Consider the following 72089-nt stretch of genomic DNA (forward strand, 5'->3'; position numbering starts at 1 on the left):
ACCGCCGCCGCTTCAGTCCGAGTTCCACTAAGGCAGATCCCCGGTGAGCTCCTCTGGGGTCGATCACAGGGCTCCGCTACAGCGCTGGGCCAGGGATCATCATGGCCGCCATTTCCTGCCCTCGCATGGCGTTCTGTTTCTGGTGCGGGCCAACAGAGGGACGTGAGGTTCCCAAACTTCGACAGCAGGCGGGTCACACCTTCACACGACCTGTGTTCGTTTTACGGATGACTGCAGTCAAGTTGAGCGATGGTTGGCGGCGGATCCATAATCGTATCGAGCGGAGCTGCGCCGAACATGTCTCTCCTACATGGCGGTTAGCCACGCCCCAGGACTGACTTTATCTTTATGAGCCTGGCACCATAGGTGCCAGGACTGCACCCAAACAGCCCCTGGCTTTTGGGCATGCTCCTAGTGGCATGATGCCTGCTTCCGGGGCTGCTGGGCCTGGTCTGGTCTTCCGGGGGCAGGCATCATGATACTCGCTCATACCTGGCTGCCTGACTGCTAATCAGTGGCGGTGCTCTGCTAGCAATCTCTGCCTTAATGGCAGTAAGACAGAGATCCCTCCCATTGGGAAGCCTGCTACCTGCTTCCCTCTCAATCTCTGGACACCCTCATTGGGTCCCCTCCTCTCAACCTCTTGTGAGGCAAAAAACCTTGGAGTCATCTTATACTCCTCTTTCTCCTTCTCTCCGCACATCATGGACCTTGCCAAGAAGTCCAACTTTCAGCTCCACCTCGTCAGAGGCATTCTCCCTTTCCTCACCTTTCCCTAGAAACTCAATGGGCCTCAATACGACCTGGCGGTAGCTGTTCTGGTAAAAAAGGCACGGCTGCTGCCAGAGTTGTGTTTTTTCTGGCACCTGGCAATGGGGAATTACTTTGGCATTACAGCCCCGGCAGTCCCAGCAATTACCCAAAGCCAGGTGCTGGAAAAAATTGCTCCCCATTCCCATTCAAGTCCCTTCGGACTCAATGGGAATGGGAGGACGGAAACACTGGCACTGTGTGCAACAGTGTTGGTGCTTCCATCAAAGTCTGTGGGCAGGTGCCGTTCCGCTCGCCAGGTCAGACCTGCGGGTTGGACGGCATCTGCCCGCAGAACTCGGAGTGTGCTGGTCTGGTAACAATGGTGCTGGTAGCTTCCCGTCACCGTTGTTACTGGACTGGCATACTGTCTCCAATGTCTCCAGAGCTTTGGTTCTCTCTAGGCTGGACTACTACAACAGCCTCATCCTCAATCTACCTCTTTCCTCACTTTGCCCTCTTCAATTAATCCAGAATAGAGCTGCCAGATTTATCCTTGGCCTCAAGCCGAGGGACCGCATCTATCCAGCCCTAAAATCTCTCCACTGGCTCCCATTGAATGCAAGGATCAAATTTAAGACCCTTGGCATCATCCCCAAGGCTGCCCTGGGCCTGGAACCTCGCTACATCCAGCTTTCTCTCCATAAATACATCCCTACTAGAGTTATCATGTCCACTAGTTCCAACACTCTGCAGATCAGACATTTCTCCAAGCAGAGAGTGGGAGGTAGATGTATTTCATAGGCAGGAGACTACCTCTGAAATGGCCTCCCTGCCCCCCTCAGACTTGAGTCAGAGATTCTTAAGTTCTAGAAACTTCCAAACAGTTTCCTATTCTCCTCTTCCTTCCCTCTCCCACTTTTGTGCTAATGCCCCCCGTGGCGCTGTCACTGGTGCCTGGTGCCTTATGAGCCCTCCTTTACCAGTCCCACTCAGCACCCCTTACCAGCACTTGTCCTTGGGGACCCTTCCCAGACTAGCCTGAATCTTGTCCACACTGTCCATCGCACTATTACCCTTCCCCTTGTTTTTCTCCTTGCACTTTCCCTCAGTGGCTTCCCTTAGAAATTGCTCTGCCCCCTACAACTCCACCTCCTAGAACCCCCCTTTTGTCCCTCCACCCAGCCCACCCTCCCTATTCTGCACCCTCCCCCTGCATTATTGTTCACTGCACTTGCGTGGTCAGAATGCTCCAAGGCCTAGTATGTCCATGACTGTTGTTTTTTCCTCTGTACCCATTTGTATTTTTGTCTTGTGGCACCTGGAAACGCTTGCGTATAGGTGCCATACACATGTCCAATAAATTAATGCAATAAATTCAGGTGGCAAGATGGAATGGGGGACACATGAGGATTCGCTACTGAAACATTTGTTTCCCGCACACCCAAGATCTCAAATCACGGCTAATGCACATGTTCAGTTGACTGACGCCCCACATGATCCACCTCCAATATCTCCATATCAGTTAAATCGAGGGCCATAACAGAAGCCTTCAACAAGCAGTCTAACATCAGATGTAAAGTCATATTGTTAGTGTGCACTGCGGAAGGAATCAGGGCCAAGCTCACTTTACGTTCCATCGAGGGTGCTGGAGCAGGCATGTCATGTAGTTACTGTTGTCACTGGGTAAATGGACCACCAAGTTCAATCCTGAGCGATTCCACTGTTGAAGAAAGTATCCCACAAGTTCACCTACAATCAGGCAGTCTCCCTTCAGCCCACCTTCGGCCTGATTGAGGCTGACTGAACTCGTCACGCCAAACTCCATTCGCCCGGCTCAGATTTTGAAGGTTGTCTCAATATTTTAAATATACAGTAACAGATAGCAGCCTCTGTGTAGAACAGCCACAGCATGTCAGCTCTCTTCAATCTCTGTGGCTGACTGAACTCGTCACGCCGAACTCCATGCGTTGGTGCTGCATGCCCAGCTCAGCTTTTGAAGGCTGTCTCAATGTTTTAAAGATACAGTAACAGATAGCAGTCTCTGTGTATCTCAGCCACAGCACGCCAGCTCTCTTAAATCTCTGAGGCTGATTGAACTTGTCACGCTAAACTCCCCTATGCTATCCATAGCAATACTTGGACACTGTACTACATTTTTGGAGTGAGTCTAACCTGCTGCTGGATTTCAAGGCCAATTTAACACAAAAGAGAATAGCTTGGCAAATGTGGTGCTCCAGCCTCTTGATTCAAGAGAGATAAATCCACAAGAGGTCTTGCATGAGACGAACAGAAGAGCTCCTTAAAACATAAAGTCACAGGCACTAGATGCTCTGCTGAGAACACTAGGGGTCTGGTTTGCAAATTATTTTTAAAATGGCGAAGTCCCATTGAAAAAAATAACACTTTGTTAGTGAGGCCAAAAGAGTGCTAATTTTGAGAAATATCTACTACGATGCTAGAGCAAGTCTTGTTGGCCAGACTGGGAATAATTCTAAGTCAGATAAGTACATTATTTCTGAGTTTGACAAAGAATACTCTTGTCAGACATCTGATCACAAAACAACTTCTTAGGATTCCGACTGCAGCCTCAACTACAAAGTCTAGTAGTGAAGTGTGCCATGCTGAGTATGTAAACATCTTCAACATCCTCCACTCAATTCCACTGACAGTCTTACATGAGCTTCTAGCAAAGTCGACCTCAGGTAGAATATCTCTGGCCTAAAGCAAATTTTCACCCTCCAGTAACTTTAATTACACAATCACTCCCATTAAGAAGACATGAAAAGTACAACTGACTGCAGACAGTACTTGCTGTCCCCACTTCAGTAAACCGAGCCCCAAAAATCAATTCTCCAGAGCCTTAAGGTAGGATTGATCAATTGTAACCCTGATCCCACACAGCTCCTCTTGCAACCCAGTATGAACCTTTAATGAAATCCTGTTTAAAAGGAGACATTTCTGAATAGGTTGAAAATGAGGCAAACTTTGTGGTTTAGGACTAGTCCGAACTTTGCAGAGTTTTGGCCATTCGACTGATATAGATCCTGTTGTAGTAGTCATGTTTTTGTCACTCATGATGAGTGCCATCTTGATGGTAGTTTTTAGAAAAGGTAGGTTTCCTTGCAGGGAACTCAACCGATAAAGGACACATTTCATGATTGGGCTTACTTTTGGCACACAAGACGTGCTTTCACCTAATCCTATTTTTGTAATGCTAATGTTCATTGAGCTTGTTTCTTGGCCCACTCAGACCCCACACTTCCACAAACCAAAACAATGCATAATCATAAAGGTAAAACAGGGAAAATCAAGAGATATACCTCCTTCACCTTTTGTGTTAACGCGGGCCAAGAGAAGGCTATATTCTCAAAAGGGGTGTGAAGGTAAACCATTAGTGACCAAAACAACACAGTATCACTGTCCAAAATAAAGAAAATGCCCAATCAAGGATCTATACAAATATAAACACATTAATAAAACACACTATCTGCAAGAAGAACAAAAAGAGATTACTATACAAAAACCCACCCCAAAGGAAAGAACAGAGAATATGCAACAGATTGGATAAAAAAGCACACTGAGTGTAGTTCCAGGGGTGGTAGGTAAGGTACTACCATGATACTGGGTTAAAAACAGGAGTAATCATGACCTAACCAGTCTCTAGGGCCCAAGTGGACCGTGGGGGCAGTTCAGTGTCACAGTACCTGGGTTAAGTTCTCGGCGGGGTGACTCATCAGAATGTTTGAATGCGGATGCCAGCTGATCAGGCTCAGTCGGGCACGTAGAATCGTGGAGGCCCCGGCAGCAAACGGGCATCAGTACGGTTGAATGTGGGTACTCTGTGCAGTCAAATGGCAGTGGTTCAATGATGCAGGTCGGGGCAGTCCGGAGAAAGCTTTACAGTTTGGCCAAGTCGAATGTGACTTTTAACCACTGGGAGAGGTCAGCGAATGAAGCGCCACCAGTTTGAGTCAGTGGGCGGCGGTCGATGAAGTGGTGATTGAGAGTGTGTCAATGTGTAGTCAGTGAGGTGGTGGTTCTTGTGCAAGTTGGGCCAAACCATGGTTGTAACCCCTGGTTAGAGTCAGTAAGTGACCCTCCAGAGTTTCAGTTCGGGGTCCAGCATTGAGCAGAAGCTTTGGGCCTAGCAAGTGACATGCTTCACTAAGACACATTGCAGTGTCGAGCTGCATTAGATGCAGTTCAATAGTTCGGCTGGTGGGAGGAATGCAGAGAACACCGTCAGTGCCTTCCCTATTGTTCAGGATTCAGGGAACATGTCATGACCGGTTCAGTGCAGGAGAACATGGAGCTTCGGTTGGTCTGGCCCTCCAGTTGCTGTGAAGCCTTTGCAAAATACTTGAGGACAGGATACTTCAGTTCAGGGTCTGCTCTTCAGGCACAGAAGATCAGTTGCAGATTGTTTGGTCCTGGTCTACAGCACTGGTCACTCTTGATGTTCTCTGGAATAGGTTAATTGGCAGGTCTTCTTTCTGTCTTGTACGGCCCATTCTTCACCTCCGGTGAAGGGCTTTGGACAGTGAAACTGTCCTCAAGAAAGCCCAATTGCCAATCTTCAGAACGATTCTTCAGCCTTAAAGGATCCTTGACGAACTGAGGGAATTCAGCTGACGGGGTGCAAGACTCCTTCTTTTAAGGGCACAAGTCCTCAGGTGATTGGTGTAAAGCTAGCCTGCTTTAGTGAGTAATCCCTGCTCCTGGCTGGAGTGCACTTTTCCGTCTTGATTTTGCACCCAAAGTGCTTTACTCCAAACAAAGTGGAAGAGACAGGAAAGGGAAAGAGATACAGTGAGACACAAGATGGTGGAAGGCTTCTTCCAGTGTCCAGAGCACTCTTGGCTATCCTACTCCCACCCCCTTCCCTCCTAATGACAACACAAATCTTTAGACATGCAGCACCCTGGTGTGAGGCTATTTCTCCAGAATGAGTGGGCTCCTTTGATACTTGGGACCAGGATAGCTGTCTGCTGTGCAGCTGTCTCTGGAGAAGGGGGTTACTGGCCATGAAAAAGAGTAACAAAGAGAGGCTGGGTCCTTTAGGTTTCTATCCTGCCGTGTGGCAGTATCGACCTGCAGAGGCGTTGCTAGGGGTGGCAAAGGGGGCTATAGCCCCATGTCTTTTAGTTTTAGCCCCGGATAGCATCTAAGGAGCTACAACCAAAAGGCTAGCTAGCCCCCAGTCCCGACAGTTTCGACATCAGCATAGCCCTGGGTCTTTTCCAGACCTAGCAACACCCCTGTCGATCCGTCTGACCCAAATACACATTCCCTTCCGCATCCGCTGACACATGTGGAAAATCAATTGGGATCTGGCAGCCTTAATCATAAATATCGCCTTGAACTATCCCTAAGCTCAGGCATAGCTTATTCTTAGAAATTACCCTGCCACAAGCATGGTTTGCGTACAGGGGGCATATCTTAAATGTTGCCCCTGTACTACAGTGACCTTGCTGTCTCTGTGGCGTTTGAGTGGGCATCCTGTGACCTTTGAAACTGCTCTGTGCCACAAGCATAGCAGGTGCTGCTTATAAGGCTACTGATGCACACAACATTAATTTAAAGCAAAGGGGATCTGGTTAACAGATTACCTCTTTGGAGAGGGAATCACTCCAATCATTTTATCTATCTTCTATATTTATAAAAGTGAACATTTGTGGATGGCTTGGTTTGTGGCAAAGCACTGCTCCTTATACAATTCCACACATTTCACCAATGGTTCAAAGACTATGGACCTCATTACGACCATGCCGGTCCAGTAACAATGGTGCCGGTAAGCCTACTGGCACTGTTGTTACCAGACCAGCATAGTACGGCTCTGCAGACGGGTGTCGTCCCGCCCACCAGGGTCAGACCTGCTGGGCGAACGGCAGCTGCCCGCAGAGTTTCACAGAAGCACCGGCACTGGTATTAACGGTACCAGTGCTTCCATGCTCCCCATTCCCTATTGAGTCCTATGGGACTCAAATGGGAATGGGACTAACATTTACCAGCGCCTGACTTCCCGGAACGGCAGGGTCATAATCCCCTGGTGTTTCCCACAAGCCAGGTGCCGGTAAATATTGCAAGTCTGGCAGCAACCCGTTGGTAGCACTGGCAGGGTTACCGCTGGACTTCTAATGGGGCCCTATGTCTTTAAAAGAAGGATTGAGAAGGGGGCTTATAAATCACTAAGGTCCCAAAAGTGAACCAGCAGGGCCTCTTGACAGCAACTTATTCTTTGTCTTATGTGGTTTCACATCATCAAATTGGGCTTCTACATAATTTGCTTGTGGTCTAACCGGGTTTGAGCAGGGTGGAGCTCTCTGCGGTTCTAGTCCGAGTTTGAAATGTCAAACAGGTTCACATTGACACTTGAGTCGGGTCGAATCGATGGTTCTGCTGGGTTGAGTTGGCCTGTGACACATTGGCTTCCACTGGATCCAATCTATATTCGAGCTAGGTTAAGGCGAGGCCCTTTTGGTTCAATGTGGTGCCCAAAGATGCAGTGATTCAAATTCTTCCTCAGCTGTGATCCAGTGTTTGAGCAGTACTGGTATTAGGCGGTGCTGAGTCCATTTGAAGATGCACGTGAGCAGTTTTAATTTGTGGAGAGTGCCAAAAGCCACAATGCAGGACCTGTGTTGGTTTGGAGGGCATCAAACTCAGTTGAAGTTGTGTGAATATGACTTTAAGCAGCTAAACATGATTCCTGCTGCTCTTGTGCTTCCTGGGTTCAGTTAGTCCCATCACAGTGGCTCCAGGACAAGATGAAACCTTCTTGCTTTGCCCTTCCAGTCCAGGGGTCTTGGCTGGCACCTGGATCCAGTGTAGATGTCAGAATGGGGGATTGATCTACAGAATATCACCTCCTCTGTTCCTGGGGGATGCTAAAGGGACAGAGCTCTCCTCTAGCTTGGAAACCTTCTCTCTACACCTCACTGTTGCAGGACTTTGGAATGTACTGCACTCCCCAATAGAGGTCCAATCAATTCTTCTTGTCTTCTTAAAAGTCCACAGATGAATCAAGGAAGGAGTGGGACACCTCATCCTTATAAAAGCAAATCAAGCAGCCAAAGGCGAGCAGTCAGTGTTTGCCACTGCCAGTAGCAGTGCCTCTCCACAGGTGCTGGAAGCCTTTTTGCACCTTGTCCCACCTCATAATATTTATTAGCCCTGTGCTCGGGCCTGGATCATTGAAGCCCAAGCAGCAAAGGGTGAGCAGGCAGTGTTGGGCACCACCGGTAGCAGAGCCTCTCCACGGGTGCTGGAACCCCTTTTGCACCTGGTCCCGCCTCCTAATATTTATCAGCCCTGTGCTTGGCCCAGAGCAGCGAAGCCAGAGCAGCTAAGGGCGAGCAGGCATTGTTTGATGCTGCTGGTAGCAGCGCCTCTCCACAGGTGCTAGAAGCCCTTTTGCACATGGTCCAGCCTCCTAATATTTGTTGGCCCTGTGCTCGGCCTGGAGCAGCAAAGCCTGAGCAGCCAAGAGTGAGCAGCTAGTGTTTTTGCGCCGCCGGTAACAGTGTCTCTCCACAGGTGCTGGAAGCCCTTATGGACCTGGTCCCACCTCTGAATCTTTATTAGCCCTGTGTTTGGCCCGGAACAGGTGGTGTTTTGTGCTGCTGGTGATCGGCATACGCCGGGGGCTGACTGTGCCTTTCTTCCCCAAAGTAGCAAAGAAATAAAGTAGCAAAGATTCGTCTTGACCAGCATTGACTTTTCTGGGATTACTGTGTATTTCTGCAGCTCTGTAGCTCTATGCCGTTCGAGATGGTTTCAGCATCTGCTTCAATAATTGTGTGTAGAACAGGACTGCCACGAGAAAAAAGGGGCTGCTATTGCAGAACTTGGATCACTGGTGTATGGCGGGCATGGTGTGAGTGGGTAACGACTGTGGTCTCGCTTGGTTGACTTGGATTTACAATTGTTTACACAGCAAGAGGAAATTCTTTTAGGCGATCGGGGAAAACGGATTGTGCCTTTATAACTAAAACATTTCAATTATTTTCTGGTACTGATCCAGTCCTTTTCAACAACTCAGGGAAAAGGGGTGCCGACTCTGGCAGCCTCTCTAGCCAATGGGGTGTGCCCTGCTCACGCGTTTATTTAATGCGCACTGTGGCTCTATGCTTCTATTGTGGTTTTACTGCCAGGTTTGAAGTATATCTGTTTTTTTTCTGTTTATATTGTTTTACTTTTCCGGTTTAACATAGATTTAGTGTATAATAGTCTATTTTAGGTGTTATTTTTTTGTTTTGTTTCAGTGTTATCAACATGTCTAAAAGGAAGGATATTTCATCAAAATCTCTGGAAAATAGGCAAAATAAACTGTATCAGATGTTTAAGCCTAAAACAGAAATGAATATTTTGATCTCAGAGTTAAGAATATACTGCATCAAATTGATTATACAGAGGATTCAGAGAGGAGAGAACCTACCAGGTGTGCGCATATGAAAAGCAGAGGATTACAGTGATAATAAATATATAGGAATTGTTTACGATGTGCAGACCCATAATACAGCTGCATTTATTCTAGAGTCTGCTCACTTTTGTTGTAACTGAAGTGAAAGCAAGAACTCACTTTAGCCATATGAAATTGAGAACAATCCAGGTAAAGGAGGAGGAAATGATTATATTATACCAGTCAATGTTTTGAATCCAAGTAATCACAATGTACCTGATATTGTGGAATGACATATCCCACAGGGGTGGATGCCTCTTTTGATAAAGGAATATTAGGCAGTAATAACAATGGAGCATGTGGAATTAAATTGGGAGGTTCTGTGGAAACTATGGAGGAAAAGAGGATGAGCCAATAGTGGTAGACCCAGTGATCCCTTTGTCCAATAGGTGAAATAGGTTGGCCCCAATGGGTGAAAATCCTGTAGTTGAGTGTGAAGGGCATCGATTCTTCGTTTTAATGTTTATAGCAGGCCAAATACCACTGCCCAATTGTTTTTTTATTTAATTTGTTTTAAACAAAATCCAAGAGATGGTTGAATTGTGGAAAGGAACTAAACCAGAGAGCACCTTCCGTATAGTAGCCAGAGATATTAACCTCGAATTCGAGCCACTCTGGAAGATGGAGTGGCTATTGGAGGATCAGGATCTAGCTTATGAGATTCCATCATTGCTGGCGGATTTCCCAATAAGGGTTCATAGCCAAGCCATTGATACAGCTCATATCTTGTATGGATTAGTTAAGAGCATGAAATGGTAGGTTCCCTATTGACCTACCGGCCAACAAGACTTTCTTTGTTCTAAATAGTGGTACTATTATTGACTAAATATTATTCTCAGTTAAGGTCTAGGGTGGTGACCACAGGTTTGAAGTCATAAAGAAATCTGAAAGTGATCATAGACCATTGGGGATCACTTTTGAATTTGATAAGGATAACGCCTGTCTGAGTAATGAGTAGATCTAGACACGTCTGTAACAAAAACGGGAGAGGCAAGCACAGTGTCTAAATAAGATAATTTAATGGAACTAGACCTACAACCATGAATCCATATTCTGCTATTTAGAAAATATCTGTATAGGGGAGCATAATGACCTGGAGGTTGTACAGGAATATGGAAAGCTGGGGAAAAAAACCTTTCCTGCTTGTTTCACATCCCAAGAGGATGCTAAAAGGGTATTCCCTAAGGAAAGAAGTGTGTTTTGATGCAGCAAAGCAACTGCTTTATGAAACCCTGTCCCAGTGCACGAAAGATGACAAATCGAATATACGAGCTTGTAGAGCCAATGATAAGAAAGTTATTGGGGGGAAAAAGGAGAACTTTACCAGATATAAATGGGATAGTCTTTTGCAGCTCATGAAAAGAGTGGTAGCACTGTTTTCTGGAAATTGGTCTCAGGAGCTGATGCTAATAGGGAAAATGCTGAGCATTCCAGCTTTACTCCTTGCATTTGGCATGCACATGTTTAAGCCCTTTATGATGTTAGATTAGATACTGTGCCTGGTATGGAAATTGCTGAGATGCCCAAGAGCTTGATTGCCGAGTGCGATGCGTTCTCATGTATTGATTTGAGAGAGATTGGTGTGGCTATCAAGTCATTGAAAGGGGCGAAGGCCCCTGGAACTGATGGAATTCCCAAAGATATGTTTAAAGGCGAGATGCCAATCTGGATACTCATTTTTTGGAAATTGTTAAATGCAGTAATCAGCTTGAATATGGATGTGATTATTATACCTATTTTTATAAAAGGAGATAGGCACCTATGAGGTAATTACTGACCAATCTCCTTATTAGATCATGCAGGCACAATATATGCACCGGTTCTACTCGGTCATATCCAAATATGGGTGGATGTCAATGGAATAATTGGTGATCTGCAACTGGTGCTACATAGAGGAAAGTGTACCACAGATCAAAGCTTTCTCTCGTTTTTATTAGTCCAAAAATATACTGCTTGCAGACTTTTAAATTGTACGCAATTTTTGTTGGCCTCCGCACTGCATTTGATTCTGTGTCTCGAGAAAACTTGTGTCAGACACTGGAGAAACGGCAAATGCCCACATATCTGATCTTGGCAGTGTAACATATTTACTCCAGTAACACGCAGTGATAAGATACAGGCTTGCTGGACTGATAACTGACCCCATTGATATTACAAAAAGGAGTGAGTCAAGGCTGTGTACTTGCCCCACTCCTTTTCTGCATTTATATAGAGGACATAATTGCTGCTATCACATTGTCAAGATTCACCTAAGATGGGGAAGACTAAGTATCCAGCATTATTTTAAGCCAATGATGCTGTGCTTTTTTTTCACATCGCCAAGGGGTTGAAAGCAACCCTTGAGGTTTTTGTGGGAAATGTGAGCATTTGGGGCTAGAGTTAAGTATTGGGAAAACCAAATAGGTGGAGTTAAACCCAATAATCCTAAATGGTGTGATTTGACAGTTTTTGTGGCAAGCCAAAAGCTCACACAGGTAGCATTCTATGAATACGTAGGAATAAAGTTCCACGAGTGTGGAGAGTGGACTGCCCAGGTGGTCAGAGCATGCACTAGTCTGGATAGGTATACTGGTGGTATTAGGTATTTCTATAATAGGCATGGGAGCAGGGCAGTTTCCCTGGCAATTGAACTCTATCAAAGACAAGCTGTAACCTCAGCCTCCTATGGTGCAGACATTTGGGGCTAAGTTAACACCTCAATATTGACAAGGACATAGAATTTATTTCTAAAGAAATGTCTTATGTTACCATTGGGTTTGCCTAATGCACTTGTCCATTTGGAAACTGATGCAGCCCCAATTGATGATGTGATCTCTTTACATCCAGTGCAGTATTGGGTTAGATTATGGTGCACATATGGGGCTAAAAGAATATCAAGATGCCGTTTTGCATTTGTTAGGTTTGATTGGGGCAAATAATTTGCCTTTGGTCAAACTAGTCAGGAAATATCTAAGCGTAATGAACGAATTTGAACTTTGGGAAAATCAAAGAGCAACTATTGTTTTCTCTAGAAAGAACATGGAAAGCATGCAGGATGGCGTTGGGCCCAGACGATTTTTCAATAAAAAATCAGATTTGATTTTGAGAGTTATCTTGATTATGTTAAACCAGGCTATGCACGTTCTGAGCTCTTGCGTTTTAGAATGGGCACACTTAAAACTGTTCCTTCACAAAAAAAATGGGGGGATGGGGACAGGAATGTGTTCCCTGTGTCATATAGAGGAGGAAACAACCAAGTACTTTATGCTTACCTGTAATGAACTTGCAATGTATTACCTGAGACCCCTTCTTAGATCAGCAGGAATCTGTCAAACTAAGGACGTGCTGAATTTATGCAAGAGAAATAATTATTAACATGTTGTATTTGCCATGAGACAACATATCGATTGTGCATAGTGTCGCAGAACAAAAAGGATTAAAGTGCTTGAGTTTCCTTAGTAGTAATTGAACATACTTTCTAAAGTCGAATAATATATAATAAATACTTTATTGTGGTAGAATCCAGAAATTGGATTTTACACAACTCATATATATACATCTCAAAACACAAGCAAGCAAATCATATATATCAACTCAATTAAGTAGAACATATAAAATACACAAAATACATCACATAACAACAACATCGGTAAATTACACTGCCATGTGAGCATCATATAGAAAAATAAAAACAAACAATATGATATTATCGTTTCAACCGTTTCAACCATAGGATTCACAGTCCCAAAACAGCCGTATATCGAAATACCAATAGGTATCACTTTATTACTGAAGTGAGGAGGTTTTTATCACTGCAGTAAGGGCTTTATTTGGTTCCATACCCTAAAGAGAGCTAGCTGTAGACTTAAGGAAAGTGTATTCAAGCATCCATACCAGAAAACTTCATCTTTTATCGCCTCATAATTGTGGACCCATTTTTCATATGTATTCATATATGTTGGGCCAAGTTTTGGGCAAAGTGTTAAAACGTGCCGAGCAGATTCAAGTACTCCTGTCACCTGACAGATTCTACAGATACTGGACTCTCTGGGAATTTTTAACCTTGGCCCAATTATAGTAAGCACCGGTAGCTGGTTTGTTCTCAATTGCAACAGGAATAAGTCAAATAATACAACTCTGAGAAATGAATGGAAATATTTGGAATTGTTATGTGAATTTTAATGGTGCTAGCTGTTAGGCGATTATTAGTGATCAAGAGAATAGCAGGGGCTGCAAGTCTCCTCTCCTCTATTCCTACGTTAAGGGCCTTTGTTTTTCGGACTTCATAAATCTTTCAGATGCATGTTTATGTATATTTTATTGTGATGCATGCATTGCATCGTTTTAATGATGTAATATTCATGTGTGAATAAACAAGTGTGTATGCTTTATGGTATCAGTCAAATAACATGTTATTGATTGATTGATTGATTGATTGATTGAAAAACAAATCATCACTGGGGATTGGAGAAAAACAATCCTGCTGTAAGGTGTAAGGTGCTCAATACCTGTTGCTTTAACAAGGGATCAATGCATTATTAAATCATACCCAGAGTACATTGTCCTGCAGGAAATGAAGGAGACATAAAGTAAAAAATCCTAAACGAAAAGGAAGATTATGGAATTCCTTCTCAGGTCATCCTTTCCCTCTCTAGTACTCTACCTCTGACCTTTCCCTTGCCTGCTGACTTCAAAGGCCATATAGTGTTGTGCATGTGCTCTTTAGAAGTATGTTTCCCAGGAGATCACCTATGGGAGGTGCTATGGCCTGCGAGATGTTGTTAACTTTCTCCCAGATAATAATTGGACAAGAGTGCATCCTGGCTATTATCTCACATGGAGCATTAAAGTCAGCCTGCCTAGTCATAAAAATATATATATATATATATATATATATATATATATATATATATATATATATATATATATATATATATATATATATATATATTTGCATCGCCTCGGCATCATTGACCTTGGTTCACATGGCTGACACCTGTCAGATATCAACGTGGTGCAGCTTTAATCACTGCCATCAGCCAAGATTTCATAACCAGCTAGGGCTTATTCTTAGACATTACAATGCCAGCAGACAGCTAAGGCAACAATTATGGTATTTTGAATCAGAGGTACAAAAGCTAAAATGCCACCTCTAGCTTTGGGTTACAGTCCTGTCGCACTGGAGAGCACTTGCTGTTGCCAAGAGACTGGTTCAGCAAGGGCAGATGTATGCACAATAATAATAATAATAATAATAATAATAATAATAATAATAATAATAATAATAATAATAATAAAATAACTTGCTTTCTGTGTTGCACTTCTATCCAAAGTGCTTTACATAGACATATATATATATATATATATATATATATATATATATATATATATATATATACACTAGCTGTTCCCGGTGTAACACACCGTTCTAGCATATGTTGAATGTCAATCTCAGTCCGTAATTCATAGGGTCACTTCTGTCCCCCTCCCCAAAAATCAGAATTACCACTGAACGCTACCAGGAAGGGGGCGTAGGTTCCTGTGACTTATTAATGGGCCAAGTAACATTGATCACACAGGTCTCAATGATGTGTGCCATCGATCAAACAGGCCTCAATGATGTGTCTTTGTAGACGTGTATTTGTCAACCTTGTTCCATTGCAGAGTCCCTGTGATGGTATATGATTGCGTAGTAGCATAATTACAGCACCTACTTTCAGTTTTATCTCGTGAGGAGGCATTTGTTCTACAGATTTTCACTTTTTAGAGACTGAAACATTGAACCGGTAATTAATTGTTAATTGACACTGGAACCGCTGTGCCCTGTGTGAAGGGATATGGGGGTGGAAAGAAGTAACTTCCGAATATTTGCGATATTGGAAGGTAAAGGTGACTCTGTAGAACTTGGCTCATTCTGTTTGTTGAAGTAGTAGCTGTTGTCGAAGTGGATGCACTTTGTCATTTGGACTGCAGAGGGCAACCTAACACTGATAAATTGCATCAGCTGAGTTCGGAAACACACCTAAGCATTTTATATATATAGAATATAATCATTGAATACATCACATACACTATATTTATGCCATTAAGCTTTTTTATGAACCAGGGTCTATTTCGCAGCCCCCCTTTCTGAAACAAGATTACCTGCATAATAATATTATTTAATACATATTTTAAAAAAGATAGGGCTTATACACCCTCACCATATAGCATCCCTTCACAGTTTCCTTGCCTGAAATAACATGTGGGTGTTTTGGACTGCACACGTTTTGCGGTCTCTTAAAAAAATAATATGTGTATATTTCCACCATTACTTCACTGGCCTGAATCTGCAGTTTCCTGCCAATAACATCCAGGTGTACTGGGTGATTTGTGCATTCTGTAATAAAAAATACATACTCGCATGGTTCCACCTTTTACTTCATTGGAATGAATGTAAGCTTCCCTGCCTGACAAACTATTAAGGTGTTTTGGTCTGAGTTTCTTGTGTGGTCTCTCAGAAAAAAAACATTATTTGTGCATGTTCCCACCTTTTACTTCACTCGATATAAAGCAGCTTGAATCAAGTCATCACCACAAAAAGATCAAGCTAATTTGAATCAATATGTTCATTCTAACAAGCTGCAATCAAATTTGAGCAATAAACACCTATTTGTTTGCAGTGGACTGAGCTGTGTCTAATGGCATGTGAATTGAATTGGACTATTAGTTTACCAACTTGCTTCAATTCTACTCTCCAGCCATCGGTAACCAAGCCCCCTACTACTTAGCCAGCATATTTTCTCGACACACCACCTCCAGACCACTCAGAAGTGCCCAAACTAACTGCCTTGATATCCCACGTTTCAACCTCCAAAGATCCGGTGGACGTAGCTTCCAAGTCCTAGCAGCCAAGCTGTGGAACTCGCTACCTAACCCCCTGAGAGCTGAACCCTCCTTCCCACTCTTCAAACGCAATGCCAAAGCCTGATTGTCCACCCACGACCTACCTTGACCCTACCTTAGAGTCAGTAGCTACAGCATTTACTGCCCACTGCCTTAAACCTGTCTAATCCACACTTGTATTATCATTGCATTACTTGTATATATCTGTATAGTTAAGTCATATTTTTATATATTTTTTGCATATATAATGCCTTTGCCATTGTTTTTATTATGCCTGTAACCAAGTGATGCACCCGGTTGCCCTTGGGCCTAGTGCGCTTTATAAATAAAATAAATACTAAATACTAAATCGCTATGGAGTCTTGAGTGGCGCGAGGGGAGTTGAACAATTTTTTGCATTGCTTGAATCACACAACTAGACAAAGTGTGCTACCAAGATTGTAAATGTGGGAGCCAAATTGAAATGCCTAGAACCAATTTATGGTGCTATTTATTCAAAGCATTTTGAGCCAGCGTGTGATACAAACTGTGGCTGGGCCGCATAGAAACCCATTGCATGAGTCCTGAGACACTTTGAAAAACTGTAAAGTGATTTGAATATCTCACAATCACTAACCAATGCCTTTAATCATGTGGAAGTACCTCATCCTTTTATGGATCTGCCTTGCCATTTGATGACAATTTCTTAGCCTCTGATGGCAGCAGAGAATGCCTACAATCCTAGAAGCCCTGCAGCTGAGCAGGAGCTCTGGCTGCACTCACCGTGCTGCAGGAGCAGCAACAACCACCTCCCCACCCCACCGAGATGCTTATATAAGCTTTGGGCTAATTCCTAACTGCCCCAATGCACCTTTGTTGCACGCTGCATTTTGCCATGAAACCACATTAATTTCGTCACCATTCTCACAGAAGCACAAGCACTGCCTGTGCATCATCACCGCCAAAGAATTTGAGCCATTATTGCCCATCTCAACAGCATCCGCCATTGATATCCACAAGGCCTCTTCATTTTAACATGGCCGACATGTTCCTTCTTGCCACTGTTGCCTGGTGAGCAGCTGGGTCCAGACTCGCTTTGATTGGCTGCTTCAGTTTTCTTCAGCCAATCAGATGTCGCCGGCAGGCGAGCCCTGGCCCTCAGAAGAAGGCAATCAGAAAAAGGCTCCTGTCCTGAGCCTGTCGTGGCTGTCTCGGGCCATGGGCCAGAAACGCTGGTTCATGCATGCCAGTCAATCAGGGTAAGCTTGCCCATTTCCCTGCTACACCTTTTTGTTTCTTACTCAGCACCTATTAGCTTACCACTTGCCATCCTCCCCACAAGCACCAGACTATTGCCTTTTCACTCCCACGCAACACGGCTTGCGCAGGCACAACTACTCTCATAACTCCAGGTGCCTGCTGCCCCCACTGCTTGCACCGCGCTCTGTATGAGAGCACTAAACTGCACCCTGAACTTTTACTCTATTACAGAGAAGTACCTAGCACGACACTATCCATTCTGAACATCTTCTGGCTCTCCTCATGCATCGACCTTGGTACTCTACTAGGGACTCACACCCGGTTTTCTAAAAAACAGAACTCTAACACTGTACTGTAAGTGTATTTACAGAACCTCTAACATGCATGGAGCCATCGTATTATGACATAAACCATTTCTTTTCTCATTGTGTTGTTTACCGGCCTACTCCCATGCTCCTCAACAACTGTAATGTAATCTGCCTCATCCGGCCTTCCACTCGTGTCTATAAAAACTACCTTGCAATTTCACCTTCACAAGTGCTTTAAAACTGCTCTGCAATTTCGCCTTCACATATGCTTTAACACTGCTTTGCAATTTCGCCTTCACATGTGCTTTTAAAAACTGCCTTGCAACTTACCGCCACCACAATTTGCAAACAATACTGCAACCTACTTCTTATGTGCTATGTTGTCTAATACGTGTTCTCTAATAGTGTACTGCTATCAGCCTTCACACGTGCATTCATAACAATACAGCAATTGCTTAGCCACATTGCGCAACCTCTCTGTATTATTATACTTTTACTGCTAGGTGCCCAACTCTCATTGCCCCCTCTTGCCTCACCAAGTAACCTTATGTTACATGCACATCATGCCGTACCTGCTAAGTTAAATATGCTATCCTCTTACCCTATAGTCAATCACACTATGAAGCTGAAAGTCCTCCTCACCCAGCTCACTGCTCACCTTGTCATCCTTTCCTTGCTTCCCACCCTCCACCTGTTCTCTGATATGATCCCACAAACCCACCCAACATCCTCCACACACGCGCACTCACATCCCACATCACAGCAGAGCTCCATGCAGCACCCACTATTAACATTCTTACGTCCTTCCATGCCACATGGGACACAACACACACACTTACCGACCTAATGACCACATTAGACTCTCTAGACTCAGAACACAAACTCTAGCTAGCCATAATATTGCCCTTCCCACGACCACAACACTCAGAAACCTTAAACTAGGAACTCGCACCCATGTAAGACATAACACTCACCCCCATTGCCTGCATAACTCCAATCCTAGCTTAACATTGCCACTTAATACCAGGCTATCTCTCGATTTCAATAAGCAACCCAACGCTCCACCTAAAGTAGCTAAACCACGATTAGTCAGAAACACGCAATCACCGCATTACAAATGCGTCTTGCTCAACGTTCGCTCTCTCACCGCACATGCTCTTCAAATAAATGACCTCATACTTAGCCAAGACCTAGATATAATAGCCATCACTGAAACGTGGCTTCACGAGGCCTCTGGCCTGGCCATCACACTAGCCCTGCCCACAGGCTACTCTATCCTCTTTCTAAAGGCTTTCTAAATTAGGAGGGGCAGTTGCATTTATTTACAAACATGCACTATCATTCAGGCCCATACCTCACCCCTGGGAGGGTAACGCAGACATCTTATCTGTCAAACTGGCACTGTCTTACAAAAACACCATCAATTTTCATGTCATATACCGGCCTCCAGGACTCCCTGCAGACTTCCAAGGACACCTCAGCCACTTACTTAGTGACAATATCAAAAAATCCACTAAAACTCTACTCCTAGATGACCTCAACTTAGGATTCAATGACTCCAATGATAAAGCTGCCACTTCACTCACTAAAGACCTCACATACCTGGGAGTTACCCAAAACATTCTGAGCCCTACCCACTCCAAAGGCCGCACCCTTGACAGCTTGGTTGACCACAATTGTGCCTCCACCATCACCTCTAACCTTGCCTACCCATGGACAGACCATAATTGTATTCAATTCACCATCCCCGGCACCAAAACCATCACAAATGCCCCCGCCGCACTAGCAAGAAGCACTAAAAAACTAACTGCTGATAACCTCCAACCCTATCTCGACATCCCTTCTCGCAAGACCCCAACGTCCTAGCTGATATATTTAAGGACACTGTAACTAATGCAGTATACTCCTTAGCCCCTTTAGAATGCAAGAAAGAAAACAAGTCTTTTCACACAAACTTCTGGTTCACAGATGAACTCCAAACCTTACGGAATAACAAAGGCCAGGCTTTCAAAATATGGCAGACTAACCCATGGGATGCTTGCAAAGAAAACTTCAAATCAGCTGTACGGCAGTATAAAGATTGTATATTCACTGCCAAATCTAATGCATGTAATCTCTGAATATTAAATGCTAACTCCCAATCCAAAGAACTCTTCATCACCTCTCCTCCAACCAGCACTGATGAGATCATTAAAGATGAAGTGTGGTGCACAAGCATACAAGCCGCAATGCTAAAAATAGACCTCTTACAAAACAAAATTCAAGATCATCATAAATCCCTTCTTAACCAGAACCAGCCCACACAGACCAAGCCCAAACGCAATGCACCCATCTTCCCTAAATTCTCCTTAAAGACATCACAGAATCTGAAGTTATAGACATTCTCAAACACCTTAAACCATCATTATGCAAGGCTGATATTTGCCTTCCCAAGATCATTAAGGAGTGTGCCGAGCCCCTTGCTCCACTTCTGACTGCCTTTATCAACTCCTCATTTAAATCAGGCATCGTCCCGGACAGCCTCAAAGAGGCCTTGGTGTACCCCTTCTTGAAAAAGCCTACGCTAGATCCCTCCCAGCCTAGCAACTACCGGCCCATAACCACCGTCCTGTTTCTCCTCAAAATACTAGACAAGGCCACTCACACCCAGATTCAACTATACCTGCTGGAAACTAACTCCATCCTAGGAAAAAGACAGTCTGGATTCCGCAAAGGGCATGGCACCGAAACTGCCCTGCTAAATCTAAAAAACCAAATCACCCAAATTTTAGACACGGGTAAGCTGGCCCTCCTCCTCCTCACAGACCTCTCAGCGGCTTTTGATCATGTAGATCATAAAACCCTCACCGCCCACCTTATGCAAGCAACTAATTTTTCTGATCAAGCAGCTTCTTGGATCACATCCTTCCTAGCACGTAGAGCAATGAAAGTATTCTTAAACATAGCAAATGCTGCACCCACCATCATTCACTGCGGAGTCCCACAGGATCTTGTACCGCCCCCAACTCTATACAATCTCTTTACTAAGCCCATTTTTGATAAGCTCGATGTACTAGGGATCGCATACACAAATTACGCTGATGATACTTAGGTGCTCCTTCCACTAACAGGCTCATACGACAAAGATGCAACAGTGCTAGGCCAAATCTATATTCTAGGGCAAAAGACCACACTCGCTAAGCTAGATTGTATCTACTCCAATTTTAGCATTGACAATTTCATCATCCCAGTCCTATCCTCTGTAAAGAAACTAGGGGTCCACATTGATGCTACTTTATCCATGAGCAAGCAAGTCAGCGCTATTGTCTCTGCCTCCACCTTAAGCACCAAATTCATTAACGCTATAAAAACTTTTCTAACCAAGGCTAACTGTCTCTCAATAGCCAGAGCCACCATAGGTGCCAAGCTTGACTATTGCAACGCTCTTTTAGCATGGACCTCTATAAAAAACATAAACAGACTCCAAATCACCCAAAATAACTCCTTAAGAGCGGCTTTAAGCATCCCAAGAAGAGACCACATCTCACAAGCTAAGCAGGCAGTTCACTGGCTCCCAGAAAAAGACTGCATCACTTTTAAAATCCTCACTACCAAAGTGCCTCAACTTTACTGCATCTTCCTACTTTTCAGACACACTATCCACAACCATTTCAGCCCAGCCCATCAGAACATGTTAAACAAATCAACTCACTGTCCCGCAAAGCAACAGGGCTAAAGCAGGAGGGATAAACTTCCCATATTTAGGCCCTAAGCTTTGGAATGCCCTCCCTGCTACCCTCAGAGCAGAAACCTCGCTCCTTGCCTTTTGGAAACATTTGAAAACCTCCCTCTTCAACTAACAACCCTCCATCCTTCTCTCCTCTGCCTCACCCTATTTCCTATGTAAATTGTTTTATAAAATGTACAATAGGTATTAATGCTATCATGTAACCGCCACAATGCCTCCAGGCTGCTGCACACTCTACAAATATGCATAAATAAATAAATAAACAAATGCATATAACCCTTTGAAAACTGTGAATGGGCAGAACACTTAATTTAACTCTTTCAAATAATACTCCTCAGTGCCCCCCTGCTTCTGTCCCAGTAGCATTCCTTTGTACCTTCCCGTTGCAAATTGGATGCCCCCTTCTTTATTACTAATGTTATATTCATTATTAGTATCCAGCAAAGGGGGTGAGGCGGCCTCCTAGCCAATCAGGAGGCTCAGAATGTGTGCTTTACCACATGGTAAAAACCCAGCTGGGGGCCTCCTCAGAGCTGGAGGCCGCCATCTTTGCGTGCTGAGAATCAGGTAAGAGCACTCCACCGCATCTCTGTCTCCTTCTCCCTAACCCTGCCCCCTTTTCCACATCTCCAAACCCCACCCACACCACAGCTCCACTTACCTGCCGCAGCCATGTCCCTCGCCGGTGATGGGAACACTAGTGTTCCCGCATCTCATCACTGCAATGGCCGCCATGGAAAGGGAGAAGGGACTACACGTAGTTCCCTTCGCCCTGATCCTCGGTGGCCATCTTGATTTGTATTTTTTTCTCAAGTTGAGAAACTGCAAACATGTCATTTCTCAACTTGAGAAAAACACTATTAGTAGCTTGTGCAACATGCTATAACCATTGCGAGGGGGGCACTACTGGTCAGGTAATGCCCTGCGGCTATTGGCTAATATTAATGCCAAAAAGCTGTTTCTCTGTTGCCTACACTGCCTACACTAGATGTAAGCTCATGTTAAGGATTTCTTTTGAATCAATCATTACGCCCATTTAAGAAACCAAAATAGCTAACTTATTAATCATGTTTCTCCTAATCCCCACTACATTTGACTGGCTCAACCAATGAAGCTGTGAGTATTAGTTATAAAAGAAAGAAATGATAAAATAATGTTATTTCCACAGATTTGCTAGGATCAAAAATTATAAATATTCATAATGAAATAAGCACATCTTCAACCCCAGTTCAGCTTGTCACTGTACACCCTGGTCTTCATCCAAAATAGTGTTGCACTCAGTTGAAAATGTCTAACAGCCAAGACCAACAATCTGCATTGGATTAATTTTGCATATTTCATAAATGTGTTTTCCATCCTATGTGAATTTGTGAATTTTCCAATTAGGCTACATTACTAATATAGCTATAATGGTGTAAATACTGTAGACAATTAATTTGGAATATAAGCATTCTTCCATTAAAGGGGTAGTTTGGTCAGAAATGGTATTGGCCCAATTGATCAGGCATGTATTTTAGATCATAGATCGATCGTTCTTAAAAAATGACCAATGCAACTTACCTGAGTTTTTCTCACTTTAACACTAGCTAAAACGACGGGTCGGGTATCACCATCTTGTGCACATCTTATCCATTTCTCCATTGCACTAAAATCAAGTGCCCTTGCGGCACGAATTCAGATCAACTGTCCCTAATGCTTACATCACTAGATGCACAAACCCCATTTCACAATGCCAATGCAAGTCTCATGTCAATGTCCTCTATGGGCAATCTATTGATGTGTCTCCATGGAAATGCCAAGATGCCTCGTTCCTCGACAAGTGTAAACAAACCCTTTTTCATCACACACCGATGGAGTTTCCTTTGTGTAAGTGTATTTCATTTCAGACTTCCCTGGCTTGCTACTGCTCTGTTCAGCTATCTGCCAAGTACAACACACTGAGAACCAGTACTTGCCTAAAATGAATTAACTCTGTAGTTTCATTTCATTTCTTATATTATGGACAAATGTTTTAACCAAAACATATTTAAATATGTGTGCTTGTGAAATTTTAAGTGTCAGCCTATTAATCTTGTCTTTTCACTATGTGTTTTTGTAACATGGATGTTTCTTTGCTTGTCTTTCTTTAATTTTCAATGTTAATGGGAAACCAATTTTCCTTACTGTATATCAACAAAAACGTTTTTAAGTTACCTTACTGTTGATGCTGTGCTTCTTCACTATTCAGGATCTATGGAAACAATTCAGCCCTACCTGTACGAGCCTGAATATTCATAAGAGGAAAGCCTGGAAAGAGTAAAATGTCGAGACAACGTAGAATCAGATGAAAGTCATGAGGATCTATCACCAGAGCCTGAACCGATTTGCATAGAAGACGTTTCCACCTGGCGTACCTGCCATTGTTTTGAGCTTATGCCTACAATGGTGGAGAACTGCTGTTGTAGAGAAATCTCTGGCTGCTTGGCCTACATTGCCGAAGAAGACACACTACCACTATGCAGTACCGAGCTGCATGACTTCAGGGCCACCTGCCTTACAAGATCTGTATTGCGAATGATGATGGTCCATTTGCATGAATTTCGAGCTACAGTTCGCCCTCATAATCCAAGTAATGAGTACCTTCCCTCTATATATGTTGTGTGTTTGAGGAATGAGGCGGCTAACATAATATATTGTTCCCGTACATCAATATAACTTCAATGTATCACTGACAAAATAATGTATCTGTACATTGAATAAATTACTCATTCTAATCTGAAACCAAAGTGTTCATCTTTAGATTTATTGTCCTTTTGAGGACAAACTCCCAGGAAGGTCCGAGGTCTATTAGGAGTTTGTGGACTCACCGAAAGCCCAACACATTCCCCCAAAAGGAACGTAGACCCAGCCAAACAGCAAGTTCAAACTGCGGTTATTACAGCTAAAACCAACAGGAATCAGTACAAGGATCGAGGAAATCCAATGACATCTCAACTTCTCCTGGTTTGGAGGATAGTTTTGTATCCTAATGACATCATAATGATGTCACAACCTGGGCTCTACTCCAGAAAACCTATCACCATCTGTGATTGGCTGTCAGGAGCCTACAAACCTATATATTCCCATATATGTGTTGCTCTACTGGTCCTCACATGTCAGGGGCCTGGCCTGGCCCTTCCCCAAATTACTATCTCTAAACCTTGTTGCAGAGTGATGGTTTTACCATTGGTTCTTGTCAGTTGCTACCCACCCCTAGGATACTGAACTGTTGTTGGCTAGAGCTGACATCCCCAGGCCTGTGACCCGAAATGATTCCCAGTTCTTGGTCTACCTTCTTAAGGTAATAAGAACAACTATTTGTCTGCATTGTAACTTGTGTGTACCACCATAGTCTATGAGAGTGCCCGTTAACATCGTGCAAAAGTTGTCTCATGTTGTAACATCTTTGTTGCAAGCCTCTTTCTGGCAGCGTGAGATCAATCCTCTTTCCCAGTGCTGGTTTCAATTCATCATCTGAGTCAGCCGGCTCACGTGTTCTAAGACCATGATTTGGAGGTTCTGCAGCTCTGAATTACTCTGAATTAGGAGGAATTATTCTTTTTTACTGCAGCTGGTGTTACTGTCATTCGGGGAATGGAATGTCACTTGTATATGTTGGTCTTGGCAATGGGCCCTGTCTCACATGTTTGCTCTCTTGTTCAGCCTGAATTCAGCTTAGCTCAGCTCTTACTGAGAGGCTTGTGGCATGCTGTGATATTCCTGAGCCATAGCATGGCTTCTACATGTCTGTGCTATTTTGTATTCACCATATGTTAGTCACACGTGGTTCTGTCTGGACCCATAGGTGCTCCTGCAGTTCCATAAGGTTATTTACATATAAGCATCTGCAAGCTTTATTCAGGATCTCTTGCTTCTTGCGGTTTCTGCATTGCTGCTTTCAAGCTAATGACAAAATAGTAAAAGAAATGCCAGTATCTATATGTCTCTGTCCCCTAACTTTTAGAACTGTGCGCTCGTGTTCTTTGTGTATTCGAGTGCGTGTTTGTGTCCCGATGTGCGGATGGCACACGTGCTTCCTGTCTAACGTTGCTATGTCATGGTGTCTCTAACAATATCAGTAACGTGGCTTCTTGGCACTTCAATTAATATCATCAATTGATGTCTCTTTAGTTGCAGCCTGAGGCTCTTTGTCCACTCTGGGTAAGGTTTGTACTGCTCCTAGTCTGTAGGGCTGGCTGAGTGGATACCTCTCAACATACTGATAGATCATTGGAGCACTGGGAATTGGTACAAAATAGTGTGGGTGATCACGGTATCTCCTGTTCTTCTTCCGTGTCATATACCTTATAGGAGTGGGAGGAGGGGAAATTTGCCCAGCCCTCTTTAATCCGTACAATTAGGTTTCTTTCACTTGGAAGAATCTCCCAAACTGTGGTTGCTGGAATGTGCGTTCACATTTCTAATTGATTCCTACTTTAATTCACAAGTACTGTCAGTACTTTGCACAAAAAGGTACTTTTTAAAGCATAACAATGCCTTACATTTTACAAGGTAGTCCAAACAAACAAAATGAAATTATTTGGTTCATTCAAGTTATCTATTTCTGTATCACTTACACAGGTGGTACAGACATGTGGCAAATTGTGCCTTTACATGGTGGATTCATGGAACACTGGGATTTTGCGTTGTAAGGAACTCATGATGGCAACAGTAAAGACAGACACAAGTGGTCACAGTTCAATGGTGTTTATTAAACTGTATCAGGGGTGAGAAAAACGCCTAACCTAAACCTAAATCTAAAATGGGAGCAAGATACTACCATCAAATAATAATAAGGCAGTCCTAGTGGTGTCTCGTCAAATAAAAAGAGCTTATACTATAAAACCTTTTGCCAATCCTTATCGCTAAATTGCGAAAATAGTGTGGGATAATGTTCTCCATAAAAGAAAGAAATGTTCACAAAACGGTGATTCAGGATGGTATGGCTGTGTCTCCCTTCCCCGCGTTTTAAGCACAGGGCAAGGCGGAACTCCTGATCACAGCACCCTCCAGGGCCTCTCCAGCACAAGGTTCAGAATTCTATTCAATGATGGCAGGGCCATCAGGAGCCAAGTCTCTTTTCTGCAAGTCTCTTGCAATGCAAAGGCCTGCTGGATCAAAACAACAAACAAACGAAAGTTTCTTTGGTGATCTGCACGTTGGGTGTTTGCTCTTTGCCCCTAGGATCTCTGTCCGCCGGGCTCAGATCCTTCTTGCAAAATGGGCCTCCCTCTGTCGGGCTCACTACAGCCTTTCATTCTGAATATCAATACTATCATGATGCAGGATTTATTTCTCTTAGCTTTTCCCTTGGCATCCCTCTGTCGGGTTCATATAGTCATCTTTAACAGAGTTCATGAATTTCTAACACAGTTCATGATTTGCTTCATCTCATTAGAAAGTGTAATTTCCCTGCCGATTGTAACCTGGGGCTCAACAGAGTTTGGTTTGCGATCAGCTTTACCCGACTCGCTGGTTGTGCTGAACCCGTTGATATGCCTTGCTTCTGGAGTCAAGGATAGTATCATGGTAGCCAGTGTGCCTCCCCACCTGGGCTATCAATGCGGGAGGCCCCTGTAACTCATTGACATCTGTTACACCACACGTAAGCTGTAAATCCCATTCTTAGGATTTCCTTTTAGGAGGCTTCGCGGTCTGAGTTGAAAACGGCAATGTGCAGTTCCCTCCTCCTCGTCCTTTCAGGTCTCACCGCTTCCTCCTCCATTTGAATTGCCAGTCTGGTGTAGCTGTTTCCTTGTGCACTCGGTCTTGCTCATAGTATGCTCTTGTGCTCCACCTTTTATCCCTGTGGGGAATGTAAAGGGCCATCAGGTGTGTGTGGTTATTGTCAATTGACTGATTCTGCCTGACCCTTGCATTGGGACATGTCAGGTAAACAGATCTGTTGTTAGTCCATTGTCTGTCATGGTGTAAGAAAGTGTTTGTATCGGAAAAGGGGTGGGGGTAGATATTCTAAATATCCCACAGTGTAGGATGGGGAAAAGGTTTTAAAAGGAAGGGGTTACCGCTTCTCAACCTTTGGTGTCCCACTTCCACACCCCAAAGACCCCTCATCCAGGAGATCCTCCCCCACTGGTCCACCCCCAGGAACTGGATCCAATAGCAATGGCCATGTCCTGGCCACCTGGATGACAGATCTCCGGGGACTAGATGGTGAGACACCTTCACGTTTCTCATATACCCTTCCTCCATGCGATTTAGCTGCATCTGTTTCACAGGGGAACTGGGACATGAAATCTACATTCCCCTGGTCTTACTTGCCGGTGTCCCACTTTGAAGCAGTAGGGCTGCAGGACTAGAAACAATTACATGACTCGTGGGTTTGAGATTTTGCATTGGCTAATCCAAACTATGGGAGAATGATCATTGACTATTGTAAACTTTCTGCGTAGGCGGTTGTATCTAAGGTGGATAATGGCCCACTTGATGTCAAGGGCCTCTAATTCCAGCACAGAGTAATGTTTTTCAAGTGGGAAGAGTGTGTGACTTGTAAACAAGATGGAATGTTCTAATCCATCGCAAACTTGATATAGGACTGCTCCTAACCCAGCAACGGAGGCTTCCATTTGCAATATGAAGTCTTTGGAGAAGTCTACTACCATCAGGTTTGGGTTCTGGCACAGAGTTTGCTTTAAGGTGTTATAACATATATCATCCTCTTCTGACCAATGAAGTTTCTGGGGTTCGGCGTTCTTGAGTTTATCTGTCAGTCTAGCTGTTTGGCTATACATTTGGGGTAAAAGTACAGTAATATCCGATTAACCCTAGAAAGGCTCTAAGATCCCTTTTAGTCTTGGGTGCAGTTGTATCTAGGATGGCTCTCACTTTCTCATGTTGGGGCTGTACGTTCCCGTTCACTTAAAATAAAATTAGATTTTTTATGGCTGAGTGTGTCAATCTGCATTTATATGGATTAGAAGTTAGGCTGACCTGTCTGAGGACTCTCAAAAGGTGGTCTTCCCAGGTTTTACTATAAACGACAATATCATCAATATAAGCTCCTCAGAAATCGGAATAGGGACGTAACATTTTATCCATTAGACATTGGAAAGTGTCTGGTGCTCCATGTAAGCCACAAGGGAGGACTTTGAATTGAAACAGTCCTAAGGGTTTTGAAAATGGTGTCTTTTCTTTATCTGGCCAATACACCAGAACCTGCCAGTACCCTTTTGTTAAGTCTGGGGTGGATAGAAAGGTGGCTGCTCCGATTTTATCAATTAGGTCATCGATGCATGTCATGGGATAGGGACCAAAGTCAGAAATTGCATTAACTTGATGGAAATCTATACAGAACCTCCAGAAATTGTCAGGTTTAGTGAGCTACATGATAGCAGAGGACCATGGGCTCGAAGAAGTCTCAATAATATTTGCTTGCATCATTTTGTTTACTTCCTGAACCACTATCTGTTTATGGGCCTCCAGCATTATTCTTAAGTAGATAACTCAGGAGGAATTAGTTCAAAGTTGTTTATATCTTCTGCAACCAAGCAAGATAGAACTTTGGCATGGGTGGCTGACGGGTTCTCTTTGGACCTTCTTTTTTCTGTCCCTGTTGGGCTACTTTAAGTGCAAGTTCCCATTGAGTCTAATATTTCATAGGGCCAATGTCACTTAGAAACAAGCTTGTTTTCTGAGGTGGGTAATAAAACCAATACTTTTTGTCCTATTGAAAATGATCTCAAGCTTTACGTTCTTGTCGTAGTTAGGTTGTTGTTAGCTCTGGGCCATTTCCATATGATTGCAGACTAGGGGCCTCATTACAACCCAGGCGTTAAGGGTTTAAAGGTGCCGTTAACCCTTAACGCCTGATTACCATTTTAACGCCTGCTTTTAGCAGGCGTTAAAATGCAAGGTGCTAACCCGCCTTGGTGCTAATTACGGCACCGTAATTTACAGTGCTGTAATTAGCACCTTCCCCACTCCCATTATGCCCTTGGGGCAAAAACGGGAATGGGGCAGGGTAAATGGGGAATGGGGATTTACCGCCCCACTCACCTTGGAATGGGGCGGTAAATCCGCCATCCACCATGGTGTAAACAGAGTTTACACCATGGTGGTAAAGTAGGGAACTTACCGCCTGGGTTGTAATGAGGCCTTAGATCTCAAACAAGTCTCATATGTTCTCGCATTCAGGTAGCAGTTTGCAAGATGGGAATGCGTGCCTCTTCTCGTTCTTCCGAGGTTTGCCAGAGCATGTCCAGGACATCTCTGGACTCTCTGCCATAAGGGGAGAATCCTGTAGAGACCTGTGGGATTTTCCTCAGTACAAATATTGGCCAAGGGATCATTCGGTCCCAGTCTTTCCTGTCTACCCATTTTCACAGGATTAATTTTAGGGTCTTGTTGAATCTTTCTACCAAGCCATTGGTTTGGAGATGGTACACAGAAGTTCATAAGGTGGTAATATGGAGTAGCTCTGTGACCTCTGCCATGAACCTGCTCATAATATTTTAACCCTGATCGGTCAATATGTCCTTGGGAATGCCAACCCTGGAAAAACATGATAGTAGGTGTTTAAGGATTTGCTGTGCTGTATTATTTTGCATTGGGAAGTCTTCATGATATCTAGTGGCATAAACAACAATCACAAGGACTTTTTGTTGCCTAATCTGGATGCTTCTAGAGGTCCAATAATATGCATTTTGATTCTTGAAAACAAGACTTCTATGATTGCTAAAGTATTCAAAGGGGCAGCCAATGGGATGTGTGTGCTGATTTTTTTTATATATTTCACACGTCTGGATAAAGGTATTTATATCAGCGTGGATACCTGGCCAGTAAAACTTCCCTCTCATGTGTGCTTGGGTTTTGGATTGTCCTAGTTGGCTCCAGGTAAAATGGGAATGTGCAATCTCCAGTACAACCTTTCGGTGAGACCTGGGGATCAGCGACTGTGTTTTTATTAATCATTCGGTTGATGTGTCCCTCCTATACAACAATCCCTGCTTTAAGAAGAAAAGGGGGTCCCTTTTTCTATACCTTCTCCTTCCAGAATAGCCTGTAGAATGTCTTCAGTGAGAGCGGGATGGTTTTGCTGGATGAAGGCTAGATCAGGATATATGGCGGCCTCCTCTTCCTTAGTTTCTTTGATGTTAGAAGCTCCATAAGCTTCCCCAAAGCATAATGCACCTCTTTCTGTTTTGTCTGGTTCACTTTCTTTAACATGAGTGAATAATGCTGTTTCCAAAATTGTGTAATTTGATCCCAATATGTATTTCAAATGGGACTTTGCCATGATTCTGTAAGAGAACCTTTACGTCCCCTCGGAGTTTGGGGTTGATGACGTTGGCTAAAACGTCCATACCAAACTTCCATGTTAGGTCAGATTTTGAGGCTAACCTGATGTAACACCCAGAGGGGGTGTTAGGCAGAAACCTGTGCAGTTCCCTCTGGGACCACTGCAAAAGATTTAAGTCTACAGGTGTTGGCAGTAAACCCACTTGGTAGCAGTCTGTACCACACAGATTCACTGTGGTAGCTGTGGCTGAGCAGTCAGACTTCCCTCAAGAAGAGTTAGGCAGTATACAGAGGATACATATTAGGCACAGAGGCACAGTAGTACAAGCAAACACTGACCAGAGCTAGGTGTAAAAGTATAAACTTATTTATTAAAGGTACACTCATAAATTACACTAGCACATTAGAAAAGGTAAGAAAGTCAAACACAGTTACTATTACTCATATGTACATCCCTAAGCATTTGTTGGACAATTCTAAGTTAACACCACTTATTTCCAACCAGAGGTGAGTGCTTAACGTTAGATGGTACTCCAACAAGTATTTCCAAAAGGGCGGGAAAAGGCAAAAATAAAGAGAGCAGTAAGGTAAAACACTTTTCACATAAGGTTAGCAAAGACAGTCAATAGTGGAACAACGGGAATTAGTTCGGGGCCCGCGTTAGAGGGAGCCAGGCGAAAATGTCCCCAAGATCACACAATGTCACAAGTCTTTGCAGGTGAGTAGAAAACGGTTTTACTATGGTTCTGAAAAGTTTAGTTAGGGTGTCCCAGACCTACCCAGGTTCGAGAGCCGAGGGCTAAATCTACCCCGTACAATCGGTGGCAAGGGAGGCCGGGCGGAACACAGTACCTTTAAAAGTGGAAAGGATCCTCCAGCGGTGGTAGTCGTTCCTGGTAGTGGGAGCAAGTCGCGGCGTCATCCCGAGGAAGAGGCGATCTCGTCGGGGAGGAAGGCTGCAGGTCGTTGCACTACCAGGGATGAGGCCAGCCGTGGAGTTCTTCGGTCACAAAGGATTTTTTACCCCTCTTTCGCGGTTGAGGTAAAAAGTGGTATCCCGGTTGCCGGGGTGCTTGGCACAGGCAAGGCGGCCACTAGATGCTTCGGGACGGTGAAAAGAAGGCAGCAACTGGTTGTCCCCACCAGTTAAGGGAAGAAGACTCTCCGGCGGGAGATCTCCTCTGTCGTCGGGAAAAGTGGTGAGACGATTCTGCAGGGCTTCACCGGTGGTGTCGTCTTGGCAGGTCGGCTCAGCTTCTCCCTCTTCGGCTTCTTAGGTCCTGTGGCGACTTCTGAAGAACCAGTCCCAAAAACCCTGCTTTTATGCAGCAAACCCCCATTCATACAGCCTAGCTGTCACTCAAACATGCTAAGTGGTGAGCGGGGTGGCTCACCACTTGGGCCAATCACACTAGAGTGCGACCTGAGTTGGCAAGGCAACTCGGTCCAGGGTGCCTAAACCCCCTCCCACACCCCCTGTGGTACCCAGACAGAATGGCACCACTTTGGAGGGCTTCTGTGCAGAAGCCCGCCAAAAGTGGAACAAAGGCTCGACTCGGGTTCAGGGTTACTGAAGTGAACCTAGACACCATTTTGGCGGCGAGTTCCGGCAAAAAATCCCAACCGGTGAATTTATATTAATTAAATAAACCGGCGGTATCTTTAACATTGCACCAAAAAGTGGTGCATCAAAAACCAATGGGAAATCCCATTGGGAAATATTACGGTGGAATATTTCCGTGGTATCCACTGCCACCAGCCAGAACTCGGTGAGGGGGGACGGGACAGTACCCCCTCGACAACAGACCCAGGGGCAATCTAATTGCCCCTACCAGTACTTCCACAGTAAGATGGTTTGTACTGGTTAAGTTCCTAAGTTAAGACTAGTAAAGTCAATGGTAACTTTACTGACCCAGGGAGACAGTAGTCAGTCCCAGGGTGTGGAGTCTATGTTTGGGGGTCTCTAAGACACCCCTGTGCTACTGCACTGAGGGTGCTGTCTAACACACATTCAAAAACCAATGATGGCCTATGGGGAAAATTACCCCCTAGCCCATAAGCACATAGCAAGTCACAGTAACACTCTCAAGTCATGTCCAAGAGTGAGGGTAAAAGAGTCTCACTCTTGGCAGGAGAAAAAAAATAAACCCCACAAATCCAGCAAAGCTGCTGGGGGACTCACTAGGTTAGGAAATTCAGCCTAAACAGAGAATTCTTCCTAACAGGGGGTATCAAACCAAATTGGTAGGAATCATTCCTCCTTTTCCAGGGGGAATGACAACATCGCTACTGCTACAAAAATCGAAGCCTAGTGATTCTTTTGTGGCAACAGAGGGGTTAGAAGCTCGATGACTATGTTTTTAAAATTGTAGGGTTCCCCAATTTGTTTCTATTGAGTCACATCTGACTTCTAATACAATATGTAAGGAACTCATGGTGACAAGAGTCAAGACAGACACACGACACGTGATCACAGCTCAAGGGTATTTATTCAACTGTGTAAGGGGTGAGTAAAATGCCTACTCTAAACCTAAATCTAAGATGGGAGTAAGCTACAACCATCAAATAATAATAAAGCAGTCCCAGTGGCGTCTTGTCAAATAAAAGTGCTGGTACTAAAAAACCTATTGCCAATCCTTAACGCTAAGTTACAAAAACAGTGTGGGATAATGTTCACCAGAAAAAAAAGAAGTGTTCACAAAATGATAAGTCAGGATGCTATGGCTGGGTCTCCCTCCCCAATGTTTTGAGCACGGGGCAAGGTGCAACTTCTAAGCACAGCACACTCCTGGACCTCTCCAGCACAAAGTTCACAATTCTAGTCAACGATGCAAGGACCTTCAGGGGCAAGTTTCTTTTCTGCAAAGTTGCTTGCCTTAGAAGGCCTGCTGGATCAAAACAACAAACAAACACAAGTTTGTTCAGTGATCGTGCACCTTCGGTAATTGCACGTCACCCCTAGGATCTCCCTCTGCCGGGCTCGGATCATTCTTGCAACATGGGCCTCCCTCTGCTAGGTTCACTACGGCATTTCACTTTGAATATTAATACTATCATGATGCCAGGATTTACTTCTCTTAGCTTTTCCCTTGGCTTTCCTCAGTTGGGTTCACATAGCCATCTTTAACAGAGTTCATGAATTTCTAACACAGTTCATGATTTGCTTCATCTCATCAGAAAGTGTGGTTTCCCTTCTCTTAGCTTTCTCTTGGAAATGTGTCAAAGACTTTCGATTGTACAAGGGATTTGATGTGACCCTTGTAGGACCACTCTGACATCTCACGCCGCCCTTTCCTAGGTCCTTCTGGTACTTGCAGTTTCAACACAAAACGAAAGGGGGCCAGCGAGAGTCCTTCGAATGAGCACTCCTGTGGTACCTGACCACTTTGCAGCTGGCCCTTCTCTGGGCTTTCCAAAAAGTTAAAACACACACAAGTTCTTTGTTCACACTTTCCTTGCATTCATATAATGTTGCCGAATTGCAACCTTGGGCTCAACACAGTTTGGTTTGCTAACAGCTTTCTCTGACTCACTCACTGTGCTGAACCCATTGGCTTGTCTTGATTCTGGAAACGAGGATGGTACCATGGTAGCCAGCGTCCTTCCCCAACTGGGCTATCAATGCGGGAGGCCCACCTGCACCATTGACATCTGTTACTCCACACGTCAGCTGTCAATCCCAGTCTTATGATTTCCTTTTTGTAGGCTTGGCGGGTCTGATTTGAAAAGAGCAAAAGCAGTTCTCGCCTCATCATCCTTTCAGGTCTCACAGATTTTCTCCTTCACTTGAACTGCCGGTCCATTGTAGATGTTTCATCGTGTGTTTGGTGTTTATCGTGGTGTGCTCTTGTGCTCCACCTTTTATCTTGTGGAGAAGGTAAAGGGCCTTCAGGTGTGTGTGGTTATTGTCAATGGCCTGACTCTGCCTGACCCTTGTGTTGGGACATGTCAGGTAAACAGCTCTGGTGTTAGTCCATTGTCTGTCAGGGTGTAAGAAAGTGTTTGTATTTGAAAAAGTAGGGGTAGAGCTTCTAAATATCCTACAGGGAAAAATGGCGAAAAGGTTTTACAAGGAAGGGGTTACCACGTCTCAACCTTCGGTGTCAAACTTCCACTCCCTGAAAACCCCTCGTCCAGGTGATCCTCCCACACTGGCCCACCCATTGGAACTGGATCCAATAGCTATGCCATACCTTGGCCACCTGGATGACAGATCTTCAGGGAATCGCGGGTGAGACACCTTGAGGTTTCTCACAGCGTTCAACAAGTAATCCCTGCCTGTGTGGTTAGAGCCATTCGTGATGAATTCACCAGTGAACACAGAAAATGCTGTGGATTTATACAGATAATATCACTCCGCAGAAGTATCATTTGGAGTGTCATTGCCATCCACCTTACCGAACTAAATAAAAACAATACAAAATGAGTTAATCTGAACAGTTGTCAGAAATGTTTTTGTAAGTGCATAACACGTCCAAACATCTAAGAGTATCATAAAACATTGGTGTGCTGCAACAGGTTTTCTGGCCTATCGTGCTCTCCTCATCCACATCCATCCCCCCTCCACTATCAATTGCTGTTCGCTACTGTGGGTGTGGGCTCGCAAAGGGGGCTGGGAGGATGGGAACGCTCAAGGTTCTGAACACCATGTACATCACAAAGGTTTACTTTATGGCACAAAGGGTTATTTTTGCATGGGGAACCTTATCCACATGGACAACACAGACCCAGTGTCTCCAGACTCCCACTTGTAAACCACATCCCTTTAATCAACTTATGTCTGTGTTCTTTGACTGTGTTCCAGGCCTATTGGGCCCACCTCATCCATCCCCCTCTGCTATCAATGACAGTGTGCACCCGTGGGCGTACGCTCGCAAGGGGTTAAAGAGGATGGCAACCCTCAAGGTGCTGAATACCATGTACATCACAAAGGGTTCTTTCGCATTTGCACCCATGTCCACCTGGCCAACCCAGACCCAGTGTCTCCAGACTCCCCTTTGAAGACCGCGTCCCTACAATCAACATAAGTCTGTGTTCTTTGACTGTGTTCCAGGCCTATTGCGCACACCTTATCTACATCCATCCCCCTCTGCTATCACAGACAGTTCGCACCTGTGGTCGTGCACTCACAAGGGGGCTGGGAGGAGGGGAATGCTCAAGGTGCTGAATAACATGTACATCACAAAGGGTTCTTTCGCATTTGCACCCATATCCACATGGCCGCCCCAGACCGGGTGTCTCCAGACTACCCTTTGAAGACCCCATCTCTGCAATCGACATATGTCTGTGTCCTTTGACTGTGTTTCTGGGCCTATTGTGCTCGCCTCATCCACATCTATCCCCTCTGCTATCAATGACAGTTGGCACCTGGGCGCGTGCACTCGCAAGGGGGATTGAGGAGGTCAAACATTATCATAAGGGCCTGGTGAGTGTGAACAAACCTGTGAGACATTCCTGTACACAGCCACTTCTTTAATCCTTTATAAGCACTGTGGGAGTTAACAAGAAAACATCTGTGTGATCTACAACGGATATCACCAGCACTCCACTTTATACCTTGCTTGCCGAGTCAGCTCATCTGTTCTTCAAGTAACGGTTAGTTAACTTTTACTAATGTTTTCTGTAATCTCAACATTCTCTGCTAGTCCACTTTCTATTGCTTTATACTCAATGTACACCCTATTCTCATTTTATTTCATTAAAAAATTCTACACCATTATCAACCGTCCTACACATTTTTATAGTTGTAATTAGCAAATAACATTACAGAGTATTGTTTACAAATGTAATCTTTCGTAGTGCATGTTTTCAATACTTGTTTGCTTTTGGTGCCATTTTTAATAAAGTACACTTTTTTATTATCAAAGGAATATGATGTTTGAGATACTTTTTTAATAGTAATATTTATTTAAATTTATTTAGCAGATCATAGGTACAATCCAACAATGCCTTCTTGTATTGTTTTGGGTTGCACTTATACAGTCTTGCATGTATTTCCAAAGAATGTTTCATTTAATGAAAAAATGGCTCTTAAGCTGCGGATTTCCATTGAAATCAGACCCGGGAATGTCTTGGACGATGTGATTGGCAATTGATTCCGCATTTGCAGCATGCAATTCTCAGAAAATATGTATGAACAATCACAGTACACTAAAAAGTATTGCCCCAGACTCCTTTGCAAATTACTTCCCAATGCAATTTCAACTGAATTTCAGCAGACGCTGACCCAGGTCAATAGTGGACTCGTAATGTTTTAATTTATTTTACCATTTTCTAAATCTTCCTGTATAATATCTCTTAGAAAATGACCACTCAATATATTGAAATAGTCTGTGAACAAGTAACATAATGAACTGTTTCCAGTTTTTGGGGAATATTTCCAGTAATATTTTATTACAGTTTCCTTCGTGACACGATGTACTGTGTTTTGTACATTTTGAACTTTGGATTACTTTGTGTATCTCTACTTCAGAGATACGGGGATGGTTCAGTACAAAGTGAGCCTTTCAAAACACATACTCATATTGTGTCCTTTAAAAAAAGGTCATTTTTTTAAAATTACCATGTGCCTCATTACAAGGATGGTGGTAACCATGAATGGGTTAACGGAAGCACTGGCACCATTGTTGACAGCGCTGGTGCTTCTGTGAAATTTCTGCAGGTGGCGGGCCGTTGTGCCCGGCAAGGCAGAGCTGCCAGGATTAACACCCACCGCCTGCAGAGTCGGAATTTGGCAGTCCAGAAAGGGTGCTGGTACTTTGCTACCTGCACCCTTATTTCAGGACCGCCACACTCAGAATGAGGCCCCATGCCTGTCTTCACGTAGACCACACTCATGGAATTACAGACCTTTACAATGGAGGAAACCACAGACAGGTCCAACATCCTATTGTTGAGACCAAGCAACTTTAACACAAACTTTTTTTAATCGTTTTTGATGTGGTCTAAATTATAATACTAATGTCCATTTTCTATTGAACAATGGTATGAATGTAAAAATTGACTAAAGAGCAACCTCACTCACATTTCAAGTAATTTTTTCAGAATATTCATTCAGATGCAATTATACAAAATATGTATTTGTTCAAGTTCAACTTAAAACATATTGATTATTGTTATGTATAATATTAGCTTTTGGTACAAACTGGCTTGTAGGCTTCTTTGTCAATATCGACCATCTTTTACATGTAATTTTTTTGGTTGATGTTGCATCTTTATTATTACAATTATTTTTATTTAGGTGGAGCTTTGAACTTCAACAACTTACTATTCTTCTACTGCAACCAGCCTGGAGGATGAGGTTTGAGAAGTGATAATGAATTGATTTATATGAATAGTAATTGACTAACAATATCTTTTTTACATTTAAGATAACTTATTTGTTTGATCATTTGCAATACTGTCAGTAAATTACAAAGCATTAGATCAACAACCTTGATGTATTTATTGAAGAAACACATGCAACAATGAAAGTAGACCTTCAGAAAAATGTACTTTGTCAATGAATAACGTAGACCCTTTCACTATATGATTGCTTATGTTTTTGTTTATAAACTTTAGCTGCATAGCGTAAAATTGAATCGGTGAAACAAAATAACATTACAACGTATTAAAGGGGACACAATTAATCAGTATATTTTGCAGGATGATCTCACACTAACTCCCTGCAACATCTCTGAAGGTTATCAGGTACAGTTTTCAAATATGTCTTTTTAAAAGGTAACATGTAAACAGTGTTCGACTTTATGTCAATACTAATTTAAAAGTTCTAATCAGACAATTAATGTTAGGTAAGAATTAGTGCAGTCCAACTGGTGTGGGACTACACAAGAGGTATCTACTTGATATTAGGTAATCCACTTTTTAATATAGGCCTGTACTACACAAGTTGGTAGTATGACTGAGCAGCCAGGCTCATTTTAAGCAGGGTAATGTGAGCTGTAGAGCTGTACAATTGACATCAGTAAGTACAATTAGCCAAGTAACACTTACACACTTAAATTTATATATAAATATTTATTTATGATAAACACACGGTATAAATAAGCATTATTTAAAAAGTGTTATCTACTGGTAACATTCCATCAAAGTTAGGATTCAGTTTTTCAGAGACAATACAAGTTGGTAATTTCTTTTCTTATGCTAACACATGTTCCAGTACATGGAGTGACTTAAGTAAAAGTCAGTATTGCACTTATTGCTGTTACCAATTCAGTTATTGAGTTGTTTAAGGAAGGAAAGGTTAGAATAAGATTTTGAACATACTTTCAATGCTTTGTAAAACAATTACAATCTCCTAAAGGGAGGCAGGTAAACCTTTATCCCAGCAATAATAGTGTTGCCAATTAAAACCTATTAGGGAATAAGTACAGCCAAAGCCAGTAGGTTCAGAGGAGTGCCTTTCGGGAGCCAGGACAGCCAAAGTCAATGGAAACAGTCAATAGTTCTGATTCACTTCTTCTTAGATAAAGGGCCTCATCACGAGTTTGGCAGTAACCCTTAAATCCGGCAGTAGCGCTGTTAATGCCGAATTTAAGGGTCCGCCAAATCAGGGTCTCCGCGGATTTCTCCCCGGCTCTGAGCTGGGGGGAAATCCACCGAAAATTCGCACTCATACCGCCGGCGGGAAATCCGCCGGCGGCATGAGCGCAAAATGTCCCCATTGAGCCCAATGGGGAATGGGGCATTCCTGAATGGGCTCAATGGGGAATGGGGATTTCCAAATCCGCCAAACCCGTGATCTGGCGCTAATAGCGCCAGTGGGTTTGGTGGTAGGGAAGATAGGGCAGATAGTGCCAGCGCTATTAGCGCCGGCGTTACCGCCCAACTCGTGATGAGGCCCAAAGTCTTGACAAAGTTAGCAAGTTCAGAAGAAATCACTGTAACTCAAGTGAGCACACGCTGTAAGGACAGTGCAGGTGAGAGGAGATCAACTCCCAAAAGTACTTAGCAAAACAGGAAGCACAACTTATGGCTAAAAGGTGAAAACCACAAGCCCCACAGTTACTTTGATTTTAAGTAAAATGTTACCGCTGGATTCCTCCTTGCTACAGCTTGGTAGACCTTTGTTTCTGGACCTTGAACGTGGTGACGAAAGGGAGGATGTCTGATGGGCTCCTGTGGCAGTACTCGGGAGAGGGACTCCCTGGCAATGGATTTCCTTTGTTTCAGCGGCACTTCAGTGTTTTGGTGCCTTTTCCTCAGCGTCAATGAAGAACAAAAACTCTGGTTGGAAGAATCTTGCTACCTCAGTCCTGGACTCTGGTGAGGGGAGTCTGGATCAAGATTTCCTTCTTTGATAGGGTTCTCTGGATGCCAACGAAGATTTGGACAGTATCGACTTTGAAAGATGATGAACTCGGCAATGGTCACAGAACCCCTGGCATTGGGCTTCTGCAGCTCGGGTGACACACAGCAAGTCAGGAGTTGCACCAAATGTAAGCTTGTCTTGAGTCTAGTTAGTCCCACCATCCTAAGAGAGGAAGTCATCCCGTATGGGTCTTCCCAGTCGATATGAAAACGGGGTCAGCACAGCTGAAGGGCTTCACTGGGCACTTTGCGGTCCAGGAGGGTGTTGTTGGCATCTCGTCACATCTTCTTCTTCGAATGTTCCTCTGCTGTGGTCGACTCTGCATCTGGTCCCAAAAACTCGCCTTTTATGTGATTTTCCATTCATTCACATCCAATGCTTTCAATCGAACAGCAGAATGGCTGTCCTTTGAGGACCGCCAGCCAGCCAATCAGGACTGATTTCACTCAGGCACACCTAGAGACTAAGGACTGTTAGGGAGAATGCTCATAAATATGCTAATTTCCCTTATCTTTTGAGTCCCCCAGCAATTTTGCTGGATTTCTAGGACTTTATTGTTTACCTGGGGAGAGTGTGAGCTTTTCTCCCCACTTTTTCATTTATTTTGATGTGTGTTTTACTTTTGTGTTCTTTGGATATGGAGTTTTAGACAACTCCATAGGCATCATCTTTTTTTTTGTGTGTCACACAGCACCCTCAGTGCAGTGGCACAGGGATGTCTTTCAGACTTCCAAAGGTTTAAACACCTTCTCTGGGACTGACTATTGTCTCCCAGTGAATGTAAAGTTAAATTGACTTTGCTAGTCTTTTTAAATTGCTGGACCCAGCACACACTGCCTTACAGAAGAGTGCTGGAGGGAATACCTAGTCTTCCATATGGCTAGAAAACTCATATAGCCCTCAAAAGCTACCCCTTTCCTCTCAGAATGGCTGGTGGCAGTGGTATTACCATGAATCCCCTGACGGCGACCCGTTTAAATGCTCCGTTAGCTGAAATCCACTGGAGCATGTTTTTCAAGATGGCGTCTGAGCCCCCTCTGTAAAAACAGGTCCCGATCGACTTTTATTGCCATTTCTTTTTGGAAAGGTCCTTCTAGTGTTTGTCTCTGCACGCCAAACCAGGTTTGGTCCCTTTGTTCGTTTGCCTTTGCCTTTCAGTACTGAAGCCCCCCTGCTGGTGCCTGACTGTCTGGGGTGGACAGGATGTGAGGGAGGGGCCCGAAACTCCCTGTGCTTAGTCTCCTAGGAGACCTGAATGCACTCTGGCATGATTGGCTGGCTGACTGTCCGGCAAGGACAGCCATCCTGCTAGGTGAGTGTCAGCTAGGCTGGAATGAATGGGAGAAAACTGTTTAAAAGCAGGTCTCTACGACTTGGATGGCCGACCACTGGAACGGAAGAACCAAAGACGAGCTGAAGGAAGACAACTGCTGCAACTCCTGGACCGTTGGTTTGCCCGGTGGAGCCCTGCTGCAGGTCCGAATAGCCTGAAAATTCCTCGACAGAGAAGCCACTTCAAGGACGACTTCTTCCCTTGAGCTGGTGGGAACAACCAACTCACAAGCCACCTGGAAACCATCTCCATACTGGTCGAATTTTCTTCAGAGTGCAGTTGAAAACCAGATAGCCAGTGAGAAGCATACCAGTATGTGGACTTTAAGGCACTCACACCTTAAACCAATGTTTTGCCAAGCTTGTGGATCCTTAGACGTGCAGTGCAGGAACCTCCCGACGTCCTCCCTCTTGTCCCTACAACTGAGGCCGAGGAACAGCGAGATCTGCAGGAACTGCCAGGAGCATTTGCCTCAGCTACAGCTTTTCTTCATACAAAGGTACTGTGCAAACGCGGTTGAGAAATCCTCTCTGCCGTGGTGAAAGTTTGTGAAACTTTCCGAACTTTGGGGTCTTGTTCGCTCCTAATCCGACATATAACTATTTTTCATGCAAACTACTTCTAAGAACATTGGCAAAGACTTAACCGTTTACTACCAGAACTGTGCTATCCTATCCAAGACACTGATCCATTGACTTTGGCCCAGGCCTATTGAATTGAATTGCCTATTTGCCCTGCCTGAGAGAGTATTCATGTTTAATTCTTATAACCTTTGTCTTTTTACCCCCTTTTGAAAGTTACTGAAGTACCATTTTGCTCCCACTTCAGGGGAGAAACTTATTGGTTTGGTACTGGAGTGTATTATAGTGTGATATTGAGCTGCTTATTACTTTACCAGTGGAATTTTTCTAACTAAATGTGTAAATAAATTATTATTGGTTTACCAAGAAACCTTGAGTAAGTGTTTGTTTGAGCCACTGTGATTGCAAGTCCTTTGTGCAACACCATGTACTGCTCACATCCCTCTTAAGATAAGCCTGGCTGCTCATCCCTGCTACCACAAAACTGTGTAGTACAGACTTATATGAAAGGTGAGATTGTGCTTACACCTGTAGTCTTAATTGTATGTAGTGTTCCCAAAGGGTACTGCATGTAATTCTGCCTAACAAGGACAGGGAAGGTTTGGGACCCTCCCTCACTTCCTGTCTTTCCAGACACACTGGAGCCTGGTTGGGCTTGACGGCTGTATCCTGCCAAAGGCAAAGCACACAAAGGACTCAAACCTGTTTCAAATAACAAAGTTAAAGCCATGAAGAAACTAAGAAACAGAAAATGGCAAAAAAAGAAGACAGGGGCCATTTTGGGAAAATGGTCTCCCATGGGTGCTCTACTTAAGCTGAGGATTTAGCCTGCAGTAAAAATGCACACTTGTAGTAAAACTAAACCACTGCCACCAGCCATTTAAAGTATGTTAGTGTAAAAAAAAAGGCACATGAGAAGTGAGATAGGGAATTACTAATTAGACCCCCAGCACTCTACATAGTGTGGTGTGTGCTGGTCCCACAAAGAGAAAGGTAAGTAAGACAGGGATCAGCTTACTACTCTTAAGAATGGCAGTTCACTCAAATAAATGTAATTAATCATTAAGAGAAGTCAAAGGGATTTATCAGTGGCACTGCACCTAAGGTGGCGTGTGTCACCATGCAAAAACAGATGCCTATGATGTTTGTCAGACTCCATAAAATGGTCAAACACAAAAATACTAGTCAGGAAAAATACATGAGAGAGTGAGAAAAATGTCCTACTCACTCAGGAGGAAAAAATCACAAGCCCTATGTCCAGCAAAAGAGCTGGGGGTCTCTAAGGTTGAAAGGAAATTAGCACAGAAATGAAAACACTTGTCCCCCTCAGACTAAGGGACAGGAGGATTTAATCCACACCTGTATGAATCTCCTATTCCAATTGGCCATACTTTCTGGAGAGACCATCAGTATTGTGGTGACTGCACCCTGACCTATGCTCTATGGCAAAATCAAGACCTTGGAGGCTGATAGACCATTTTAACAATTTAGGATTGTGCCCCTTTATTTGCATTAACCATCTCGAGGGTTAGTGGTCAGTTGAATGAGGAAAGTAGAACCATGCAAGTATGGCCTAACGTCTTCAATGACCACACAATGGCAAAACACTCACGCTCTATGGTAGCCCACCTTGTCTCTCAGTCCTTCAGCTTTCTGCTGATGGGGCATATATGGTGTTTGCTGCATTGCTCATCCAGTCTACTATAGGCTGCACCTATCCCTGTATTGGAAGCATCTTTCTGTAAAATGAAGGATTGATTATCATCAGGAGCTCTCAAGACTGGAGCTGTGCAGAATGCTTGTTTCAGACCTTCAAATGCCTTGGCGCACTCCTCCTTCCATTTAACTTTGTTGGGGAATTTTGGAGAGGAGATGACATTTCTTTTTAAAACTTTCATCATTGTTTTACCATTAACCATTTCAACTCAAAAACAGATAACCTTTCCCCCCTCCCTCATACTCCCCCTTCCCCCTGGTCGACTCACACAACATTACAGCAGAAAAAAGGAGTAGCCAGCATCAATTAGTTATTGCACTTAAGCTTATAGATATCCCGAGTTAATCACATGGGGATGCAGACTACTGTGTTACATTAGTTCCGCCCCCGCATGTAGGGGCCATGAGATGCCCATCAACGATCTGAAGCAGATCCTGGAGATTGTGACCTCCGGTCGATGTCTAGCAAGTATTGTCTAAAGGGAGGCCAATAGTCAAATGGGCGGCTTGTGGCTGGTAGCGTTGTAGCGTATCTGGTCTCTCTTTGTTCGCATAGCCTCATAGTGTCTAGCCATCTCAAAAAAACGGGGGGGTTAGGCCGACCCCACATTCTCACCACCAGATACCTAGCCACTGCAGTGGCCACTCCCAGCAACTTCTTCTCAGTACGAGTCCCCCCTTCAATTAGGGCCAGCAGCCATATTTCAGGCATACAGTCTCTTGCGGGGGGTAGCATTTCATCCATCGCCTCTCCTATAGTAGACCAATAAGACTTGATACGAGGACAGCACCATGCAATGTGATAGAAATCAGCTGACTCAATGCCACATCTCTTGCAATTGGGGGATCTCCCAGGGAAGTACTTATGTAGAGAGAGTAGAGAATGATAAAGTTGGTAAACAAATGTATAATTAATTAATCTGTATCGGCAGTTTATAGATATGTAGTGTGTTTGCATACAAATACGATTCCATTGACCCTTGTTTAAGCCTGTGCCCAGGGTGACTTCCCATTTGGTTTTGTAGGAGTTATTCCTCGCCCTATCCCAGATCTGATCAATCTATAAATGGTGGATACCAATTTCCTAGGCGAGGAGGAGTTAACTACATAGCTTTGTGTAGGGTGAGGTGCAGGAGCTTGTGGGAAATCAGGCCACGTATTTTTGAGAATACTACGCAATCTTTAATAGAAGAGTAGTCTCAGTGTGTTATGTGGACCCCTTGCACGTTCCTCCCACTGTACGAACCTCCCATCTTGCACTATGTACATCAAGGGCCTGGAAGGCTCTCTGAATGACCGTTCATGCGTAAGTGGGAGACCGACTATATTGTACATCGGTAGCTCGGGTATGCAGGTGGAGGTAGTTTTCAACATTAGGCTCATTTGTTCCCAAGCTTTGCGTGTCACTGTTATAGGTTGGATCTCTCCCCTCTGGACAGTGTCTCTCTCGCCCCAGAGCATGGCCATCGGTACATTGGGAGCAGCTCTCGCTAGTAGGGAGTGTGGTGAATCAGGAGTTGGGGTGTTCCAGCATGCGATGTATTGCAACTGAGTCGCTAAGTAATATATATACAGGGTATTCCAAACTCGTACGATCGAGTTAGCATGTCCATGGAAATCCTTGGCTGTTTCCCAGCCCATACCAATTTGGTCATTATGCTTCGTATCCGGTTCCAGTAGGTCGAGAGGGGGCCACACTGGCAGGTTACTGAATATGTACAGGAGTTTGGGGAGTATTGCCATTTTGGCCAGAGCATTGCGTGCCGCCTGTGTGATCGGTAGACATATCCATGTCTCTATTGTCTGCTCTATTGCCACTAAGGGTGTGATATAATTGTCTTTGTAGAGCCTGTCCTGAGTCGTGGAAACCATGATGCCCAGGTAGCGTATCTCCTGTGGGCACCACCAGAATTCATTACCCACATCCGATGGTGGCACCAGCGGGGTTAAGGGTAGACTTTCAGACTTGTCCCAATTGATTTTAAGCCCTGAGTGTTCACCGAATTTGGTCACTTCCTGTATCAAGAGGGCCAGGATCTGCCGAGGGTGCTTGATATACAGCAAGACGTTGTTTGCATACAATGATATAGTGGAGCGGTATGATTGGACACGGATCCCACGATGTGCATGTAATTCCCGGACATGGCAGGCCAGGGGCTCCATCGCTAGAGTGAAGAGGATATGGGAGAAAGGGCATCCTTGGCGAGTGCCCCTCGTGGGGTATATGTACGTTAAGATTATCCCATTAGTGTGTACAGCTGCCCGTGGTGCTGTATATAATAGTCTAACCCAACTGATATACCGAAGCCCTAACCCTGATCATCGGAGCACTTCAAATAGAAAGGGACATTCAACTGAATCGAAGGCTTTTTCGGCATCCAGAGCAGCCACTGCCATTGGTATCTCAGGATTGACATTGTGTATGAGGGTAAATAACCACCTAAGGTTATTTTGGGTAGATCTACCTGCAATGAAACCGGCCTGATTAGGAAGGACCATTGCCGGCATATGGGGGAGAAGTCGAGTAGTGAGTATTTTTGCCAGAATTTTGTTGTCTGTGTTTATTAATGACAGGGGCCTATAAGAAGATAGTAATCGGGGGTTCTTGCCAGGTTTAAGAAGGACCATGAGTAGAGCAGATCTGGTGGACTCTGGCAGGAAGCCCTTGTCAAGGCGCTATCATACATGGCCACCAAGTGAATTATCACCAGGTCAGCATACATCTTGTAAAGTTCCATCGTTATGCCATCCATCCCGGGGGCCTTCCACTAAGCAAGGATTTTATTGCATTACGTATTTCTTCTTCGGTTATGGTATCATTAAGGGCGCTGCCTAGGTCCTGGTTGAGCCAACCTACGGCTACCTCGTCCAGATACTGCATCAGCTCATCATTGTCATGATCTCTGCTTCCAAAAGGTCAGGGTTTTCCCAACTCCCTTGGAAGCAGATCCATAACCCAGGTTCCGAGTGCCAACCAGTCCCAATTGGGACCTTTTGGACCCAGTCCTGGCGCCAGTGGCACCAGGCTCATAAATATGCCCAGTCCCAGCGCTGGAAGCGCCGGGCTCATAATGCTTGGGTGGACTTACCTGCAGCAGACCATGCTGCTTACTTGCCTGCCAGTTGAGCCTCTGATCCTCTTCTGTTTGGAACTACTTTTCCTGTTGGGTGGGGCAGGAGCCACTCCCTAGATTCAGAACACTGGAACTCTTCTGGAAAGCAGGAACTCTTTTCTTACCTAGGCGTGGCTGTGGAAGGAGACACCTAAGCACTACAGGAGGCTATTTAAACCACACCCGATGGATGAATCTTGCTTTGCGTTATCCTGCATCCTCTGCAGCAGAATGCTCATCGTGTCTTCTGCATCTGATCCTGGGCCTAAGGAAAAAGGCTTACCATCCTGAATCCAGTCTTCAGCAACACCTATAAATACAAGAAAGAACAGGTTAGCATTACGGTCTTCAGTGACAGCTCTTCACTTACCTGGTCCATCGGCAGTCACCAACGCCTCGCGCTGCATTCCGGCATCTGAAAGACAAAGGCTTACCTACTCTTCGTGCGCTCCGGAGGTCTTCACACTGTATTCCGGCATCTGAAAGACAAAAGCTTACCAACTCTTCGCACGCTCCGGAGGCCTTCGGCGCTGCATCCCGCATCTGAAAGACAAAACAAGGTGCGTTTAAAGACATTGGGGAACTTTAATACTCACGTGCCATTACTCCTTTCCACATCTAACCCAGTGGGTATTCCGGCACCCTGCAGCCGCTCCGAACTTGTACCTGCAAAATAAAAAGACAGTTAGAGCGCATCGTGAAGCAGGCAACAAGCGCTTACTTACGTGCTTCCAGGCGCTTCTATTCATCACACGGGCTCCATCTTCAACTCACTTCAGCCCGTCATCCGCCATCGCCGGAACCCTACAAAACAAGAAACATCATTACTAAAGACTTTAAAGACATTAGAATTACTCGAAACTTACCGTTCGTGCAGTAAACGACGGACAGCAGTCCTCTGAAGTCAAGAGGCCTGCTCCCCTTATCCAGTGAAGGAACTGGTTACAGCACCCTGCCCCGAGGCAGATGGAGAGCACGGCGTTCACTTACCTAAGGTGAGAGCGTTAACCTTTGGGGTTCTACAGGAGAAGAGAAAGGGAAGAAGAGAGAGACATTCAATAACCCAGTTCCTTAATCCCATATTTTCTATCTGCAGACATCTTACCCTTCGAGTCAGACATACAGTGCACAGAGGTCCAGCCCAAAGAGCCAGCCGTGTGTTACACATCACCTTTGAAGATACGGTATACGCCCAGTCAAGACCGGCGCCTCTACGGGAATCAGGTGAGCGTTACAGAACGCAAAGCCTACCACAAAACTCCCGTCCAGGCGCTATGGAAACCTCGGATACCGACCAGCTAGCCCAGTTACTTGGGGAACTAAGGGCAGAAGTGCATGCAGCCCGTCAGGAAACGAACGCTCTAAGAAGGGAACTGATTATTTCCAAGGAGCGAACAGATGATCTCGCTAGACAATTGCTACAGTCACAAGCCGGACAGACCCCGTTACCCGCATCTGGGGGAAATCTTCCTTCTACATCCTCTATGAATCCAGTGCAGATCAACCTACCTGGGAATGTACCTCTGGCTCCGCCCGAACGATTTTCTGGTGAACCAAAGAGGTTTGCAGTATTTATCAATCAGTGCCGGTTGCATTTCTTATGCCGGCCAGCAGCCTTTCCAACTGATCAAGCTAAAGTAGCTTTCGTGCTTTCGTACCTTAGTGGCAATGCGGCAGACTGGTCGATCCCTCTAGTAAATCAAGATGATCCGGTCCTCCATGATTTTCAAGCTTTTCAGCTCAGTATGGAAAAACTGTTCGCAAGACATTCACAGGGGCAGGCCTTGGACAATGAGCTTCTTTCGTTGCGACAAGGTAATCAAGACCTTTTGGCTTATATTGCGTCTCAACAGACTGATAGTGGAAACTCAATGGCCTGAGGACAAAAGGATTACGCTGTTTTATAGAGGTCTACGTGGAGAGCTCAAAGATGTGTTAGCCCAAGTAGTGAATCCCCCACAAGATTGTTCGGACTATATAGACTTAGTCGTTCAAATAGATCACTGACTGCAGAACAGGAAGGCCGATCGTTCCAAGTTTGATGCTCGAGTATTTTCCAAACCGCCAACTCCTTCCAAAGGAGTAGACTCCGGGGAACCCATGCAAATAGGGGGTCTGAAAGGTCCTCTAACACAAAAGGAGCAGGAAAGGAGAAAACAGTTGCAATTATGCCTCTATTGCGGAAACTCAGGGCACTTTCTTCGAGACTGTCTGGTGAAACCTGCCAAGAAGGTAGTAGGAGCTGCAGTTACCAAAGTTACAAACTCTGAGCAGGGAAACAACCTCGCCCGACAAGAATAGAGGTACTCTTGCCGAGCGTGAAAACCAGTTCCGTGACCTCGCATTTCGTGATACCTATGGTCCTCATTAGCCCTGATAATCCGGATCGATTACATGCAATTGAAGCTTACGTCGACAGCGGTGCCATCGGCAATTATGTGGATCATGAAATGGTTTTGAGGATGAATCTAACTCTTTGTCCCAAGGCTGTAAAGGACGGTGGATGGTACGGAGATAGCCTCCGGGCCAGTAACGCATACCACTCAGGAGGTGACGTTAGTAAGTCAAGATGGACACCATGAGAAGATCGTGTTCGATGTGATCAAGGCACCTCAGTTTCATATTATTCTAGGAATACCTTGGTTAGGGAAACACAATCCTCTGATCGATTGGCGAGCAAGAACGGTCCAGTTTCCAGAATGTGTCTCTACTTGTCACCCTCCACCTGGTGTTGCACTGGCAGCAATTTCTTCAGAGACTCCCCAGTTACCTCCCGAATACCTAGAATACCAAGATGTTTTCCGGAAGGATCAGGCTAACTCTCTACCTCCTCATAGGTCTTATGACTGCCAGATAGACCTGATACCTGGATCTAATCCTCCTTGTAGTAGAATTTATGCCCTCACCGAGCCTGAGAACCTTCACCTTCGACAATACCTGGATCAATACCTGGCAAATGGGTTTATTCGTCCTTCCAAGTCCCCTGCTTCTTCAGCTTTGTTCTTCGTTCCAAAAAAGGAAGGAGACCTTAGAACTTGTATAGATTATCGCTCCCTGAACCAGATCACCGTTAAGAATAGATATCCGTTACCTTTGATCCCTGAACTCCTGGACCAAGTCAGAAAAGCATGCATATATACAAAGCTGGATCTTAGAGGAGCTTACCACTTGGTACGAGTAAAAGAGGGCAATGAATGGAAGACGGCCTTCTGCACCAAGTATGGGCTATTTGAATATCAGGTCATGGCCTTCGGACTTTGCAATGCCCCGGCCGCCTTTCAATATTTTATGAATGATGTCCTCAGAGAGCTCATAGATGTGTGTGTTGTTGTTTACATTGACGACATCCTCGTTTATTCTTCATCGGAATCTGAACATCGGAAACACGTGAAAATGGTCCTCGAAAGATTGCGTCAACACAAACTTTTCGCTAAGTTGGAAAAATGTGTTTTCAACGTGACTGAAGTTGAATTCTTGGGATTCATATTATCACCTGGCGGAGTGCGTATGGATTCAAAGAAGGTCGATGCAGTTCTCAAATGGCCATCACCATCCTCCGTAAAAGGTGTGCAAAGCATGTTAGGCTTCGCTAACTTTTACCGCAGGTTTATCCCCGAATTCTCTCGAATAGTCCAGCCCATCACTGCCTTGTTAAAGAAAAACAAACGTTTTGAATGGTCTACCGAGGCGGAACGAGCTTTCCAGGATTTGAAGACTAAATTTATCTCTGCACCAATCTTAAAACACCCTTGCCCCGAACTCCCCTACATCGTGGAAACTGATGCTTCAAGCCTTGCCATGGGGGCAGTTCTATCACAAAAGGACCCGGTAACCAATCAGTTGCATCCCGTGGCATTTTGGTCCCGCAAATTCTCGCCTCCTGAAATCAATTACACGATTACTGACAAGGAACTTCTGGCTATCAAGTCTGCCTTTAAGGCTTGGCGGCATTATCTGCTGGGGGCCCGACACACCGTTACTGTGATTACGGATCACCGAAACCTGCAATATTTGAAAACCGCAAAAGCCCAATCCTCTAGACAACTCCGTTGGGCATTATTCTTTGCCGAGTTTGACTTCATAATTACCTATCGACCTGGTACAAAGAACGGTAAAGCTGATGCCCTTTCTCGGATGGGAGTGGAAGAACACTTGATCAACCCTAAACCTGTACCAATCATTCCCAAACAAAGAATTCTGGGTGTAATCGCCACAGAATCCATAGAGGAAGTTAAGGATAAAGCCAGGCAACTTGTAACTCCAGCAGACATACAGAATTGGCATCTGCAGGGAAAGGACTTTGCAGTAAAGGACAACTTATTGTATTTCCAAGAACGATTATACCTACCCAGCACAGATTTACAGAAAAAAGTAATCTCTTGTTATCACGATTCTTTAATGGAAGGACATCCCGGTATGGCCAAGACCTCAGAAAAGATCAAGCGCTACTTCTGGTGGCCGTCTTGGAAAAAAGATATCAGAGACTTTATAATGTCCTGTGGAGTATGCGCCCAAAACAAGAGTCAAAAGGAAAGACCAGCAGGCCTCTTACGCCCTATTGACATCCCACCTCGCCCTTGGCATACGCTTTCTATGGACTTCATCACCGATCTACCTCCATGCTCCGGATACAATACGATTCTAGTAATCGTGGACTTATTCTCCAAGATGGCGCATTTCATTCCGCTGAAAGGCTTGCCAACAGCAGCAACTCTGGCCCGAGAATTTCTCGAAAACATCGTCCGACTGCACGGTTTTCCTTCGGTTCTAATTTCGGATCGAGGTAGTCAATTTATTTCTCATTTTTGGCGAAGTTACTGTCGGTCGGCTCAAATTGATGTGAGACTATCGACCAGTCACCACCCTCAGACCGACGGACAAACCGAGAGGACCAATCAAACTCTGGAACAGTATTTACGCTGCATGCTGCAACAAACTGAAAAAACTTGGAAAGACATCCTTTGGATAGCCGAATATGCCTACAATAACTCTGTCCATTCGGGAACTGGGAAAACCCCATTTTTTCTTTTGTACGGCAGTCACTCTCGAACCTCGGAGTTGGATCCCCTCCAAGATCTTGAAACACCAGCAGTAGACTACCTGCATTCTACAATCACCCAAGCCTTTAAGGAAGCTGTTTCTCACCTTCAAAGGGCTAAAGAACAATACAAGAAAGGAGCAGATCAACATCGGAAGGAAGCCCCTCAATATCAAGTAGGGGATCAAGTCTGGTTATCCACCAAATATCTACCTCTAAAAGAGCTACGCACATTCAACCCAAGATACCTTGGTCCCTATTCCATCACTACCATAGTAAACCCAGTAGCGGTCAAGTTGGACTTGCCCCCGCACATGAAGATACATCCGGTCTTCCACGTCTCTCTATTAAAACCCGTGCAACCTCAAACCCGACTAACTAAATCTCCAAAACCTATCCTAGTTGATGGAGAACTCGAGTTTGAAGTCAAAAGCATTCTGGACTCCAAGATCTCCAAATCTAAACTATTTTACCTAATTGACTGGAAAGGCTACGGCCCCCAAGAGAGATCCTGGGAACCTGCTGAATATGTCCACGCTCCTCGCCTAATCAAAAGATTTCACCGAACATTTCCTGACAAGGCAAAACCCCCGGAGAAGCCCGGTTTGGGAGGGGCCTTGAGGGGGGGTACTGTCATGATCTCTGCTTCCAAAAGGTCAGGGTTTTCCCAACTCCCTTGGAAGCAGATCCATAACCCAGGTTCCGAGTGCCAACCAGTCCCAATAGGGACCTTTTGGACCCAGTCCTGGCGCCAGTGGCACCAGGCTCATAAATATGCCAAGTCCCAGCGCTGGAAGCGCCGGGCTCATAATGCTTGGGTGGACTTACCTGCAGCAGACCATGCTGCTTACTTGCCTGCCAGTTGAGCCTCTGATCCTCTTCTGTTTGGAACTACTTTTCCTGTTGGGTGGGGCAGGAGCCACTCCCTAGATTCAGAACACTGGAACTCTTCTGGAAAGCAGGAACTCTTTTCTTACCTAGGCGTGGCTGTGGAAGGAGACACCTAAGCACTACAGGAGGCTATTTAAACCACACCCGATGCATGAATCTTGCTTTGCATTATTCTGCATCCTCTGCAGCAGAACGCTCATCGTCTCTTCTGCATCTGATCCTGGGCCTAAGGAAAAAGGCTTACCATCCTGAATCCAGTCTTCAGCAACACCTATAAAGACAAGAAAGAACAGGTTAGCATTACGGTCTTCAGTGACAGCTCTTCACTTACCTGGTCCATCGGCTGTCACCAACGCCTCGCGCTGCATTCCGGCATCTGAAAGACAAAGGCTTACCTACTCTTCGTGCGCTCCGGAGGTCTTCACACTGCATTCCGGCTTCTGAAAGACGAAAGCTTACCAACTCTTCGCACGCTCCGGAGGCCTTCGGCGCTGCATCCCGCATCTGAAAGACAAAACAAGGTGCGTTTAAAGACATTGGGGAACTTTAATACTCACGAGCCATTACTCCTTTCCACATCTAACCCAGTGGGTATTCCGGCACCCTGCAGCCGCTCCGAACTTGTACCTGCAAAATAAAAAGACAGTTAGAGCGCATCGTGAAGCAGGCAACAAGCGCTTACTTACGTGCTACCAGGCGCTTCTATTCATCACACGGGCTCCATCTTCAACTCGCTTCAGCCCGTCATCTGCCATCGCCGGAACCCTACAAAACAAGAAACATCATTACTAAAGACTTTAAAGACATTAGAATTACTCGAAACTTACTGTTCGTGCAGTAAACGACGGACAGCAGTCCTCTGAAGTCAAGAGGCCTGCTCCCCTTATCCAGTGAAGAAACTGGTTACAGCACCCTGCCCCGAGGCAGATGGAGAGCACGGCGTTCACTTACCTAAGGTGAGAGCGTTAACCTTTGGGGTTCTACAGGAGAAGAGAAAGGGAAGAAGAGAGAGACATTCAATAACCCAGTTCCTTAATCCCATATTTTCTATCTGCAGACATCTTACCCTTCGAGTCAGACATACAGTGCACAGAGGTCCAGCCCAAAGAGCCAGCCGTGTGTTACACATCACCTTTGAAGATACGGTATACGCCCAGTCAAGACCGGCGCCTCTACGGGAATCAGGTGAGCGTTACAATCATCCCCGGGAGAGGGTCAAGATGTATATAGCCGTTCGTAATACTCCCTGTATGTGGTATTGATTCCCCTCAAGTCTTTAATCATTGTCCCATTTGAGCCTTCAACTTCTGATATATTAGTGGCTGGACGTTCCTTACAGATGGCCCAGGCCAACGTTTTTCTGGGCCGATCCCCCTGTCCATGCCTCACTGCCATTATTGAGTCCCCTATGTACTTCTCCTGGTTATTAGCCAATTGTAGGAGTTCATCCCTTTGGGCCCGCAGCTCACGGCGCAATTCTGGCATGTCTTTTAAACCTTGTCTATTCTCCCCTTTGTGAATTTTGATATCCAGCCTTCGCATGCTTCGGCGTATGGCCTTCAAGATTCCTCTCTCTTGCGAGATGCAACACCCCCTTATATAAATCTGGAAGGCTTCCCAAATTATTCCTGGGTCTGAAACAGACCCTTTGTTAGCCTGGAAAAACATCTCAATGTCTTGCTCAATCTCAGAGCAGAATGCTACATCCTCAAGGGCTGTAGCCCTGAATCGCCATTGGAGCGGGCCAGGGGGATTCAAGGTTATTTCAAAACAGGCCGATATCGATGAATGGTCGGACAGCATCCAGGGCAGTATGAATGTCTCAGTGACTGTCCGTAATATAGGAGTGGTAGCCATTATATAATCGATTCTGGATGCGCTGCCATGTACGTTCAATAAAAAAGTGGATTCCCTGGTGTTTGCTCCACCATACGTCGATCAGGTAGTGATATTGAGATATTGTAGTCCATGCTGTAACCGCCTGTGGAAGGGACAGTTGAGTTGCTGCCTAGCTCTAATGTAATGGCGAAATTAAAGTCGCCAGCCCATACAATCTCATAATCTGGAAATGTATGTATATGCCTGGCACACTGGTAGAAAAAATCTGGAGAGTCAGTATTCGGCACGTAGATATTCACCAGGAGGAGTTTAATACCTAAAAATTCTCCTGCCAGCATGATAAATCACCCTTCCTCGTCCTTAACCGGTTTGTGTAATTTATATTGTAGCGAAGTGTGAATATAAATAGCTATCCCTCAGAAGTCCGTGGTGAAGGAGGAGTCGTACCTTTGTATTCCCTACCCGGGGAACCTGGGGAGGGGAGCACCTCTGGCCAAGTGAGTCTCCTCAAGGCACAGCACGTTTGCCCCGTGATTTCTTCTATAGTTCGCTATTAGTCACGATTTCTTTGGGTTGGTGAACCCATGTATGTTCCAAGAGAGAATTGTCAGTGAATTGGTAGCATTTATAGAGTCTATGCACAGTGATATCCCGTGCAATTATTGGTGTTGTTCTAATGTAGTTTGTATGAGTCGCCGAAAGCGAGTTCAAAGCATTAACACCAAAGGCGAGTACATAGACTGGCTAGAACAATGGCTTCCCTCCCTACCCTCCCCTCCCACTCCAGAAACAATAACCTACCAGCACCCATCCCACCCCCCTCCCGATAACTGAACTCATGCTTCAAACTAAACCAACTGCAGTTTGTGCGGGATGATGTTGGGGTCTCTGTAGATGAATATTTTTGCTATTATCGGGAGCTTAGGGACATCTGGAGGAGGCCAGGTGGCCAGGGATCGATGGGCTCTTTCGACCATGAACATTGTAGTCAGTGGCGGAATATCCAGGATTTCTACTAGCAGCATTTCAACAAACTTCTCCATGTTTCCTACGGCAGTCGATTCAGGAATGCTTAGTATCCGGACATTATTTCGTCTGGAGCATCCCTCCAAATCTTCATTCTTTGCTAGCACCTTCTTCACCGTTTGTTGTATTTCGGCCATTTCGTGCTGGAGAGTAGCAACCTTGTCCTCACCGTCCCCAATTTGCTGCTCAGCTTCAGTCATGCGTCCCCACAATGTATCTATTTGTACAGTAGATACATCCACCTTGCATGTTAAAGCATCAATTTTTTCCCCCTAAGTTATTTGTGTTGCTCTTCAGTGCTAGCAGTGTTTGATTTAGGGCAGCCACATCCAGTTGGGATTGGGGATGGCTTGAGGAGGGAGGCGATGGCACGCGAGATTGATTGGTGTGTGCGAACTGATCCATCCTGGCCTGCTTCTTGGTGTTCACCATATTTGTGGCGATGCCTGTGAGATTCCCGGGGAGTTGCCCGGTGTCTTTTCAAGGCGTGGGTCGGGACGGGCTCAGCAGGGACATGAGAAGCCTCGTCGGAGTGTATTGCTGCTGATCGGTGGAGTTCCTGCAGATTGTATCCGATATCTGTTGATTGTGAGGATCAGTGCAGAGTTCCTGAGCTGGGATGCCATGGCAAAGGATCTAGTGAGTGACCGCCCCTTGCTGCTTGCTCATGGTACACCAACTGTTGTCCGCTCTGGAAACAAGGCAAACTGACCTGCTCAGATACCCTGAATTAGACCAGGGCCAGCCGTAGCAGACCGCCTGAGCCAGTTGTTGCTTCTGCAGACCCCTTTGCTGTTTACATGGAGCGCCAGTCCAGGGCCTAGGATATCTGCCTGTTGCGCTTCTTGCTGTTGCAGGGGTTACAGGACAGGCAGGTCGGCGGCTGCACTGGGGGACTCTTTAAAGTTCCAGCGTATTCTTTGTGACCCCCACAGCTGAGAGGCCATGTACAGTATGGTCACCCTGCTTCCCTGGGCACAAAGCCACCCAATACCATGTATCCACATTCTACGTTGAACAGAGCGGCGATGACAAGGCAATCTGAGGGACTAGAGTCTGCGCCCCAGGTGGGAACGTCTAGGGCAGCTGTTGCCACTGTATGCCGGGGTAGTATCCTGGGGCTCCTCTCATGTTAGCATGTGGGCAGGAGAAGGGACTATCGGGGACCCTGCACTCCCCGACCATGCGTTGATGTCTCTGCAATGCCCTCTGTGGTTCTAGGGCCTAGGTCAGGGGGACCGGGGATACACCGTCTCCACACTCCAGCCTCCAGTCAAGGCGCACTGCCCCCAGGATCCCTGCCCAGTTACCATAGCAACCAGTCTGTCATGGGGATGTGCACAGCCCGCGCTGAGGTTCAGGCAGTTGTCCAGTGTTGCCCAAGGCGCAGGGGTGACTGGATTACAGGGCCCCTCAGCACAGGCCAGAACAGGCAGAGAGGTTATGCACTGCCGCGCCGGTTGCAGATCAGCACTCACCGTGGCACATCCACTTCACAGGTGGGCAGATGCGGGAGTCGAGGACCGTCAATGTTTGTTCTTCTTCCTGGCAGAGACTACAGAGTGGATCTGCACGTTGGGGAAAGTCATATCCCGCACAGGATCAGCTCATCACACAGGGTTAGTTTGAGGAGCAATTGAGTCACTCCAATTCGATCACTGCAGTGATCCAACTAGCAGCCGCAGGCTTCAGGAACAGGGCAGAGACACACCGCCCCGGATGTAGGTGAGCGGGCAGTGGGTCTGAGTACCCTCCTTCAAGTCAGTGATTTTCGAGTGGGGGGCCCAGGAGTCCAGGCAGGTCCCAGTACTTAAGCAGTCTCCCAAGCGGCCCACCGAAGTCTACTATGTGGGTGCCCCTCCCCCTCTCACCACTGTTCTCTCCCTCCAGTAGGTCGGAGCTGCTCAGAGTGAGTTCAGACGGAGCTTCACGTGTTCATAATGCTGGATAATAGCTCCGGTGATCAAGCTGGGTCCAAATGTGAAGGATATTCTACAGGATAGTAAGGCCGGAGCCTCTCAGGCAGCGACCATTTCATTAGCCACGCAACGGCGCCCCCTGAGAGGAGAAGACATTCAAGAGAGAAGCTGTGGTCCCATAGTTATCTTGAAAGTTCCTGCAGTAGCCAGTGAGTCCTAGAAAGGCTCTCACCTGGTGTTTGAGTTGTGCGGGTGGCCCAATCTTGTACAGCCTGTACCTTGCAAGTCAAGGACCTAATCTCACCACCTCCTAACTAATGACCAAGGTAGATCACTTTGCTCCGACCAATTTAACATTTACTTGCCTTTATAGTCAGATGGGCCTGTTCAAGAGCCGCAAAACATATCCAAGGTGAAGAAGATGGTCTTCCCTAGTGGGGCTGAACACTGCAATGTCATCCAAGTATGCCATGCAGAGGTCCTCTAACCCATTCAGAACCTGATTCCCCATCCTTTGGAATGTAGCAGGTGCAATCTTTACTCCAAAAGGCATAACCCTAAACTGGCAGTATCCAGTTAAATTGTCGAATGCACATTTTCAAATGCCTTTTTCTCGAAAACAAATTTTCAGGAAAAAAGATGTCTGAATGTGTTTTTTTATTTTATATTTTTTTCGGTTTAGTTAGTAAAAAAAGGGTAAATAAAAAAAACAGGGGGTTGGGGCGAGCCCCCCAAATAAAAAAATAAAATAAAAAACACATTTGAATGTGACATTCAAAAAAGTCACTATAAACCTAAACTGGCACAAGCCCCAGGGGGTGGAAAATACAGTTTTCCCCTTGGCATGGTCTGTCCCTGCTATTTGCAAAAATCCTGAGGTCAAATCAAATGTACTGAGAAACTTGGCAGACCCAAGTTTATCCACCAGTTCATGTGTCCTTGGTAAAGGATGGGACTGCATTCAGAGCCCTATAGTCCACGCAGAATCTCAATTCTTTGGCTACTGCCTTTGGCACTAGCACAACTGGACTAGTCCATGGACTGGTAGATGGCTCAATAACCCCAAGGACAAGCATTTTGTTGCCCTCCTCTTTTATATGTGCTCTGACATGCACAGACATTCTGTAGCCCTTGCTTTTGACAAGAAGACTGTCACCCGTGATGATAGCATGCTGGCCCTAAGGGGTCAAGCCTGGTGTCAGTGAAAACAGTGAGGCAAACTGATTTAATAGAGATTTGCACTCCTCCTGTTGCTGCAGTGTCAGATACGAAGAGAGTTTAACTCCTTCAATGGTTTCATCTGAAGGTTGTTGCCTGAGGAGTTCAGGGGGAGACTCACTGTCCTCCTCCTCTTGAGCAGATGTTAAAAGCAAAGCTCTTAGTTCTCATCTGGGGTCATAAGCCTTCAAACAATTAGTGCGATAGACCTGAGGAGCTTCCTTGGTGTTGCACAAGTCCACTAAATAATTTTCCTCTCCAAGTTTGCCTACAACCTTGAAGGGTCCAATCCATTTGTCTTGTAAGGCTATCTGCCTTGTAGGCCAATGCTTGACTAGAGCCTGACCAGCTTTCACGTTTTCTGATGCTTCGGTCATCATTAGGGCCATCCTCTTCCTGAGCACTAGCACATAATCAGTGACACAGACTGGCTGTAGGGAAGGAGCACTCTCCAACCCTTTCTTTATCAGGGCCAATGGGCCTATGACTGGATGAACGTAGGGGAGCTCAAAGGGGCTGAAACCCACTCGAGATTGAGGCACCTCTCTGTAAGAAAATAAAAGGCACGGCAGTAGAAGGTCCCACTATCTTCTAAGGTGTTCTTATAAGACACATATCATGCTCTTCATAGTTCTGTTAAACCTCTCCACCAAACCATTAGTTTGGGGATGGCAGGCTGTTGAGAACATTTAGGCCACTCAACAGTTTTCCACATGGTCTGCATGTATTGGGACATAATATGTTGTCCCCTGTCAGAGATCCCCTCATTAGGAAACCCCACCATGGTAAACAATACCAAAAAGTGCCTTGGCTACTTGTGCAGTAACAGTTCTCAAATGTATAGCCTCGGGTAACATGGTCTACCACAACCAATACACATTGATTGCCTGAGGTGGTTGGAGGGTCTGAGGGACCAACAATGTCAATCCCCACCCTCCCAAAAGGGACTCGCACCACTGAGAGGGGCACTGAAGGTGCCACATTCTTGGAGCCACATTTTGTACATGTCTAGCAGGTGTGGCAGCTCTGACAATGTTTGTCAACCTCGGCACCCATTTTGGGCCAGTAAAAGTACATAGTAAGCCTCTCTTTGGTCTTCTTGGAGCTCGAGTGACCAGCCAGAGTGATCTCCTGTGCTAGGTGTAGGCACTTAGACCTACCTCCTGAGGTACTACCAGTCACCTGAAGTCCCCCTCGGGTAGACTCTGTAGGCTCACTGTAGAGGAGTCCATCCTCCCAGTAGAGTCTATGCTTCCCTGGCTTTTGCCCTTCCAGTTGGGAAGCTGTCTGTTGTCTGTCTCAGACCTTCTAGAGAGGGACACTCTCTTTGTCTTCTGCTGAAGTTTTCCCTAGAGGGTCCACCTTCTACAAGTAAAGTATGCAGCTCAAGATGGTCTCTAGGATCCAGATCTCCAATGCAGGGACGGCTTTCCTCCAGTTCTGTTGCACCAGCCACTGGGTTTTCAGGAGTTGGTTGATCCTCCCACCCAGCCTCAGCTGGGGAGGGGTCACATGTGTGACCTGGGACTGTCCTCTTGGGTTTTCAGTACAAGTTTGGGTTTGATACCCCTTTTCTTTCCAGAGACTCTGGATTTCTCCTTTGAGCCTTTCTTCTTCTTAGAAGTGGAAGGTTGGCCTGTCTGCTGGTTTGGATTTGCTGGATTTCTCCCTGATCGCTGGTCTCTTAAGGTTGACTCTCTGGCCAATCTTGTCAGCTCCTGTTTCATTTTGCTTGGAGGCCCGGGGGCACACGACACTACTCCAAGAGATTTCAAGTCATTATCCAACAGGACTCTCCCATGGACTTCAGTTTGTGCATTCACAGGGATTCTCACAGCCATATTATTGCACTGGATGAGGGCTGGCAAAATAGGAACCATTTGGAAAGGGCCTCCAGCAAATTTAGTGGGTCCTTTGGGTGCCTTAGCTACACCCTCAGGTTTGAAGAAGCTTTCAACTACAACTGTAATGCTGGCCTTAGCGTCTCTAATGGCAGGGGTCTCCTGGCCATCTACAAGTACAATGTCCTTATAGTATTATTTTGTGTTGTCAGGTATGGTATAATGGACATCTATATTCCATTGTTCCCACGGACTCAAGGACACTAAAGAAACACTTGCATGAACTCCAATGCGTTCTTCAGCCAGTAAGTGAAAGTGCGCACTGACCATTGGTGGTTCAACCACTGGGTGGAGGCTAAGGAGGATGTTTGGCCCCCTGAAGGTTTACCCTTGCATCTAGGATCCCCTTTCACATGGTCAGTAGACCCACTAACAAAACATTTACCAAATGTCTTCTGAAACAGGGGTTTCTGATGACCTCCCTCTGGATGGGCTCCAGAGGGTTCGCTAGCCAAGAATGGTTTCAATTGGGATTTCCCCTTGTGGTGTTTGTGGCTCTTTGGATGGTTGGAATTTGAAAATTATTTTCCCTCTTTGTGTTGCTTCCCCTCTTCTTTTTTATGAGTTGCCCCGGAATCCTTATGAGTGGCCCTGTTGGCTGCCCATTAGTCAGCATCTTGTGCTAGTTTCTTATGATCAAGTTCCTTGGAGTCAGCCAAATGCTGTCTCAGCTCAGGAGAGCAGGCATCAAAAATATTTTCAAGTAAAAACAGGTATCTCATTCCTTCAAAAGGTGTTCACTCTCTAACCCTTAACAGAGCCATCTAGGTTTTTCAAACACTCACACACCCAGGTAGCCAAAGGGCTACCATCAGTCTTTTTGAGGCTTCAAAAGCTTTTAAGGTATTGAGAAGGAGTCTTCTCAAATCTGGCTATTAATGCCAGCTCGACTAGTTCATAGGGCCTCATTACGAGTCAGGCGTTAAGGGGTTAACGGCGCGTAAACAGCGCCGAGCCTTAACGCCTGATTACAAGGTCCCTTAGCGCCATGGTGATTTTAACGCCTGCTTTTTGCAGGCGTTAAAATCCATGGCGCTAAGGGACCATGGTGCTAATTACGCCACCGTCATTTACGGTGGCGTAATTAGTGCCTTCCCCGCTCCCATTATGCCCTATGGGGCAAAAATGGGAATGGGGAAGGGTAAAATGGGAAATGGGGATTTACCGTCCCACTCACGTTGGAATGGGGCGGTAAATCCGCCATACAACATGGTGTAAACATAGTTTACACCATGGTGGTAAGGGTATGACCCAGGCGGTAACTTACCGCCTGGGTCGTAATGAGGCCCATAGTCTTTCCGGTCACTGTGTCATGGGCCGTTGGCGCAGGTGGTCATTGTGGCAGCGTTGGAAGGGGTTTGGGCTGATTACTTATGGCTTTCCCAAGATGGCGCTGTGGAGGTGGAGTGGTGTTTCAGTCTCCAGCAGACCTCTCGGATGCAAGTTCCTCCCCTGTTTTCAAGGGATGCATACACGGCAGCATTGACAGAGCAACATTGCGTTGCTACTCTTTCTGTAGTCACGCTCCGTGAGATCGCATAGCCCTGCAAGTTACTCTGTCCTGATTCCTCCAATCCGTATTCTCTACTAATGTCTTGTTTCCTTCCTTCCTTTCAGCCTCTGCCGTAACTGGCATTCATCTTACTGCCTGCGAGTGCTCCGATCAAGTTCCTTCGTTCTCTGATCCTAATCCATCATCCGAACGTGAGACTGTAGCCATCCATTGTAGGAAAAAAGCACTTATTTGGAAAACCAGGGCGCATTGTAAAACTCTTATCACTTTTTGTTTGCAGTTCCTCCTCCGAGCCGCAGCTAATGTTTTGCCGATACCAAGGAAACCGCGACTGGCGTCTGCAAACCCGCAAGCGGGAGTATGCCTCTCACACACTTGCAGTTCGGCTCAATCTGAATCCACCGCTTCCACTGAGAAGTTTAGGGAGACGTTACGATTCCAGAGCTATTATTAAGCCTTTCTTTTTTTCATCTTGCTCATCATTTTTACATTTCTCTCTCTTCTATCTAGCAGCTCATTCCCATCTTTCCAGAATATCCTTGCCTCGCATGAGAGCTACTATCTATGAACACACACCTATCCTTCGTGTTCCTTGGGGTAAGAGAGGTTTCATTAGAGTTCAACTACCTAAGTAGTTAAGGAGCTGAATCCTTGTCTTGTGTTTATATATCCTCGAGGTCTGCCAGAAACAAGAGCCTGCCCATTAGAGGATAGCTGCTCATCAATCTGGACGGCCCTTCTGCTGAAGACCTGCCCAGAGGTGATGTCCCTTCTGTTTTGGACCACAGGTTTTTTTTCCCAGAGGGTTTCCTTGGAAACCTTATCTCTACTTGTTGGCGTTTTGCTGCAAGTGGTGGCGGGGTGACTAGGGGGATTCTCCTTTCATTTCCTACTGCAGCTTCTGATCCAGGTAGGAGTTCTCCTGTTATGTGTGGAAATAATCTATTGTGGCAAGATACGTTTTAAAGTAGTTTAAGAAACTGGCATTTAACTCCATAATAGCATCACAACCATTCTGGATGGGAGCCTAGACATCAACCATGCAACTAAATCATTCCCTCTTATCTCTTGCAAACCATAGGTGAATTCAAATATACCTAGCAAATCCAACACATCAAGTTTGGGATCATACATACTCACAGCCTCTTTTGGTAAGCGAGATCTCTTTGGACTAGCAGACCGAGAAGACCCTGAAAAGGAAGTAGAATCAAGGGACATATATTTCATTTCATATTCATGCTGCATATCTTTTTTCTCTTATTCTCACCTCTTTGTCTTCAGAGAGTACTGCAAGCTTTTTGAATTCTAGCTCTAATCTCATTCTTTCAAGAGAGAGATTTTCAGGACTTAGATTGTGACCTTTTTGGCGTTCACCGTAGGTAGTGATTTGGGTACAACAGGCTATTGAGGAGGGGAGTTGGTCAACCTTTGAGAATCCTCCTCAGTTTCTGACTCAGGCAGATTGGAGATAAGCTCTAAACTAACATCATTTTCGTCCAGCTCATTCAGGGGATTAGGTGATACAGACAGACTTCATGATGATGATTTAACAACTGAGTAATCAATTCACTCTTTCTTCCTTTTAAACTCAGCTCCCTGTTTCTACACAAATTTTTCAATTGATCAATGGTAAGTGCAGTTATGGCTGCTTCATTAAAGTGTTCCATACTAGGCATTGTTACACGTTATTTTACTCTTTGGTGGAGCTAGCCTTGTGCTTGGTTTATTTGGGCACAAGTAAAACCATTAGCCAATGTAACCACTCTACACCAATCCCATCGCCTGCCACAAGTGTTAGGAAACAATGAGTGCCGTCCAACTAGTGTGGGACTATACAAGACTTATCTGCTTGGTATTAGATAATCCACGTTTTAATATGGGCCTGCACTACACAAGTTGGTAGTGTGACTGAGCAGCCAGGCTCATCTTAAGAAGGGTAATGTGAGCGGTGGAGCTGTACAATTGACATCAGTAAGTACAAGTATCCAAGGAACACTTACACAATTAAAGTTATTAAATTAAAGCATTCTTTACAAAGCATTATCTACTAGTAACATTCAATCAAAGTTAGGTTTCAGTTTTTTAGAGACAATACAAGTTGGCAATTACCTTTCTCATGCTAACACATGTTCCAGCACAAGGTGTGACTTCAGTAAAGGTCAGTATTGCACTTATTGCAGTTACCAATTCCGTTATTGAGTTGTTTAAGGAAGGAAAGCTTAGAACAAGATTTAGAACATACCTTCAATGGTTTGTAAAATAAATACAATCTCCTAAAGGGAGGAAGATAAACATTTACCCCAGCAATAATAGTGTCACCAATTACAATCTAGGAAGGAACAAGTACTACCAAAGCCAGTAGGTTCAGAGAAGTGCCTTTAGGGAGCCCTGACAGCCAAAATCAATGGACAAATTCAATAGTTCTAAAGCACTTCTTCTTATATAAAGTCTTGACAAAGTTAGTAAGTTTCGAAGAAATCAGTGTAACTCAAGTGAGCTACTTTGTAGAGAGCACAAGCTGTTAGGTCAGTGCAGGTGAGTGATGATCAACTCCCAAAAAGTACTTTGCAATACAGGAAGCACAGTTTATGGCTAAAAGGTGAAAACACCAAGCCCTACAGTACCTTTGATTTGAAGAAAAAATTGAAATTAGATAGATGCAGTCTTGGTCAACCATTTTGGCGAGACCTTAAAACATTTTCTTAGTAGGGGATATGTTGGTAGCAGAATGGATGTCCATATATTGTGACTGCCCAATATAAATTTCAAATTTGTTTTCCAAATACGATTATCCAAGTTGCGCCAACATAGTAATTGGAAAAGAAAACACTTTCAAATTTTTGGGTGGTCAAGAATATAATGGTTCTTTTCTGATACGTCTCATTTGTAATAAACTTAAAGTTCCAAGCAGACTTGTTGTTTTTCTCTTGATTTTTTTGTGTTTTATATTATGGATACTAGACTTATTCCATATTTATTTGACAATCCTTTTGAAAGACCTATTTTTTGGAAACCTCAACACGTGTTTCCCCACTTTGTTTTCAGAGGTTCTTCGGAGGATTTATTGATAACTTTCATTGATTCTATAGCTAAATTGAGGATAAAAGGGAAAAGAAAAAAGAAAAAAACATGTTTTTGAAAAAAAAAGATTTTCATATTAAGTTAGTGGATCTACTATAGATTGGCTAAATATGCTGCTATCAACTTTTGAACTTGACTCACCTTGCTATCTTGTGCAGGCTTGTATTGCATCATTTGAAGTCACGTGGGCTCTCCTGTTTTTGTAGATTCACCCTATAGATAAGGAGATTTCTTTCTATTAGTACTCATTTATGAGTGATTTCAATGTACAGGATGTGTAGGGACACAGATTGGCAGGATTTGAAGTAATGCCGTTTTTCTCACCTTTTTATCGAGCGCTGGATTCAAGTGTCCAGAAGTACAGCATTGCTTCAGGGCTGGATTTTTAAATGCAAATCCAAGATGGCTTCCCTTATAAGTGCGCATATGATGATGTCATCACACTCATTTGTGTGACTGTGTCATCACGTTTGTATGCTGGAGCAGCCATCTTTGGCTGGGCTCAAGGTGCCTTTACTATGCAGTACCAACTTTAATCTGCATTTCGTTTTGGGTAAAAATCACAACCTTAAGAATTCAAAAGGAAAAAAAAAATGTTTTGGCTGATAATATTGCCTTTAAGCTGAGGCTTAATATTCAGAAATGTTTTCTTCTCTCTAATATTTTGTTTTTCTTATCTAATGAATGAGCATATTAAGCTATGCCTCATGCATTTAGTTGATACTTATGATCTATGTTTTTTGCTGTCCTGTGTCAGAAAAACATCTAATTCGAAGTTCCCACACATCTTCTTGTCTCTTGTGGGTCAAAGGGTCCCTCTCATTAATGGAGCTGTTTCCTGGTTAAATCGGCAGGTCTCCGTTGAAGCTGCGGCAAGACCAGACTTTCTGGCTCTGACAAACCACATACCTTCTGAATGGGGTCCTCCTGCAGGGATGACTACTGTAAACATACAGTCCCAGACATGAAATGTCACTGTCAATAGATACTGATATGGGAGCTGGCTTCAGATTGACAGTGTGCATATGAAAGGGGTGTTGGGGTTTCCTGTCTCCTTTGTTAGCCTCTACAGCCATGCCCATTTCTGGGCCTGTTTGCATTACTCTGGATTATTATGGATTGCTGCCACCAGCTACAGGGCTCAACAATACAGGGCATATCCATGAAGCCTTTATTAGTTAGTTAGGCTAGTCATGGCAGGGGGAAGGTTTGGCCTTTCCTCTTTGGGAGATGCATCACATACTCCTCCTATTATATCCCAATTAAATGACGGGCGAGGGACTGCGCCTGTAGGCGGTGTCCACCGAGAGTGCACAGCTCTTAAGCGTATGTCGTGTGGTGAACATAGGAAAATGTTTGTGGATTAGCCCCACACATTTTCCGAGGTTGATATACCATCATTCAATTTCATTCAAAATTTCAAAAAAGGCCAAGCAAGCACACACCACCCTGCAGATTGTCAAATTCCTCAGTCTGCCCTCCGCATAAATGTAAGTGATGCCCACTGCCCAACCCCCCAAATGCCTCAAGTACAACACATCTGCATTCCAAAATACATTCCAAAATACATATATTGGGTTATTTTAGGAGTGCAGCAGGTAATCTACACAATGTTCTGATTTGAAAGTGGTAGGGTTTTAAATTGAGCACAGTAATGTCTGTGCTCAACGCCCATACCACCTTACCTTGGCAGGTGGTAAATAAATCTGGTTTGCGGGATGGGAAATAATTAAATAATCTGGGTCTACCTATGGCAGGAATTTATAAAACGAACCCCACGGTATACTGCTGGTGTTGCTGCGAAGTAAGACCCCGCCTGCTAAGGCCTTTTAAAATATTTGGGTTAATGTTGTAATTTGTGCAGCAGCGCTCTGCGTGCGGTTTTAATGCCTCCGGCCCTCTTCCCTTCCTGACCCGGGTCAGGTTCTCTCCTCCCTCTCGTCCCCCTTTCATGATTGGTCTACTCCAACTGAGCCGTGTGTACGAGGCTCTAGGCCCTGCACGGCCCGAGATCAGGCATTTTCCCGGGGTTGCTGCGAGGTGGGCCGCACCTGCTAAGGCCTTTTTAAATCTTTGGGCTAATGTTGTAAATTGTACTTTTTAAATCTTTGGGCTAATGTTGCCATTTATGCTGAATGCCTCCTTCCCTCTTCCTTTGCCAACCCGGCCCAGGTACTCTTCTCCCTCCCGCCCTCCTCTCGTGATTGGTCTAATCACCTGTCTTAACACACCCTCCCACGGAAGCCCTCTGCCTGTGCAGCCCCAGGATAAGTGCCCCAAGGCAAAGGATGGCTCTTACAGTAGCGGCTACAGACAGTGTCTGCAGGGGAGGCCAGGGGCCAGCCACTATCATATACCAAGCCCATACCACCTACAATCAGTATACACGCATTTCGCCGACCTATTTTTGGTCGTGGTACTTTTCATCGCAGGATTTTACACCGCCAGAAACCCTGTTTTTTTATTTTTTATTTTGGGGGGTGTTTTGTTGGGGTTGGGGTATTATTATAATAGTACGGGGGGGCTGAGGGGGAACCCCCCCACAATAAAAAAACCCCAAAAACAGGGTTTCTGGTGATGTAAAATCCGGCGATGAAAAGTACCACAACCAAAAATAGGTCGGCAAAATCACGTAGAACCCTACAATCACCTCCCCTTCTTTCAGTGGCATGTAACAACAAAACTAGCACTCTGCACCCTTTTACCTAGTTTAAGCTCAACGCACTGAGCTCAAGAGAAGAACCAGCAGCGCCCCCACCTGGGTCCCTCGGCGAACTATCATACTCCAAGCTCCCCCCCCTCAAAAACAGCCAACAACGAGGTGGCTGCAAAGGCATAAACCCACCTCCAAGCCAGCATTAGCAGCCAGCTGCAGTACCCTGACTCGACACACGACGAACAGACTGCCGTCAACTAGCATCAATGGATAAGGTAGGAAAAATTTACAATTTACAACTCACACAGTTAGTATTATACTAAACCTAGGCCTCTCTCCCACTATACAGGACTCTCAAATCTAGGTGTAGCCTTCATCCCTGCCTATTATATTGTGAATCCTACTGTATTGTGAAGCCTAGGCCTCTCTCCCACTATACAGGCCTCTAAAATTCTTCAGGTGTAGCCTTCATCTCTGCCTATTGTATTGTAAAACCTATTGTATTGTGAAACCTAGGCCTCACTCCCACTATACATGACTCTAAAATCTTGGTGTAGGCTTCATCTCTGCCTATTATATTGTGAAACCTACTGTATTGGGAAACCTAGCCCTCTATTCCATTATACAGGACTCTCAAATCTAGGTGTAGCCTTCATCTCTGCCTATTATATTGTGAAACCTACTGTATTCTGAAACCTAGGCCTCTCTCCCACTTTACAGGACACTCAAATTCAGGTGTAGCCTTCATCTCTGCCTATTATATTGTGAAACCTACTGTATTGTGAAACCTAGCCTCTCCGCCAATATATAGGACTCTCAAACCTAGGTGTGTCTTCCATCTCCGCCTATTGTACCATTGAAACCTACTGTACCATAAACCTAGGCCTCCTTCCCACTATACAGGACTCTCAAATCTAGGTATATCTTCATCTCTACCTATTACATTGTGAAACCTGCTGTACTGTGAAATATAGGTGTAGCCTCTATCTCTGCCTATTATTTTGCGAAACCTACTGTATTGTGAAACCTAGGCCTCTCTCCCACTACACAGGACTCTCAAATCTAGGTGTAGCCTATTTCTCTGTCTATAATATTGTGATACCTACTGTATTGTGAAACCTAGGCCTCTCTTTCACTATACAGGACTCTCAAATCTAGGTGTAGCCTCCATCTCTGCCAATAATATTGTGAAACCTACTGTTCTGTGAAATCTAGGTGTAGCCTCCATCTCTGCCTATTATATTGTGAAACCTACTATATAGTGCAACTTAGGCCTCTCTCCCACTATACAGGACTCTCAAATCTAGGTGTGTCCTCCATCTCTGCCTATTTACTGTTGAAACCCACTGAACTGTGAAACCTAGACCATGTCTGCCTATTTTTCTGTGAAACATACTGTACTCTGAAACCCAGGCCATCTCTGCCTAACATAGTGTGAATCCAATTGTATTGTGAAACCTAGGCCTCTCCCCACTATACAGGACTCTCAAATCTAGGTTTGTCTTCTCCGGTACCTATACTGCATTGTGAAACCTAGGACTCCCTCCCACTATAAAGGACTCTCAAATCTAGGTGTCTCTATCCCTTACCCAAATTGCAACGTGAAACCCAATATACAGGATCTCCAAATCTAATTGTATCCACCAATAACTGCCTTTATACTGTAAAACCCAATTTATTTGAAACCTATGCCTCCCCCCTAGGGTATAGGACTCTCAAATTCAGGCCTGTTTCTTCTGCTGCACTGGACAAAGATCGCTCCAGCCAACCAATTTCGAAGCCTACAGTACGTATATCACACACCACCAGTGTGGACACATGCCACAGGCACGGCCAAGCATCCATGCACCATATAATGCAGCTTTGGCTACGCTCTTCTGGTCTAGCATTGTATATAGCTATTCAGACTGAAACACCTGATGTACCTCAACACCTCCGTCACTATCATACAGCGACTACCAACCGAAAGGAACTCGGTAGAGCCCGCCACACATCAACTCTCTCAAATATACCAATCTATCGCAAACCAGCAACAGCACCCACCCACATGCCTGGCCTCGAGCATAGCCAGCCACCCAAGTCCTAGACCGGCAAAATGCACACATGCATCTCCTAAACTAAACTCTTTAGAATTTTTCAGTAGATTGACTACGGTCACCAAGGGCATTACAACCGATAAAGCGCATTGAGGCCACACAAGTGGGGAAAGAGTGCTATATAAATAACCAAATACAATACAATACAATAACATACAATACAATGCAATTTATAAGAAAAAAAAAGTATGACAAATATTGCAGTCAGTATACATTTCATGACTAGATGGTAGTTCCATTAGTTCAGGGCTCAAATTGGATTATGTATACAATGTTCCAGCTGGATTCCTCCTTGCTACAGCTTGGCACACCCTTGTTCCTGGACCTTGGTCATGGTAACGGAAGAGAGTACTCGGGAGAGGGACTCCCCAGCAATGGATTTACTTTGTTTCAGTGGCACTTTTGTGTTTTGGCACCTTTTCCTCTGCGTCAATAAAGAACGAGAACCTCTAGTGTGAAGAAGCTTGCTCCCTCGGTCCTGGACTCTGGTGAGGGGACTCTGGATCAAAATATCCTGCTATGATAGGGTCCTCTGGTTGCCCACGAAGATTTGGACAGATTTGGACATCGCAAGATGATGCACACGTAAATGGTCACAGGACCCCTGGCATTGGGCTCCTGCAGATCTGGTGAGGCATAGCAAGTCGTGGGTTGTCCCAAATGGAAGCGTGGCTTGAGATTGGTTGGTCCTACCAACCTAAGGAAGGATGTCGTCCCGTACCGGTCTTCCCAGTTGATATGAAAATGGGGTCAGCACAGCTGCAGGGCGTTACCGGGCCCTTCATTCTCTGCTGGTGTCTCGTCATGTCTTCTTCTTTGGATGTTCCTATCCCATGGTCGACTCTACCTATAGTCCCAAAAACCTCGCTTTTTATGTGATTTCCCATTCATTCACAGCCTATGCTGTCAATTGCACAACAAAATGTCTAATTCCATTATTGATGTAATCAGTTATATACAATGTAATTAGTGTTCTCGCCAGTGATGGCATCAGTGATGTTCTTTGTAATGTCATCAGTGTTCTCACACAACATGTAATTAGTGATGTCATCAGTTATGTGATCCTTGATGTCATCATTGTGGTCATAGGCTGTGCAACAGGAGGCGTGAAGTTAAAGTGTCTTTAGCAGAATTTCAGGGGTTGTATTGTGTTAAGTTCTCACCTTAACGTACCTGCAACTAAAGTTTTTTCCTTGTAGTTCGAAGGTTTTGTTACAATTTATTGCTCACCTTAATGTCAGACAGGGTAGAGAGGTTGTAGCCCACACTAAATTATACTTTCTGTGTAGGCAGGCAGCTCAGACTCTATTGTTCGAAATCACTGGGAAAAATGAAAGTATGATTGTTTATCAAAACCACGAGATGAACTATAATGCTCAAGAAGTCAACATATTGAATAATTGAAACATTGAAAAAATGGAATCTCTAGTCTACATATGTTTCCAGTATACCAATATTCCATTTATTTACTGATATTTACAGATCCCTACACACAAATCCATCACATGGTGTGACCACAATACTATAACCACTGTTTGATATGCATTGATCCACAAAACTGGAAGTCTTTTTAATGATAAACTAGTGATTTGTCACATATACAGTAGTTAGAAATTGTGTTTTAGATTCTGTAGGAAGAGACTGGTGACTGGCTGTTTGCATTTTAGGGTTTGCCATGATGCAACATACCTCACCATAGAAGCCTAAGGTGAGACTGTTCCAATGTCTTTGCCAATAGGCGATTGGCTTTGGCAAAGTAAAGTGGATATCATGTTTGGCTAAGCTGAGATAAGCCATCTATTTTAAACAAAATTCTTTGAAGACTGTCCTGAAGAAGGTGGCAATAAATAACCAACCACCGAAACCGGTAGACACGCAGTTAGTAAGGGCTCATCAATAACCGCCATACACTAAAAATACCAGACAGTTTTAACTGGCTATTATGCCATTCAGCTGACTGGTTTATTCTTCAAATACATCAATTTATGTCTTTTAGAAATGTGTTATTTCAATATTTTTTTTTTTACTTTGGTCAACAACAGAAAAACAGTGGTACTGGATATTAAAGTTAAATATTGCTATTGAGATACAAATAGGACTGTATACCTTAGACTACCCACTATGTATTGGAAAATAATACTGCATGAATGAGAAAGAAAAAAGACTAATATTTAGAATACCAAAAACATCATCTGCTTCCTGTATTTTATCCACTAATATACAGGTGGCC

Source organism: Ambystoma mexicanum, chromosome 11 (genome assembly GCF_040938575.1).
Source record: "Ambystoma mexicanum isolate Mex_15411 chromosome 11, UKY_AmexF1_1, whole genome shotgun sequence".
Classification (NCBI taxonomy): domain Eukaryota; kingdom Metazoa; phylum Chordata; class Amphibia; order Caudata; family Ambystomatidae; genus Ambystoma; species Ambystoma mexicanum.